This window comes from Pristiophorus japonicus, chromosome 11, assembly GCF_044704955.1.
Source record: "Pristiophorus japonicus isolate sPriJap1 chromosome 11, sPriJap1.hap1, whole genome shotgun sequence".
In the NCBI taxonomy this organism is placed as follows: domain Eukaryota; kingdom Metazoa; phylum Chordata; class Chondrichthyes; family Pristiophoridae; genus Pristiophorus; species Pristiophorus japonicus.
Window position 1 is genome coordinate 44,158,843 of NC_091987.1, and position 72,089 is coordinate 44,230,931.

The following is a 72,089-nucleotide window of genomic DNA, read 5'->3' on the forward strand; positions in this document are numbered from 1 at the left end:
AAAATGAACAATAATTTCACAATCCATCTTTCATCTGTACCTCTATCAGAGCATATGAGATGTATGTAGCTTCCTTAGCTTTGGATATGAAGTCAGCCCTTATCTGGGATTGTTTCGCCCTGCATTGACCTTTGAGTAGGGTTGACTCACCAAGTAAGTGGTCGAGTTAAGAAATGGCATTTACAGGAAATGCTGGTCAGGAAAACACAGAGCTGCACCCTGGCGCTTCCATCCATTTAAATTAACAAACAGAAAATGCAAGCTGCATAGTTTCCTATCCAGTGGTCCCCGTGAGTATTGCACCTTACTTGGAGCGCCCAATCAGGGTTTACATAGGTTCACATAGGATATCTGGCACAGAAGCAGGCCATTCAACCCAATCAGTCCATGCAGGTGTTTATGCTTCACTCGAGCCTCCTCCTGTTTTTCCTCATCTAAATCTATCAACATATCTCTCTATTCCCTTCTCCCTCAGGTATCAGCCTTAAGTTTGCCAATGCTCTCTGAGTGGACCTTTGGAGGAAATAACAAGCTCATTTTCATCCCAGTGAGGAACATACCCAATCTATTATAGCAGTCACTGGCATATTAGTGTAGACAGGTGTTTCTATGCTGCCAAAACCAGGCATGATAGCAGTAGCAAAGGGGCACCATTAGGAGACAAGGCTTACCACTACCCCAACCTAAATATTGATTACCCAACCCCTGCTACTCATGCCCAGGCCACTTGTTCAGAGTGTTATGTATGTATGCAAACCTCACCAAAATGTAAGACTTGCCATTAGGGGGGAACACCTGTTGGAGAACTAAAGGTCACCTGTGCACTCTGGGGCAAGCAGGTATAAAAGGTGATTCACCATGCTGCTTCTCCACTCTGGAGTCTGAATAAACAGACCAAGGTCACAACTGTTTGAGCTTGAGATTTATTCTGAATGTGACAAATTGGTGACGAGTAAAGGATCACAAACTTTCACGCGGTAATGGCTGCCGTTGGTATTCTTGAGAGATTTGTTGAGGGTGATGATTGGGAAGCCTTCGTTGAGCGCCTCAACCAGTACTTTGTGACCAACGAATTGGACAAAGCTGAGATGGCGATCAAGCACAGGGCGATTCTCCTCACTGTATATGGGTCTTCGATATATGGCCTCCTCAAAAATTTGCTGGCACCGGTCAAACCAACGGACAAGTCTTACACAGAGCTGTGTACACTGGTTAAGGAACACCTCAAACCAAAGGAGAGCATCCTGATGGCCAGGTATCGCTTTTACACGCACCATTGCTCCGAGGGCCAGAACATGGCGAGTTTTGTCGCCGATCTAAGATGCCTTGCGGGACAGTGCGAATTTGCAGGATCCTTGGGGGAAATGTTGCGGGACTTTTTCATGCTTGGAATCGGCCACGAAGTCATTCTTCACAAACTGCTGTCTGCCAAATCCCTAGATCTGAGCAAGGCCATCACGATAGCCCAAGCCTTTATATCCACGAGTGATAACACGAAACAGATATCTTCACAGAATCGAAGCTCACTGGCAATTACTGTGCATAAAATAATGTTTTCAGCAGGCAAAATTGTACAGGGCAGGCCCCACATGACTGCAGACCTAGGCCTAGAGTGACTCAGAGTCCACTGTAGGGCAAGAATGTGTATCCATCAGCACCATGTTGGTGCTGCGGGGGGCAGCCATAGAGCTCATCAATGTCGATTCAAGCCCTGTGTGTGCAAGGGCTATGGAACAATGGGGCACCATTGATGTGCAAATGATCTCTGACTCACCACATGGCAGAGTCAGGAGAGGACGACCGATCCAGCGAAGATCACGATGAACGAGCAGCAGAGGCAACTCAACCTGAAGATGAAGATGAAGTATATGGGATACACACCTTCACCACCAAAAGCCCTCCGATAATGTTAAAAGTTGAACTTAATGGCACTCCAGTCTCCATGGAACTAGACACGGGGACGAGTGAATCAGTTATGTGCCAGAAGGCATTCGAGAGGCTGTGGGACGATGAAGCACAGTGACCCAAGCTGATCCCGATTCAGGCAAAGCTGCGCACCTACACCAAGGAACTGATACCAGTTATTGGTAGTGCGGACATAAGAGTATCCCATGATGGAGCAGTGCACGATTTACCACTGTGGATTGTTTCAGGTGATGGGCCAACGCTGCTTGGTCGGAGGTGGATGGGAAAGATTCGACGGAATGGGAAGACCTCAGCGTACCTTCTTCAGCGAATGACATCTCCCTTGCTCAAAGGCTGAGCAAACCTCCACCTTCAGCTGAAGCAGGCATCGAAGTGCAGATCCATTTGCAGATCCCCGAGGCACAGGTCGCTCATCACGACCACGAGGAGGTGAAGATCAACCGAGCAGCGATACAGATGCTGTACCCACCACCCGAAGCTGACCAACTCTTCTCGACGATGGAAGAGGCTCCAGGTTGACCATGCAGAGTGGGACTCTGACTGAAACGATCCGAATGCGTCTCCCCAACGCTATAGGCCAAAGCCCTGGGGAGGAAGATCGCGGCAGTCGGCATCACGGACACAGAGGGGGCGTCCAGACCACGGGACGAGAGGGCGTCCAGACCATGGGATGAGAGCGCATCCAGACCACGGAATGAGAGAGCGTCCAGATCACGGGAGGTCGCCGCAACGGAATGGAGGAATGTGTCATCCAGCAAGGAAGACGACTGGGTTTGGGGCAAAGGTAAAGGGGCGGCCGCTGAGAAGGCCAGGAACCCACTGCGTTCCAATAAGTTCTTCGCACTATGTAACCCATGTGAGCGGTCTTTTGCAGCCAAAGATGTACCATTATATGGGGTCGGGTGTGTTGTACAGCAAGCCAAAGCAGCGGGTGAACCCCAACCGGTTATATATGTTTCTAACAAAGTATTCATAGCAAATGATGTGTTACCGCATGGGGGTGGGAGTATTGTGCAGCAAGCAAAAGTAGCGGGCGAGCCCCAAACTAGTGAACATGTATCCAAGAAGTTATCCAAGGCAGCAGTCTGTATTCACGGGACTAAAGAGATATACCAAAGAATATCCCAATATGTGCTCGAGTCAGACAAGCTGCTCATCCCACAAGTTTGGGAGTGGAAGTGCTAGAAAGTGAGGGGTCAACTGTAATAGACCCCCAGCTTAGGACCTGGATCAGCCAGGATCCCATGTTACCACCTGCCAAAGGTGAACTGTTAGATGGGATGTGGCAACCTATCTGTCGCAGTGACGGAAGACCCATCCCAACATTGCAAAGTAATGCAGGGCGGCTACCCATAGTCGGTGGTCCGGGGCCCCCATACTATGGCCCAAGGTCCACGGGGACCATGAGGCCTCCCACCACTACCAAAAGTCTCAAGGCCATTGCGGCCATCCTGGGCTTGCTAGACCTCAGGGTCAGCAACAACAGCCTGGAGCAGGCAGCCCAAATCACTAAACCTAGCACCATGCATGTCATGGTAGATTCCCTACAGACCGGCTATCTTGGGTGCCACGCAGTCACCAGACAGAATCACTCAGAACAGAGCCTTCAATATGCCACCAGCAGAGAATGCACCACAATTGTATGGCCCCTCCACGTGACATCAGAATAAGTGATGTAGACCATGTTCAGGGCCCCAGTTGGGCCGCTAGCACCGCATTAGTCAAGAGGGAGAATGGAGTGTATGTTATGAAAACAGAGCATTTGATTGTGAAACCATGTACCGGGCTGACGAGTAAAGCATTTGGACAAGACCAAACTGCGAAGCACAGATAACCAGGAACCACTGTGAATGGACCTGGCCCCCAGCGACCCACTAACACAATCGACCTTGTCGTCAACCACGAGGATGAATCTACCACGTCAGGATTTCAACCCAGGCGATTGACCCGGGAATGCAGGGCGTCAGATTGCCTCAACTTGCAAACAACTTGTACATAAGACTTTTGGGATGGGGGGGGCGGTGGGGGAGTGTTGTTATGTATGTATGTAAACCTTACCAAAATGTAAGACTTGCCGCTAGGGGGCACACCTGTGGGAGACCTAAAGGTCACCTGTGCACCCTGGCGCAAGCAGGTATTAAAGGTGATTCACCATGCTGCTTCTCCAGTCTGGAGTCTGAATAGAGAGACAAAGGTCACAACAGTTTGAGCTTGCAATACAGTCCTGTGGATTTATTCTGAACGTAACACAACACTGATGATGGGGGCATGGGTCAGACTGTTGATCCATTTCTCTTCCCTCCACCCCTATTCTCCCTGCTCAATGATATCAAAATGGCTAATGAAGACAGTGAGCCTAGTAGAGGTCTTCTGTTCCTACAATTTGTCCCCTAAGCAATGGTCTTCAGATGATGATATGTTTGGGGCCTGTGGCCTCTCTATGCTTTCCCCTGGCTTCCTCTGAGATAATCCCATTCAGCACTGCCTGGTTCTAACTGGGAATCACAAGTGGGAGCTCCCACTTGCTGCCTGGAATCCCACTGGGTGTCTGGCATGAATACATAATAATCCCTAACCCAGGAAACTGGGACAAAACAATGGGCTGAAGTCCCATCATGATTCTGCAGAGGAAAAGGAAAATCTGCGCTTGACCTCTATGTTTTCTCCAGAAACATCCAATGGAAAACATTTATAGTGTAGCTTGAAAACATCCATAATTGGATGAATAGTTCAAGAAATTTCATTAGATCGTGCATTTGAGATGAAATTTATCTTTTGCACGATTACTTGAATGATACCTTCATTTGCTTGATGAATAGGTTAAAAAAAGCTTCACATGTCCATTTTCAAGCCATAAGCAAAGCCAAAGATTGTTTGATTTTTATTGAGCTTCTCTAGAATCTTGTAAAATTGGCGAAGAAACTTTAGAAATGCATGTGATATCGTCAGAATAAGCTAGCAGTTGTTTGCTAGCAGCAGATTTACCCTGGGCCTGGGACTATCAGATTGCCTGGATGCAGTGAATACAAGGACAGCAGGCGTGGAGGAGAAGATCTCTCCAACAGTCTACCCTATTTTCCATCTTTTGATTTAAATTGACAGAAAATCAGGTGGATCTCTTTGAGGCATGTGTTCGGCTCCACCTGACTTTCCTGCATTCACTGTGCCCAGGGATCCAATCGGCACAGAAACAGGAAAATTTGCCAAAATATTAAGTGAACTGTTAAAACTGGTGAGAATCTAAACAAACATTTTTGTGCTATTGGGATGACAGGCTGGTGTTTGTGGAAGGCCAAAAAAAGAACTGAGCAACCGTCAATGCCATAACATGAATTCTTGGCATTAAATAATTTTTTAATATTGTCTTACACTCTCCAGATTTCATCTTCTGCTATGGTACCATTCAAGTGATTTTGAGCATCTTGTATTTTTACTGAGGGTTGTATTTCATCCATTTCTTGTAAATTGTATTTCCTCCTGTAGTAAATTCGTGATAGCATAGTGATAACAAACATCTCCATTATGAGAAGCTGCTGGTTCATATCTGGAAAAAAGAAGTGTAGTTTATTAGTTAAGTGATTTGGCATGTAGAAAGAATATCTCTATTAATTACAATAGAGAATACCTAGGCCATTTGTGAAAAAGTATAAATAATTCTTAGGATAATTTTGTGCGGCTCCGCTGTCAGCGTGGAAGATTGCTAGTGGCAAGCACAGATTCGTGAATTTGCTACAATGTTATAGCGCTATCTCCGACCTTAGGATAAGGCTAGAGGGGCCAACATCAGCAATGGAGCCTTCATTTGCAGGGTGAATATGCAAAAAAGCTGCACATATCCATTTTCAAGCAGGGCCGCATCATAAGCAAAGCCAAATTACACTATCTATTTGTAAGGTATGTGCTTTTATTCTAACCACATTGAACCACTTAGGAATGTAGGAATGCACAGGACCAGAAAAGATCATTACAGCTCATCCGGCTAGTATCACTTAAATAATTGTGACAAATAATAAGAAATCCACATGCTCTCTCCTCAACCAGGTAGCAAGGAAAGTCTGCCCTGCAGAATTTTCAGCCAACCATCAATGCTCTTCCTTGATTGTGTGGAAGATGATATATTTCTGTGCAACAGTGCTAATGGTAAACCCAATGTGGAGAGTCATAAACCTATCTTTTCTGGTCTTCTGGCAGTGTTCAAATTTAAATCCAAATGATATAATTTTTAGAAATTTAGAGTGTATGATAGAGTTAAAATAAAATGGCATTTAAACAACATACATCCTCCTCTGGCTGTGGGTGAAAGTGGAGGAGCACATGCTATGCCCCCTGACAATGCTGTTATGTTGATAATGGCAGCTTGTAGTTGAGTAAGAATGAATGAAATCTGTAGAAAACAACAGAAAATTAAATCACCAAGTATTACATAAACCATAAAAATTGGACCTGTATGGTAGGCTTTAACAAAAAGTAATTTCTTGAAGTTGACTTCGCAGGCCGACCAGTCAATTATTTATAACTGATTAATAAAATTGATTCAGACAAATGCAGAGGTGATTGTTAGAAGTTTCAAGTCTTCCTTAGTTTCTTGGGCACATCAGTGTTGGTCAATCCAGTAAAAAGTCTGAGTAATTTACATGAGGAGTGTGCCTGTACATTTACTTATACAATAGCTTAACCCGAGGTGTAACAATAGGATCCAAATTGGATATTGTGTCCTTAACATCTGCCCTCGTGCATGCTTCTCCAATCTTTCAAAAGATAGACTGAAACATTTGGTGAGACGAGATCAAATATGAATTGTTTGCTGCTGTAATTCACAGATGGCAAGTGAACATACAGAATGACTGTCAAAGAAAATGCCACTTAACTCCATCTCATTTCTCTCCTTGAAAAAATTGGGGAAAAATAATAAACCTGTCCATTTACTTGTTTTCACATTATCTTTCTTTCTAGTTTACTTTGAACTGCAAAACCTTGACCCCCTGTGATATGTCCTTACTAGACAGTATAAATGCACACGAGGCCTATACTTGAGAGAAGGTCACTCTGTGACCAGTTACCTTTATTACCAAGACCTCAAGTGATGAAGGTGGGTGGAGCTTCCCCTTTTATACCTGAAAGTCCAGGTTAGGAGTGTCTCCCACAAGTTCACCCCGCTGTGGTCAATGTTCTCAAGGTGTACAACTTAGGTCAGCTTATACATGGGTTACAATGATAGTTGAATATATGACGTCACCTCCCCCCAAAGTCTTTTTGGGATTACAGGTTAAGTCTCTCTGGTGCAAGCTCTGGCTGGGTGTTTGCCTCCACACCTCCAGCATGAGCTGGAGGCCCCGTTGTTGGAAACAAAAAGGTCCATTACAAGTCGATCATCTCTGACTGTCTTTGTAACTGTCCTTAAGTGCACCATTAACAGGTGCTGATGGCCCCATTACTGGCCGCATTGTCCATTGCGATGGCATGAATCGCCGTTCAGCTAGCCATTGTCTCTGTTGAATTCTCCCTTTGGGTTCGACTACATGCTGGGGCATGTCCGATTGCCCTTGTCTGCCGAGAGAACTGTGTGCCGGTTAACAATGTTGACTCCCTGGTCGTTTGCCGCATTTGAGCCAAGATTTTTGTCATACATCATTCTGGTCTCTTCCTCCCCTGAGATAAATGTCTGGGTTATCAGAGCCGCCGCTTCCAAGGTCAAGTCTTTGGTCTCAATCAGTTTCCTGAAAACCCCAGCGTGCCCGATGCCCTCAATAAAAAAGTCTTGCAGCATCTCCGCTCTGCATGTATCTGTGAACTTACATAGGCTCGCCAGTCACCGGAGATCTGCCACGAAGTCAGGAACGCTTTGCCCTTCTCGCCGCCGGAGTGTGTAAAACCATTGTCTCGCCATGTGCATGCTGCTCGCCGGTTTAAGGTGTTCCCCGATCAACTTACTGAGCTCTTCGAACGTCTTGTCCGCTGGCTTCTCTGGCACTAGAAGGTCCTTCATCAAGGAGTACGTTCTGGATACACAAACCATCAGGAGATGAGCCCTGTGTTTGTCGGCCGAATCCTGTCCTAACCATTCCTTAGTGACAAAACTTTGCTGTAGTCTTTCAAAAAAGTCGTCCCAATCATCACCAACACAGTACCTCTCTTCTGTGCTGTTAGTGACCATGCTCGCGTGGTTTAAATTTCAGTTTCTCGTCGCCAATGATATGTCCTTACTGTACAGTATAAATGCACACGAGGCCCATACTTGAGAGAAGGTCACTCTGTGACAAGTTACCTTTATTACCAAGACTTCAAGTGATGAAGGTGGGTGGAGCTTCCCCCTTTAATCCTTAAAGTCCAGGTCAGGAGTGTCTCCCACAAGTTCACCCCCTTGTGGTCAATGTTCTCAAGGTGTACAACTTAGGTCAGCTTATACATGGATTACAATGATAGTTGAATAATGACACCCTGCATTTCAGCATTCAGCTCTGGGCCCCTGGCTTACATCACACATTCACTTGTTTTAAAACCTGCCTATCTATGTGACCCTTTTTGTGGCCCTTTGTTCTTTTTTTCTGTGGTCCTAGCCAGGGAGAAGGTAGGCTTGCCAACTCTGGTTGAAGATATTCCTGGAAGTTTGATCACGTGACATCTGAACTCGTGTGCATCTGTTTACAAAGAAAGAGCATCTTTGGCCTTATGTGTTGAGTCTGCGTTTGAAAACCCAGGAGAGTATGAGATGTTGTTTCTCCTTGTATCTCCAGTTCCCTCGTTAGGATTGGCCATTTCCACGTCAAGGTAGCAAAAGATGCTTTGCGGACTTTTACGACTTAAAGTTTCAACGTAGTCTCACTTAAAGGAAGTTTCAGACTTTGGACTCCATTATTTTTAATTAGTTTAAATAAATATATAAGTCAAGAATCGTACTGGTGGTTATATAAATAAATTCAACCATTTGCTTTAACCATCATCATCATAGGCAGTCCCTTGGAATCGAGGAAGACTTGCTTCCACTCTTAACATGAGTTCTTAGGTGGCTGTACAGTCCACTACGAGAACCACAGTCTCTGTCACAGGTGGGACAGATAGTCATTGAGGGAAGGGGTGGGTGGGGTTGATTTTTTCCGCTGCCTGCGCTTGATTTCTGTATGCTCTCAGTGATGAGACTCAAGGTGCTCAGCGCCCTCCTGGATGCAATTCCTCCACTGAGGGCGGTCTTTGGCCAGGGACTCCCAGGTGTCAGTGGGTAGTTGCACTTTATCAGGGAGGCTTTGAGAGTGTCCTTGTAATGTTTCTGCTGCCCACCTTTGGCTCGTTTGCCATGAAGGAGTTCCGAGTAGAGTGCTTGCTTTGGGAGTCTCGTGTCTGGCATACAAATTATGTGGCCTGCCCAGCGGAGCTGATCAAGTGCGGTCAGTGCTTTAAAGCTGGGGATGTTGGCCTGGTCGAGGATGCTAATGTTGGTGCGTCTGTTCTCCCAGGGGATTTGTAGGACACTGTTACCATGACTGATAACTGACAGTGTGCTATTTTCCATCTTTAGAAGTGCACGGTAGAACATGGTAGGCAGCCTGGATAGCCTCCAGTGAAAAATAGCGGGGTGGAACGGTAATTGGTAGTCCTCTGGTATGCTATCCCATTCATGTCACACACAAGGTTATTCATTTCAGTTCGTACATATGACCGTATGTGGATAATGTATTTTTACAATGAACAAGAGTAAAAAGGAAACAATAAGTGTAGCAATCTTATTGTTTTATACAAGTTTTTAAAAAGTTACTATTCTATATGTAGTGTCCCTGCACCTTACTACAAACTCACATGAGGCATAGATATATCAGACACGGTCACTCTGTGACCTTCACCTTTATTGCCAGGACCAAGGAGTGCTGACCCTGGGTGGGACCTCCCCTTTTATATCTGGAAACCCAAGTGAGGAGTGTCTCCCGCAAGTTCACCCCCTGTGGTCAGGGTGTGCATTTCTAGGGTACAGGTACAGGTACATGAGTTACAGTTACATGACTATGTCATTGCAAGATGTTTAAATACATGACATCACCTCCCCCCTTAAGTCTTTTTGTTTCAGAGGTTAAGTCTGTCAGGTAGTCGATGCTCTCTCGTGGAGCGCCGCAGTTGTGGCTCTGGTGGCTGAGCCTTGGCATGCGTCTCTGTCACTTGAGGTGATTCCGGCCTGTACTGGCTGGCCGCAGGGACTGTGCATGCTGAGGACTGTCTTTGTTGCTCGTTCGCTGGCAGTGGTGTGGGTGCCATCTCCTGCTCTTCTTCAGGTTCCTCCGTGTCTATGCTGAACCTTTTCTTTACTTGGTCCAAGTGTTTGCGGCATATCTGCCCATTGTTTAGTCGGACCTCCGTGACTATTTCCTTCTCTGCCAATTATGGTGCCCTCAAGCCACTTGGGTCCCAAAGCATGGTTAAGGACAAATACCGGGTCATCTATTTCTATACACCTTCCCCTTGAGTTTCGATCATGGAGCTCGGTTTGGGACTGGCGCTTGCCCTCAACAATGTCTAGGTGAATGAGGGACAACCGCGTCTTGAGCGTGCGTTTCATGAGGAGTTCCGCTGGCGGGACTCCCGTGAGCGAGTGCGGGCGGGACATGTAGGCCAGCAGGAGGCGCGATAGGTGGTACTGAAGGGAGGGTCCTTGGATGCGTAGCATGCCCTGTTTTATGACTTGGAACGCCCGTTCCGCCTGGCCATTGGAAGCCAGCTTGAACGCCGCTGTCCAGACATGCTTGATACCATTGCCCGACATAAACTCCTGGAATTCATGGCTGGTGAAACACGGGCCATTGTCGCTGACCAGGATGTCCGACAAGCCGTGGGTCGCGAAAACCGTACGTAGACTCTCCACGGTAATGGATATGATGCACTCGATCCACTTCGAGTATGCATCGACAACGATCAGGAACATTTTCCCCATGAACGGGCCCGCATAGTCTACGTGAATACGTGACCATGGTCTGGTGGGCCAGGGCCACGGGCTGAGTGGGGCCTCCCTGGGGGCATTGCCCAGCTGGGCACATGTCGTGCACCTGCGAACCCAGTGTTCCAGGTCTGAGTCAATCCCCGGCCACCATACATGTGACTGGGCAATGTCCTTCATTAACACGATGCCAGGGTGCTCGCTGTGGAGTTCCCTGATGAACGCTTCCCTTCCTTTCTGGGGCATGACTACCCGGCTGCCCCATAGCAGGCAGTCGGCTTGGATGGAGAGCTTATCCATCCATCTCTGAAATGGTCTGACTTCCTCGGGGCATGCCCTGTGTGAGGGCGCCCAATCCCTAGTCAGGACACATTTCTTTATCATGGATAGGAGGGGATCCCTGTTGGTCCAGAGTTTGATCTGGCCGGCTGTGATGGGGAAGCCCCAGTGTCAAAAGCCTCAACGGCCATGACCATCTCGGCGCTCTGCTCCGACGCCCCCTCGGCGCCAGCGCAATTTTCGGTGCCTGGTCGATGCCGTATGGTGTAGTCATACACAGCCAGCGTGAGGTCCCAGCACTGTATGCGAGCTGACGCATTGGCATTGACAGCCTTGCTGTCGGACAACAGGGATGTTAACGGCTTGTGGTCCGTCTCTAGCTCGAACTATCTACCAAAAAAGTACTGGTGCAACTTTTTCACACCGTAAACACACGCGAGTGCTTCCTTCTCGACCATGCCATATCCACGCTCTGCCTGGGAGAGCGACCTGGAGGCGTAAGCCACCGTTTGGAGTCGGCCATCATTGATACCCTGCTGCAACACACACCCAACCCCGTAGGATGACGCATCGCCTGTTAAGACCAGTTTTTTTAAGGGGTCATACAAAGTCAACAGTTTGTTGGAACACAGCAGGTTTCTCGCCTTATTGAAAGCCCGTTCTTGACCGTCCCCTCAAAACCATTCACAACCTTTACGCAGGAGCATGTGTAGCTGTTCCAACAATGTGCTTAAGTTCGGCAGAAAGTTCCCAAAATAGTTCACAAGTCCCAGGAATGATCGCAACTCCGACGTGTTGCCGGACCTGGGCGCCCGGCGGATCGCCTCCATTTTTGATTCAGTGGGCCGGATCCCGTCTGCGGCAACCCACCCGCCCAAAAACTCGACCGCTTGGGCCAAAAACACACACTTTGCCTTTTTCAGCTGCAAGCCTACCCGATCCAATTGGTATAGCACCTCCTCCAGGCTGTGGAGGTGTTCTTCGGTGTCTCGACCCATTATGAGAATGTCATCTTGGAATACGATTGTTCCAGGAATGGATTTGAGCAAGCTTTCCATGTTTCTCTGAAAGATGGCTGCTGCCGAACGAATGCCAAACGGACACCTGTTGTAGACAAATAATCCCTTGTGCATCGTGATGGTGGTCAGAAACTTGGATTCTTCAGCCAGTTCCTGAGTCATAGGCCGAAGTGAGGTCCAACTTTGTGAACAGCTTGCCACCTGCCAGCGTGGCAAAAAGGTCCTCCGCTCTCGGAAGCGGGTATTGGTCTTGCAGCGATACTCGGTTGATGGTGGCTTTGTAGTCGCCACAAATCCTAACCGAGCCATCTGCTTTGAGGACAGGAACGATGGGACTTGCCCAGTCGCTGAATTCAATGGCCGAAATTATGCCCTCTCTGAGCAGCCTGTCCAGTTCACATTCAATTTTCTCACGCATCACGTACGGCACCGCTCTGGCTTTGTGGTGCACTGGTCTGGCGTCCGGAGTGATGCGTATCACTATTTCCGTGCCCTTGACACCAGGTTGAAACAGTGACCCGAATTTTTGCAGGACCTGCGAGCATGAACTTCGCTCCACGGATGAAATGGCGTGCACATCCCCCCATTTCCAATTCATCTCAGCTAACCAACTCCTCCCCAAAAGCGTGGGGCCATTTCCCGGAACGATCCAGAGTGGCAGCCGGTTCTGTAATCCATTCTGTGTTACCACCAAGTTTGCACTGCCCAGCACTGGGATGATCTCTTTGGTGTACGTCCGTAGCTGCGTCTCAATGCGTTCCAGTTTTGGCCTGCTAGCTCTGTGTGGTCATAGTCTCTCAAATTGTTGGGCGACTGCCTAGCTCCTGTATCCAGCTCCATGTGCACCGGGATGCCATTCAGTAAGACTTTCATCATCATGGGTGGCGTTTTAGTGTTTGAGCTGTGGACGTCAGCCAGATGAACCCGCTGAACTTCAGCATCTATGGCTTTACCCCAGGTCTCATCCTGCATTGCAGACCCCTCGTCTGGTTCCTCTGTCTCGCAGATTAGCCTTGCTACTGCCTTTTTGCACATCCTGGCCAAGTGTCCACTGACATTACAAATCCTACAGGTATATTGCTGGAACCTGCAGCTTTTTGCAGTGTGTCTCCCCCCGCACCTCCAGCATGAGCCGAGATTGAGATTGCTGTTAACAAAAGGACTCTTACCAGGCATTCCTCTCTGATTGCCCATTTGGCTGTTTCTAAGCACTCTGATGGTGGGTGTTAATGGTCCCATCGCGGGACATATTGTTCCTTGAGATGGCTTGAATTGCCGATCCTCTTTCCATTGTCCTTGTTGCGGCCCACTGTAGAGCCTGTTGCTGCCTGGGCGGTTTCAAAATGCCCTTGCCTGCCTGCGGGGTCCCGAGCCGCGTTCACCATGTTTGCCACGTTTGGACCAGGGCTGCGTGCGTAAATTCGCTTGATCTCCTCTTCCCCTGCGATAAAGGTCTGAACTATCAACGCCGCCCCTTCTAAAGTCAAGTCCTTAGTCTTTATGAGCTTCCTGAAAATGCTGGCATGATTAATGCCCTCGATGAAAAAGTCCCTTAACATCTCCCCCCTGCTGGCATTGGAGAACTTACAGAAACTGGCCAAGTGCCGCAGTCCCGCCACGAAGTCCGAGACATTTTGTCCCTCCCAACGCTGGTGAGAGTAGAACCGGTGCCGGGCCATGTGTACGCTACTCGCCAGCTTGAGATGCTCACTGATCAGCTGGCTGAGCTCTTCAAAGGACTTGTCCGCCGGCTTTTGGGGTGCAAGCAGGTCTTTCATCAGCGCATACATCTGTTGCCCGCAGCTGGTCAGTAGATGCGCCCTCCGCTTGTCAGCCGCTGTCTCTTCCAGCCAGTCCTTTGTGACAAAGCTCTGCTGAGTCTTTCCATGAAGTCGTCCCAGTCCTTAACAACACAGTAACGTTCCTCTGTGCCACCGGTGGCCATCCTAGTGGTTCGGTGATTCCAGTTTCTCGTCGCCAAATGTAGTGTCCCTGCACCTTACTACAAACTCACACGTGGCATAGATATATCAGAGACGGTCACTCTGTGACCTTCACCTTTATTGCCAGGACTAAGGTGTGCTGACCCTGGGTGGGACCTCCCCTTTTATACCTGGAAACCCAGGTGAGGAGTGTCTCCCGCAAGTTCACCCCATGTGGTCAGGGTGTGCATTTCTAGGGTATAAGGACAGTGTACATGAGTTACAGTTACATGACTATGTCATTGCAAGATGGTTAAATACATGACACTATAACGTTATCTTTATTTTCTTCATTGATGCCATATTTTATATTCAGTGACATTAAAACCAGGCTATTAGCTAATGTGCTTTTTTTTTAAAGAAATTAGAAATAAAGAATGTTTTTAACTAGCTGCAAGGTGCAGAGTCCATTCCTACCTGATAAAGGGTGAATTTGGGAATTATCTTCTGATTTTTAAGTTCACATTTGACTTTGTTAAAAACAATCCCAATTGGCCACAGTGCAACTATTGTAGAGACACCAAGGGAAGTATTAATCCATATTGCAGGTCCACTAGGCGAAAGCTGTAAAATAATAAATCATATATTGTTATGTTTAGTACAAATAGTTCCATCTGCTTTTGGCTCTATACCATAAATTATTAGGTTTTTTTGCATTTAATTAAATGTAAAATAGGTAATTTAGTCCAGCCCTCCTTATACGGTAATAGCTGGGCTCCATTTAATACCTGCCCAATGATGCTACAGCGGAGGTTGGTAATCCATCCTGTATGGAGTCACAGCTTTGAACACGTACTGCTAATCATGGGGCAACAATACATGATGTGGCACGTTGGAAGTTGAGAGTTATTCAGAGTTCTAAACCAAGTATTCATTTAACATAATCCTTCCATTCAGATCGCTCTTTACAGTCAGTCTCTTTTAGTTTAATCATCTTCTCCGAACAGTACATTATAGAGATACTGAGAAATGATGGTGTGTATTTTGAAGAAAGAATTATAGAAATAACTCAGAAATGCAAACTTTTAAAAATGTACTGCTTAGTCAGCAGATCAGGAAAAGGGCAAAGTGTAGCAATTTCCATCCTGCAACTTAAAATATGTCAACTTATAACCAACTTATTTTTTATCGTATTCAACTTCTAGCATCTAGCTCAACAGGGGAAAAAAGAACATACATCATCAAGGCTAAAGGTACCATTCACCCAAAGGACTAATGTGAAGATCATTAGGACTGGCCGGAAGAAAGCTAGTTGAAATGTTCCCAATTTCAGCATGAACATCAGGCGCCTAAAAAGAAGAAAGAAGCAGACATTAACCATATTTAGACAACAGCTTAAAATGCCAAATGTAAGACATCAGTTTGGGTTAACCATTTACTTTTAACATATTAACCTAACAAGGGACTTAACTATTGGCCACTCTGTGAAGTGCCTTGGGATGTTGTTGTTGTTGTTGTATTATCTTTGTACTTTGGATTTGAGTATGTAATCTATTTATTACATATTGGTACAAGCATTTATGCTAATATTTATCAATTAAGTATTATGCCAACAAATTTTAATATTTACTGCCTTCCATTTTTGTGGGTTATTTCTTCTATTTTTCTAAGTCCCCTCCACTACATTTTTGCACGGTCAAGTATACTATAGATTAAAAGAGCAAAGATTCCATTTACAAAGTACCAAAATCTTTTTATCCTCCAAACATTCAAGAACATCTCACTGCATCAGTGGGACAGTTCTATTTACAAAGGGTAGTGGAAATCTGGAACACTCTCCTCCAAAAAGGTGCTGAGCCGAGGTCAATTAAAAATTGCAAACCCGAGATTGATAGATTTTTATTCGGCAAGATTATTAAGGGATATGAAACCAAGACAGGCAAATGGAGGTGTAACACAGATCAGCCATGAGCTAACTGAATGGCGAAACTGGCATGAGTGGCTGAATGGCCTACTCTCATTCCTATGTTCAATTCTAGAAATGAAAATTTAGTACTGAATTATCAAAAAAGATTTTGTGGAGCTTCAAGGGTCTGGGATGATAACACATGGACTCGTTTCAAACAGAACCAAAACAGTTGACAGAGAGAGCACAATCGCATCCCATCATTGTGGCTTCGATTATGGCCCAGATCCCCAACTAAACTGATCAATAATTTGTCACTCGGCCACCCAAAACCCTCACCAACTTTAACTTCAATAACTCAGAAAATGTAGGGGGTGTCAGTAACAGGAATAATAACAGGCTATAGGTCCAAGAACATTTTTCTCAAAAACATCTGCAGCTCACCTTGAAATCTTTGCAAAAGGCAAACAAAGGCAGCAGCAACAACAGGGCCCTGTACTAATCTTCACAGGGGTATTTTGAAAATGTTTCAGGAATGCCTCATCACCTCCAAATTCTTCTATCATCATCCGCTGGAACTTATGGATAACAATTGCAAAGTACCTGTAGAAATAATAACAAAATAATCCAAGAAATTTATCTTACAAAATATAGATCACTAAAATGGCTCTTACCCTTAGGGTAAGAGGGAGCCGTTAGGACAGGCTGCACTTGAACCACACTGGGATTAGTGTCCTGGCGAATCGAATAACTCGGGCTGTAGAGAGGGCTTTAAACTAAATAGTAGGGGGGAGGGTTCAGGTGAGCGGAAACTTAAAAAGTCAAAGAGCAAGGAGAAGGCAATGGAGCAGGATAGCAGTGGGGGAGATGATAACCAGAGTGTGACAGGAAGGGACAGAATGTATAAAAATAAGAGTGTATCAGAAAGTGGGGTCAAAGCATGGAAATGTAGTAAAAAAACAAAATTATAAGCTCTTTTTCTGAATGTACACAGCATTCGTAACAAGATAGATGAGTTGACGGTACAAATAAATATAAATGAGCATGATCTGATAGCCATTACAGAGACATGTTTGCAAGGTGACCAAGGCTGGAAACTGAATATTCAGGGACATTTGACAATTTGGAAGGATAGGCAGAAAGGGAAATGTGGTGAGATAGCTCTGTTAATAAAGGATATCACTGCAGTAGTGAGAAATGATATTGGCTCAGAAGATCAAGATGTAGAATCAGTTTGGGTGGAGGTAAGAAATAATAAGGGGAAGTAATCACTGGTGGGCATAGTCTATAGGCCCCCTAACAGGAGCTACATAGTTGGACAGAGTATAAATCAAGAAATAATGGAGGCTTGTAAGAAAGTAATGGCAATAATCATAGGTGATTTTAATTTTCATATTGATTGGACAAAACAAATTGGCCAAGGTACCCTTGAGGAAAAGTGCATAGAGTGTATCCAGGATAGTTTCCTCGAACAGTACATTGTGGAACCAACCAGGGAGCAGGATATTTTAGACCTGTTACTTTGTAATGAGACAGGATTAATAAATGATCTCCTAGTAAAGGATACTCTAGGAAAGAGTGATCATAGCATGGTTAAACTTCAAATTCAGTTGGACGGTGAGAAAGTTGGATCTCAAACCAGTGTCCTGATCTTAAATAAAGGAGATTACAAAGGTATGAAGGCAGAGTTGGCTAAAGTGGACTGGGAAAATAGATTAAAGTGTAAGACGGTTGATAAGCAGTGGCAGACATTTAAGGAGATATTTCATAACTCTCAGCAAAAATATATTCCAGTGAGAAGGAAAGACTTTAAAAGGGAGAACCATCTGTGGCTAACTAAGGAAGTAAAGGATGGTATCAAATGGAAAACAATGGCATACAATGTTGCCAAGATTAGAGGGAGGCCAGAGGATTGGGAAACTTTTAAAAACCAGCAAAGGACGACTAAAAAAATACCAGAGCGAGGGAAGATAGGTTGAGAGTAAACTAGCAAGAAATATAAAAACAGAGAGTAAGAGCTTCTCCAGGTATATAACAAGGAAAAGAGTAGCTAAAGTAAACATTGGTCTCTTAGAGGATGAGACTGGGGAAACAGGGAAATGGCAGAGACTTTGAACAAATATTTTGTATCAGTCTTCACTGTAGAAGACATTAAAAACATCCCAATAATGGATAATGAAGGGGCTATAGGGAGGGAGGTATTTAAAACAATCACTATCAATAAAGAAAAAGTATTCGGTAAAATAATGGGACTAAAGGTGGACAAGTCCCCAGGACCTGATCCTAGACTCTTAAAAAAAGTGGCTGTAGAGATAGTGGATGCATTGGTTGTAATCTACCAAAATTCTCTGGATTCTGGTGAGGTCCCAGTGGACTGGAAAACTGCAAATGTAACGCCCTTATTTAAAAAAGGAGGCAGACAGAAAGTAGGAAACTATGGACCAGTTTGCCTAACATCTGTTGTTAGGAAAATGCTGGAGTCCATTATTAAAGGAAGCATTAGCAAGACTTTGGAACAGCATAATACAGTCAAGCAGAGTCAGCATAGTTTTATGAAAGGGAAATCATGTTTGACAAATTTGCTGGAATTTTTGAAGATGTAACGAGCAGGGTGGACAAGGGGGAACCAGTGGATCTGGTGTATTTGGATTTCCAGAAGGCATTCGATAAGGCACCATGTAAAAGGTTATTGCACAAGTTAAAAGTTCACAGGGGTAATATATTAGCATGGATAGCAGATTGGCTAACTAACAGAAAACAGAGAGTCGGGATAAATGGGTCATTTTTCGGTTGGCAAACGGTAACTAGTGGGGTGCCACAGGGATCGGTGCTGGGCCTTCAACTATTTACATTCTATATTAATGAGTTGAATGAAGGGACCAAGTGTAATGTAGTCAAGTTTGTGATGATACAAAGATAGGTGGGAAAGCAAATTGTAAGGAGGACATAAAGAATCTACAAAGGGATATAGACAGACTAAGGTGAGTGGGCAAACATTTGACAGATGCAGTATAATGTGGGAAAGTGTGAGATTATCCACGTTGGCAGGAAAAATAAAATAGCAAATTATTATTTAAATGGAGAGAAATTATAAAATGCTGCAGTACAGAGGGACCTGGGGGTCCTTGTGCACGAAACACAAAAAGTTAGTATGCAGGTACAGCAAGTAATCAGGAAGGCAAATGGAATGTTGGCCTTTATTGCAAAGGGATGGAGTATAAAAGCAGAGAAGTCCTGCTACAACTCTACAGGATATTGGTGAGGCCACAACCTCGAGTACTGCATACAGTTTTGGTCTCCTTATTTAAGATACTTGCATTGGAGGCAGTTCAGAGAAGGTTCACTAGGTTGATTCCTGAGATGAAGGGGTTGAAGAAAGGTTGAGCAGGTTGGGTCTACACTCATTGTAGTTTAGAAGACTGAGAGGTGATCTTATTGAAACGTATAAGATACTGAGGGGGCTCGACAAGGTAGATGCAGAAAGGATGTTTCCCCTCGTGAGGGTATCTAGAACTAGGGGGCATAGTTTCAGAATAAGGGATCGCCCATTTAAAACTGAGATGAGGAGGAATTTCTTCTCTCGGAGGAAATCTGTGGAATTCTCTGCCCCAGAGAGTTGTGGAGGCTGTGTCATTGAATATATTTAAGGTGGAGATAGACAGATTTTTGAGCGATAAGGGAGTGAAGGGTTATGGGGAGCGGGCAGGGAAGTGGAGCTGAGTCCAAGATCAGATCAGCCATGATCTTATTGAATGGCGGAGCAGGCTCGAGGGACCAAATGGCCTACTCCTGCTCCTATTTCTTATGTTTTTATGTATTCTACATAGTTGTTGCATAATCCTGAATGTTCTAAAATGTCTCTCAGTTACCATGGCCTTGAATTTCTGTGGCTTTACAGCATTTCCCTGGGGGAAACTGCTGACCTCCCGCTGAAGTTAACTGAAGTCTGGGCCTATGTCTCATGCTGCAAAAATTTTTAGTCAAAGGAAACTTAGTAACTAATAGTCAATGCAAAACGTCCCCTTGTGCAGTTCTATTCCACTCATGGATAGGTACATTGGATTGTGAGCACATTGGAAGGTTTATCCCCTTGAATTGCTGTGGGTGTCACGGGCTCTAATTTCACCTGAGAGTAGAAATTGATCACACCTCACCAAGGGTGCAAAGCTCCCTTTTCAAGAGAAGTCAGAGCTACCTTGCTGAAAAAAGCAGGTTAAAGAGGCTTAATGCTCGGTGTCCACAAAGTGTTGGGATATAGATTTGCACCCATGATTCCTGCATCGAGCTGTTAATTTCATTAATTTTACTGTCGGGACCTGTCAAATGCTGTCCTCAGGTTAGAGGGGAATTTGGAATGACAATCATCATTAACTTACTATCATGCACCTCTTAGCAGCCAGCCCAGAGCAGCTGTAGCATATAGCTGCAAATAAGTTGTCTGTTTGACTGGCAGGGATCCAGGAAAAGAAGATGAATTGAAATAAGTATTTTGGTGTGAATAATAGAGAATTATGCCAACGTTATCACTTGAGGGATATTTCTGTGATCCTGCACTCCAAGTAGGAATTTGCACTTGTCGGGAGCATGGCTCGGAGAATCAGGACTACAAAGTAGTAATCCCATCTCCACCCACATGCTTCATGAGCACAGTCCTCACTTGGAACAGGAAGGTCCTGGAATTGCACCATGGAATAGTAATGTACAAACATTTAACACATTCGTTTGAAAGTTCACTGTCCTTTATTTTAGCACAGGTTTTAACCTGTCTATGATTGTGAAATGATCCACTTCAGATTAAAAATAACTTTAAAGCTAGACGTCACCAATATTACTCCTAAATCTCTCAATTATTGAGGCGTACCTCATAATGAAGAAATTACTAAAAAGGGAATTGTATTCATCTGCATTCTCATTTCATCTAAGGAGTTATAAAGGGAGACAGTTGCACATTTATTGGTGGCTCTGTTTTCTATTGTGTTTATGTTTTGTACTTTAAAATTCTCATCAGAGACATTATCCAATTCCACATCCAGTTTGTACAAAAATTAGAGGTTTGATTGCGGAGCTCCTGATTTCTTGCTGTAGACCACGATTTTGCCTACCTTGGTGGATCAGTGGCGGGTCCCAACTCCGATGCTCGCTCCAGCCTGCTGTCCAAAATGATTTTCCCCTGATTGGGCTTGTTAAGCCCGTCCAGCAGCCAATTGAAGGAAACTGGTCTGATGATGTCATTTGATTATGTGTCATCAGCCGGTTTCCTTAAAGAGACTATGCGAAAATTGATTTTGACAGTTGTGCTATCAGTGTTCTACATCATTGAGGTGCTGCAAACACTGACAAGCACTGCACTGAGGTGCATGGATGCACGTAGGCATTCCCATAACTCCCTCCAGATGCTTATGGAGACAGTCGCAGCACGCAGGGAGGTCCTCTTCCCTTCCAATGAGCGGAAGCGACCTCCCTAGGACACTAACGCAGCCTGGTTGCACAGGAGGATACAAGCAGGGATGTGGTCAGGTGGACCAGGCTGCACTGGTGCAAACCTTTCAATGATCTCAGTAGATCACGAAACATTACTGCAAACCCACACTCAGCCTCATCCTGCCGTGCTGCTCATCACATCCCCATTACTCTGCCTTCCCTACCCTACTCCTGCACAACCTTTCTCACACCAACGTACCATGCACCTCCACCCATCCCTCTCTATCTACATTATCACTTCCCCAGCTCACTAGCCACCCCTCACAATTACCCTCATCCTAGTCCAATCATACCAACTAACACACTTGGGTGTTTTATGCAATGTTCATGTAAAGTTTATTTACTATGTTGTCAAACATTGAAATCTTTATTTTGACCACTTTGTGTTCTTGGACAGATCTGTGTGCATCTTTGCAAGTGACTTAGTGAGTTGCAATGAATGGTGAGGCATAACAGTAACCCCAGCAATGGTGATGAGTGTGAAAGGAATGGCTTGAGCATTGTAGGGATGCTTCACCGTGTTGGTGTGGGGTGGTGCCAACCTGCCACATCATATGGCAGCCAGGGTGTACTGTGTCAAGTGAAGTAAATCTGGCCATAGTGAGGCTATCCCTGGCTTCCCATGCAGCAATGTGGTCAGGTGCTGATGCCCTGTGTCATGTGCAGCATCAGTTGATTGTGGAGAAGGTTGCTGGTGTTGTTGTTGGTGCTGCTGGTGTGCCCGGTGCTGCTGGTGTTGGGGCCAATCGTGGTGGGATTCTGAGGACCAAGGTGAGATAGTTTCAAGGGCACCGATGCTGATGTAATAGATGGCAGGTGAACTTGAAATGACAGAAGCGATCTGTCAATGGTGAGGGAGGCTGTTCCAATGAGATGACAGTGGATACAGAGTTTACTCCAAACATTTGCAAACTGCATAAAGCTCAATCTGTCTTCCAAATGCAGTAAGCGACAGCTTCTGAGCTTGGAAAGTTAATAGCTGTGAGATGGGAGCTTCTATAGCACATTTGCAGCTGTCAAGTCATGACATGATTCCATGGTCATCCAACTCCTGCCCTGCTTACCTGACGTGAATCCTGTGGCGGCCTCATAAAATGTAAAGGTGAGCTCAAAATACTTCTTAATGGGCAGTTAACTAGGCCATAACGACCTGACTTGCCTCCCCCGCCGCTGCGTGTCAGGTCTGTTCAGTGTTGACAGACCCGACATCTGGGAAAGGCAAGTGGCGGCAGGTTGACAGCGGGTTACTGACCCGCTATCCAAAAAAAACATTTCCCTCCCGACTCACCACCGAACTGACCCCTTAAAAAATTCCAATACATTTTTACTTCCCAGAATTTAATGCAGATAATTAATGTTTAATGTTTTGTCGGAGCAATAAAAACTCAATAAAAATACATACACTGCTGTTGTCAAATCTGTGATCATTGATGCTAGAGGAACCCACATCCCAACACAAGATGTAGTCGCTATCACCTGAAACAAAATATAATGCAACTGTTACTTTTCAATATTCTAAAAGTTAACATTTGTAAATTTTGTAAAGCAGTATTTCCAAATAGCCTGTATGAAAATACAGCGATTTCCTGAATTGGTATTTGTGGATAGGGAAATGGCTAATGTGTGGAGGCAGATTGATTTGGGGTGTTTCGTCACATTTTAGATAGATAGCTTATAACTTTAAGATATAGGGATTTTGTTGTTATTCAGAAGGTGCTTTTTTCTTTACCAGTAGCTTCCGCTTGAGTTGTTATTTAAAATACTACATTAAGCACTCTTGTGAATGACCTTGCAACAGGAAGGTTCTGAAATTAAACCAAGGAATAGTAACATAGTTAACAGTTGACACATTTGTTTGAAATTTTATTCTAGCACAGATGTTAACCTGAAGAGTTGAATTTCAAACAAACATTAAATTCTAGTTTTCCTCAGTGATTTCAGGGCTACAGTTTTTAAAACAGAATTCTAAGCTATGCCAGTACAATTTATGTGGGAATGTGGCATTTCAATTTGAAATCCTTTGGGTGAAATCAAGAAGTATAAATTAAATGGGAGGTTTTTGAAATCTTACAGAAAATTGGAGACGATTCCTGAAAAACAGGAAGAGTTTGAATTTTCGAGCTAGATATTGTAAAGTGTACTTACAGGTGCAGCCCCGCTGACCCACATAATAGTCGCTCTCCTGTTTGAGGAAGGGACTTTTCTCACCAGGTAGATAACTTCCTCAAAATAAACAAGATTTGCAATTACAGCCATTAGAGTGAGAACACTGTATAAGATAATAGCAGGCACATTCAAATCTGTGGAAAGAATCAAAGTTTAATTACTTTAAATGAGCTATCTCCATTGTCATTTTGATCAACCATTTCCTAAATGAATTTATAATGTTTATTTTTATTATTTGAATAAATGCTAGCTATTGGTTAGGAAATACTGAATTAATATTTGTTTTAAAAACAGGCTGTAGTGTATTTACACTTCTGTAAGTTTATACAAAATGTACTCAGAATTTAACAGAAATTAAACTTATCTATTTAATTTGAACAAATGCCATATGAAGCAGATATGATTAGCTCGATTATACCTAGTCATTTTATTATTTTTACAATTGAAGATTGTTAATTGGGTATCCAGATATAAAAGATATCCTCATACTAATTAGATTATATGCATTGAGCAAAGCCCTGCTATAAATACTGCAATAATGGCAGCCAAAAGGTCTGTTAAGAGAGAACCATGGGAACAAAATTTCTCACACTTATGTTTTTCGTATAATTAACAGGAGCAATTTCATCCCCATAATTATCTCCATACAGATGAGCTGAATAGAATATTGTATATTGTAATCAGGCCAGCAATTAACCACAACCATAGATTTTTCACAAAACTGCAGATGCTTGATGTCTCGATAGCGTTCTGAGAATTTTTAAGAAGTAAGATGCAATGGTAAACCTCCATATTCCTACTTGTTCCTGCAGTTCCATGCACTACTTGCATGGCCAATTAGAAACCACCAGATGACCAAATGGGCTCAGTAGTGTACAAAAGGGCAGCACGCATCGAGTCCCCGAGATGCCCAAAAGGAAATTCCAATGCTTTTGGCCACAAATGCACCTTTAACTCCAAATTAAGTCACGTTAACTCCAATTCCTTACTCTACTTTCTTCCAATTCTGACAAAGTGGCTGATTGGCCATGGGCAACTATTTTGTTACAGAACACTGCCTAGTCTTTATTTGTAACCCCACCAAAGTCGCACATTAGCTTCATTCCCCTGAAACTCACTCCTAGTAATTCTATTGTCCTATATTTTTGCATTCTTGACTATAATAGGTTTCTATGCTGCAATCTAGCTCTTGCAAGAGCAAGTGGCCCAATACTTTATATTAACAGGTCCAAAGCATGGGGTGGGAGGTCACATTTTACACATTACACCTTTGCCAAAATGCACAGTCTAAATTGGGAAGTGTGCCATATACATAGGTATAACATAATGCATAGTGACCAGGAGTGAGAACCAGTATAGGTTCATTTCTTCCCTAGCCTAGAGGTACTTAAAGCCAATTACAAAAACCCTATTTTCCCAAATTTTCCAATGATGGTTATCTACGGTTTGTTCAGTGATTATCTTGCATTGTTTTACAGATAATAGAGCAAAATATACACAATCATTTCTACATTGTTTTTTCCTGGAATCCTACAGAAAACCGAGGAATATTTGGCATCCATCTCCGGGTTCTGAGGACGAGACAGGTGAATCCAAAATTTTACAATTGAATTCACAAATGTGGAAATGGTATGTGTTTCCTCAAGCTTGCTGTCAGTCAGACCACAAATGCTTCAATTCCCTCCTCTGATCTACCGTTACATCCTTATTGGTTAAGAAGATACCAAATAGAATCATAGAATGGTTTCAGCACAGAAGTAGGCCATTCGGCTTGATGAACCCGTGACGACTGTCTGCAAGGGCACTTCAGCTTGTCCCACTCCCCTGCCCTTTCCCCTTGACCTGCAAATTATTTTCCTTCAGGTACTTATCCAATTTACTTTTGAAAGCCACGATGAATCTGCCTCCACCACCCTCTCAGGCAGTGCATTCTAGCTCCTAACCGCTTGCTGCGTAAAAACATTTTCGTCATGATCGTCTTTGGTTCTTCTACCAATCACCTTAAACCTCTGTCCTCTGGTTCTCGACCCTTCCACCAATGGGAACAGTTTCTCGCTATCTACTTTGTCTAGACCCCTCATGATTTTGAACACCTCTATCAAATCTCCTCTTAACTTTCTCTGCTCTAAGATTGTGTCAGCTTGGCTCAGTGGGCAGCACTCTTGTCACTGAGTCAAAAGGTTGTAGATTCAAGTCCCACTCCTGAAACTTGGGCACAAAAAAATCTAGGCTGACGCTCCAGTGCAGTGCTGAGGGAGTACTGCACTGTCGGAGGTGCCGTCTTTTGGATGAGACGTTAAACCACTTTCTTGCCCTGCCACCTTCAATGATTTGTGCACATATACCCCCAGGTCTCTCTGTTCATACATCCCCTTTAGAATTGCATCCTTTAGCTTATATTGCCTCTCCTCGTTCTTTCGACCAAAATGTTTCACTTCGCACTTTTCTGCATTAAATTTCATCCGCCCATTCCACCAGCCTGTCTATGTCTTCCTGAAGTCGATCACTCTCCTCCTCACTGTTCACTATACTTCCAAATTTTGAGTTATCTGCAAATTTTCAAATCATGCCCAAGTCATTAATATATATCAAGAAAAGAAATTGTCCTAGTATAGACCTCTGGGGAACACCACTATATACCTTCCTCCAGTCCTAAAAACCACTACTCTGTTTCCTGTCACTTAGCCAATTTTGTATCCATGCTGCCACTGTCCTTTTTATTCCATGGGATTCAACTTTCTTGACTCTATCAAACATCTTTTGGAGATCCATGTACACCATGTTAATCACATTGCCCCACATCAACCCTCTCTGTTACCTCATCAAAAAACTCGATCAAGTTAAACACAATTTCCAGGGAGGGATTCAAATTCATTGGAACCGGGGGAGGTGTGACCAGTACAAACTGGACGGTCTGCACCTAGGCAGGACCGGAACCAATGTCCTAGGGGGAGTGTTTGCGAGTGCTGTTGGGGAGGAGTTAAACTAATGTGGCAGGGGGATGGGAACCAATGCAGGGAGACAGAGGGAAACAAAAAGGAGACAAAAGCAAAAGACAGAAAGGAGATGAGTAAATGTGGAGGGCAGAGAAACCCAAGGCAAAAAACAAAAAGGGCCACTGAATGTAAAGGGGCTGCAGGAGGGGTCAAAACAAAAAATCATGGTTTAAAAACTAGTATTAAAACACTCTACCTAAACGCACGCAGCATTCGAAATAAAGTAAATGAGTTGATGGCACAAATCATTACAAATGGGTATGATTTGGTGGCCATTACAGAAACGTGGTTGCAGGGTGGCCAAGACTGGGAATTAAACATACAGGGGTATCTGACGATTCAGAAAGATAGACAAGAAGAGAAAGGAGGTGGGGTAGCTCTGTTAATAAAGGATGATATCGGGGCAGTTGTGAGAGACGATATTGGCTCTAATGAACAAAACGTTGAATCATTGTGGGTGGAGATTAGAGATAGCAAGGGGAAAAAGTCACTGGTGGGCGTATTTTATAGGCCCCCAAATAATAACTTCACTGTGGGGCGGGCAATAATCAAGGGAATAATGGAGGCATGTGAAAAAGGAACGGCAGTAATCATGGGGGATTTTAACCTACATATCGATTGGTCAAATCAAATCGCACGGGGTAGCCTGGAGGAGGAATTCATAGAATGCATACAGGATTGTTTCTTAGCACAATATGTTACAGAACCTACAAGGGAGCAAGCTATCTTAGATCTGGTCCTCTGTAATGAGACAGGAATAATAAACGATCTCCTAGTAAAAGATCCTCTCGGAATGAGTGATCACAGTATGGTTGAATTTGTAATACAGATTGAGGGTGAGGAAGTAGTGTCTCAAACGAGCATACTATGCTTAAACAAAGGGGACTACAGTGGGATGAGGGCAGAGTTGGCTAAAGTAGTCTGGAAACACAGACTAAATGGTGGCACAATTGAGGAACAGTGGAGGACTTTTAAGGAGCTCTTTCATAGTGCTCAACAAAAATATATTCCAATGAAAAAGAAGGGCGGTAAGAGAAGAGATAACCAGCCGTGGATAACCAGGGAAATTAAGGAGAGTATCAAATTAAAAACCAATGCGTATAAGGTGGCCAAGGTTAGTGGGAAAATAGAAGATTGGGAAAATTTTAAACGACAGCAAAGAATGACTAAGAAAGCAATAAAGAAAGGAAAGATAGATTACAAAGGTAAACTTGCACAAAACATAAAAACGGATAGTAAAAGCTTTTACAGATATATAAAACGGAAAAGAGTGACTAAAGTAAATGTTGGTCCCTTAGAAGATGAGAAGGGGGATTTAATAATGGGAAATGTGGAAATGGCTGAGACCTTAAACAATTATTTTGCTTCGGTCTTCACAGTGGAAGACACAGAAACCATGTCAGAAATTGCTGGTCACAGGAATGTGGGAAGGGAGGACCTGGAGACAATCACTATCACTGGGGGGGTAGTGCTGGACAGGCTAATGGGACTCAAGGTAGACAAGTCCCCTGGTCCTGATGAAATGCATCCCAGGGTATTAAAAGAGATGGCGGAAGTTATAGCAGATGCATTCGTTATAATCTACCAAAATTCTCTGGACTCTGGGGAGGTACCAGCGGATTAGAAAGCAGCTAATGTAACGCCTCTGTTTAAAAAAGGGGGCAGACAAAAGACAGGTAACTATAGGCCGGTTAGTTTAATATCTGTAGTGGGGAAAATGCTTGAAGCTATCATTAAGGAAGAAATAGCGGGACGTCTAGATAGGAATAGTGCAATCAAGCAGACGCAACATGGATTCATGAAGAGGAAATCATGTTTAACTAATTTACTGGAATTCTTTGAGGATATAACGAGCATGGTGGATAGAGGTGTACCGATGGATGTGGTGTATTTAGATTTTCAAAAGGCATTCAATAAGGTACCACACAAAAGGTTACTGCAGAAGATAAAGGTACGCGGGGTCAGTGGAAATGTATTAGCATGGATAGAGAATTGGCTGGCTAACAGAAAGCAGAGAGTCGGGATAAATGGGTCCTTTTCGGGTTGGAAATCGGTTGTTAGTGGTGTGCCACAGGGATCGGTGCTGGGACCACAACTGTTTACAATATAATTAGATGACCTGGAAGAGGGGACCGAGTGTAGTGTAACAAAATTTGCAGATGACACAAAGATTAGTGGGAAAGCGGGTTGTGTAGAGGACACAGAGAGACTGCAAAGAGATTTAGATAGGTTAAGCGAATGGGCTAAGGTTTGGCAGATGGAATACAATGTCAGAAAGTGTGAGGTCATCCACCTTGGGAAAAAAAACAAAAAAAGGAATACTATTTGAATGGGGAGGAATTACAACATGCTGCGGTGCAGAGGGACCTGGGGGTCCTTGTGCATGAATCCCAAAAAGTTAGTTTGCAGGTACAGCAGGTAATCAGGAAGGCGAATGGAATGTTGGCCTTCATTGCGAGAGGGATGGAGTACAAAAGCAGGGAGGTCCTGCTGCAACTTTATAGGGTATTGGTGAGGCTGCACCTGGAGTACTGCATGCAGTTTTGGTCACCTTACTTAAGGAAGGATATACTTGCTTTGGAGGGGTTACAGAGACGATTCACTAGGCTGATTCCGGAGATGAGGGGGTTACCTTATGATGACAGATTGAGTAGACTGGGTCTTTACTCGTTGGAGTTCAGAAGGATGAGGGGTAATCTTATAGAAACATTTAAAATAATGAAAGGGATAGACAAGATAAAGGCAGAGAGGTTGTTTTCACTGGTAGGGGAGACTAGAACTAGGGGGCACAGCCTCAAAATACAGGGGAGCCAATTTAAAACCGAGTTGAGAAGGAATTTCTTCTCCCAGAGAGATGTGAATCTGTGGAATTCTCTCCCCAAGGAAGCAGTTGAGGCTAGCTCATTGAATGTATTCAAGTCACAGATAGATAGATTTTTAACCAATAAGGGAATTAAGGGTTATGGGGAGCGGGCGGGTAAGTGGAGCTGAGTACACGGCCAGATCAGCCATGATCTTGTTGAATGGCGGAGCAGGCTCGAGGGGCTAGATGGCCTACTCCTGTTCCTAATTCTTATGTTTATGTTCTTATGTTCTTATATGCCTTTAACAAATCAGTGCTGGCTTTCCTTAATTAATCCACACGTGTTCAAATGACTGTTAATGTTGTCTTGCATTATCGTTTCTAAAAGTTTCCCCACTACCGAGGTTAAACTGACTTTCCTGTAGTTTATCTTAACACCCTTTTTTGAACAAGGGTGTAATATTTGCAATTCTCCAGTCCTCTGGCACCACCCCCGTATCTAAGGAGGATTGCAAGATTATGGCCAGTATCTCCGCGATTTCCACCTTTACTTCCGACCGCATTCTAGGATGCATCCCATCCATTCTTGGTGTCTTATCTACTTTAAGTATAGCTGACCTTTCTAGTACCGTTTCTTTATCAATTTTTATCATATCCAGTATCTTAGCTACCTTCTCTTTCATGATGACTTTGGCAGCATCTTCTTTCTTGGTATAGACAGATGCAAAGTACTCATTTAGTACCTCAGCCATGCCTACCGCCTCAATGCGTAGGTCTCCATTTTGGTCTCTAATGGGCTTCACCCCTCCTGTTACTACCCGTTTACTATTTATATGCCTGTAGAAGCCTTTTGGATTTCCTTTTGTGTTAGCTGGCAATCTATTCCCATACTCTCTCTTTGTCCCTTTTATTTCCTTTTTCACTTCCCCTTTGAACCTTCTATATTCAGCCTGGTTCTCACTTGTAGGGACCAAAATTGCCCCTTTTTTTTTTTAAGAGCAGTTACCACCTCAAATGGGGCAGAAATGTATTTCCACCCAGTTGGGACGCACTCCCAGATGTTTGGGACATTGCCTTTGTGATTTTTTGAGGCGGAGAGGGTATTCCCCCCCCCCCCCCCCCCCCGCTGATGTGCGTACGACAATAATGACATCATTGGCGCATGCACTGCCTGGTCCCTGTCCTGGAAGCTACATTGCCCTCAAATAGTCGATCGATTGCTTGTCGGTGCCCGTAACAGCTTTGTGTGGTGGGAAGCTGCCAGTGGCTGGGCGGTGTGTCCACCCTTAAAGGAGAGGGCGCACTGCCATGGCCGCCATTTTCTTTTAATTGTCGGCTGAGTCTACAGTTGGCCCACTTGGATGCTGGGCCACTGGCTTGGCTGAAGCCCTCCCTGGTGGTCCAGTGGGTGCCAAGTAGGCCTTGCAGCATGTCAGTGCCACGCTGACGTGCTCAGCAAAGCGCTGGTGACACTGCTCACCTTCCAGCCTGCTCCCGCCCCTCTGCCACCCTACTACTTTTTGATAAGGAAAGAGAACAATTTCCCTCTATTCCGCGCCCCATCGATTTGGGCGGTTATTCATCAGATAATTTGAATTATCCGTCCCTAATGGGGCGGAGGGCAATTTCGGACCTGTATTCTCAACCTGAAATCTTTTAATTCTTCCCTAAAATTCATCTGCAGATACGTTACATCTTCAGTTTACTAAATATTTGTTGATCTGCAAGGAATTCAAAGTACGCAAGTCTGAGGTGAAAATTGTTTGGCATAAAGTCCAGGTGCCTGCTGATGGAGGACATTATCTAGTAAAATACATATCCTTTACAGGGAGCCACATCATAATTTCACATAAAAACCATTTGGGTACAGCTGGAGGTGCTGCACCCTGGCAAATTCCTGTGGAGCAGGTTTGTTCCTTGCAGGCACCTATACTGTATTTTATATTGGCCTAATTCAGATGTAGATTTGTTCATTCCTGATGAAAATGCAAAGTCATACCTGTGTACATTGGGACTTGCGAATCACCCACAGGGCCACAAGTTTAGCAAATGTTTTTCAAAATTTATTTTAACAATTAAATGGTAGGTTTAAACACATCCTTTCAGAATGATATGCAGATAGGGTTAGCGTGTTTAAGCTCTTGTGGAGCATAAGCACTGGCACAGACCAGTTGGGCCAAATGGTTTGTTTCTATGCTGTTAATTCTATGTAATAATCATTGCCCATCACACAAATAGTGTTGGGTTACCACTGCAGGAATTTATAAAGTTTCTTTTCACTTCATTGAAGTATTAATAGAATTTTAGATTACAAAAAGCGGCAAGTTGGCCAATCATGTCTGCACTGGTTCTCTGAAAGAGCTATCCATTTAGTCCCATTCCCCTGTCAGTTCCCCATACTATTTTAAATTATTATTTTTCAGATATTTATCCATTTCCTTTTTAAATGCTATTATGGATTCTGCTTCCATTACTGTTTCTGGCAAAGCATTCCATATTCTAACAATCTTCTGTATGAAGAAACTTTTCCTAACCTATCCATTCTGTTGGAATTAGTGACAATGGGGATTAAAACATTAAAATGCTGCAACAAGAATACAAAACTTTCACAATAGCCACAGTGCTCGTTATCAATGATCTGAACTTGCATTTCATTCAGCTATCTTTACAACAACTTGATGCCCCACCACAATTCTTTTCTACCTTTCCCAAATTGGTGAAGGTAATGTGAAAGAGTTTAAAGGACTATTCCATAATGGTGTACTATAGTATTACAGCCTTGGGATTATTTTAATGTTCAGCTATGCCCACATTAAATTGGGAAACTGAATCCTGTCGAGCAGTTTGGGGGGAAATCTTGAAACATATACCAAAAATAATCCAAGTTTGGATATCTGTAATCCTATATGTGGCTATTTTAGTGAGAATAGTTCATCTCAAAAAATTGCCCCACAGATTTGAATGGAATAGTATCAGCATATACATATCAATAACCATAAAGGGTCTCTAAAGATTATTAAGAAAAATGACAGTAAACTAACAACACAAATAAATATCTTGTAGATGATGTAGTGAAAGGCAGGAATATAATTGCTGGTGGAGATGTCAAATCAATGGAAACTCAAAGAGCTGTAAATGAGGATGGAGGAAGAAACAGTTATTGCAATAATTTATTTTTCCTCAGAATATGAATGTCAGTCAGACTAGATTCTTAAAAGAAATACAAGTTAACAAGCTAAGCATAAATATATTGATTTGGTATCTTCTATATCTTCTGAATTATTATCTTCTAGAACAGAATAATTAATGTCAAAGGGAAAGCTTGGTGTGAGACAGGGGAATGGAAGGGACTGGCTATGAGGGAAATCAAGCGATTTCTTGAGTGCTCTGTGAATGATTATATAGTGCTGTATTATTGGCGTTCCCCTTTTTCCATGAGAATCTAGCACCCTTTTGGGAGAGACAGTTTGCTCCTGGAATCTCTGTGGTGACATGATTAATTGCAGAAGAATGCAATATGCATGATCTCTTTTGGTAAATGTTCAACATATTCTGTTAACGTTTATGTTGTTGAATATGTTTAGCTACTTTTGGCGTTTAAAATGATGTACTTTATTATTTTTGTGTGATTCTAAGACTTTATTCTCACATATTTAACAAAACAAAATGTTTAGGAAAAACTAAGAGTAGCAAAATGAACACTCCATACCACAACCACATAACAATAGTCACATAACAATAGTGCACGTCTGCTTTTCTTCCTCTCTCATGAAAAAGACAGGCTCCTTCTGTTAATTTCAACTAAATAGCAAGCATACTTTTTGGTAATGTTTTGTAATCAATGGCAACAATTGTATTGACACTAAGGTCGGGATGTGGTTGAAATATTTTTAATAACTACGTAGACTTTGGCACATTTACAAAATAAATATTGTGCAATTTTTGAAACTTTTAAAAACAATACCCCGAAATGATGCACTTAATGCATATCACATAGGCAGTAAAAAAAAACATGCATTTTTTTTGGTGTACAATGTTATCAATCATTTAAAATTTTGTAAAAAAAAATCTTACTTTGAGCAATACAATATAAAACAAGAAGCCTACTTGGCTTTATTTTGCAGAGAAACTGAAGGAGTGCTAGCTGTGGCTCAGTGGGTAACACACTAAGTCAAAAGGTTGTGGGTTCAAGACCCACTCCAGGGACTTGAGCACATAAATCTAGGCTGACACTCCAGTGCAGTGCTTTTGACAGTTTCAATGCATTCCTGGGAGAAGGGCCTTCGCGAGTGGAGATTTGGGGCTATTTGCCCAACTCTTGCCCAGCGAATGTCCTTAAAACTCAATTCTGGGAAAAACAGGCATAAAACCTGCTTTTACCAGTGTAAGAGTTTTAAAAGATAGAAAAATGTGATTTTAGCACTATTTTTATATTAAAAACCCTGTCCATTAAGGTAAATTTATTTTTAACCCTTTTCAAAAAATATTTTTATCCTAAAACATTTAATTTAATTCAATTCCAAATAATTTTAAATATGTGAGTGTTTTTTAAATTTATTGTGCTGTTTATGTTTTATTTATTGTATTCTCATTGATAGTAATGGGAGCTTGTACAAATGGAACTCACCATTATTATCAATGAGAATACTCCATGTTCATTGCTGGTCCAGGCCCATGTGATCCCATGTTGCGTTTATGTTCCTGGGATGCATGGGCCTCTGCGCTGGGTTCCGCATCTAGGCCTCAGACCGCAAGTGTTCATTCCTCTGGGACCACCAGGTACTTTTGTTAAAAGAATTCCGGTCAGACGCTTCCGCAACAATATTTGGCCCATTATCTGGTCATTATCACATTGCTGTTTGTGGGAGTTTGATGTGCGCAAGTTGGCTTCTGCATTTCCCACATTACAACAGTGACTACAATCCAAAAGTACTTCGTTGGGCTGTAAAGCACAAATAAATGCAAGTCTTTCTTTCAGTGAGCACATCAGTAATTGAATGTAGAGCTCGGAATTGTGGAGTTGTGCAAAGAAGCAATTCCAACCTGCACTGAAACACTTATTACCTGCTATTAAATAGAGGCCTGCACTATTAGTGCATTTTCTTTGTTTATTTTGAAAGGAGTATTTACTTTCTGCGATTCTTACGTTGTTTCTTGCCATTTGTCAGTCAAGACAACGAGCAAGTGAGCTGCTCCAAAGGAGCTGACAGTTCTTTTTTTTCAACCAGCTGCGAGAAATTAGGAGGAATCATCGCTGGAAGCAGTCCTTCTTTTACAAACAGTTACGAAAAAGCATGACTAATTTTAACATCTGTTTTCTTGGCTATTTCTTATGTTCTGGTACATTCACAATGCACACGTTCAGCATCAGTATGAAATAGAACCTTCCCACCAATTGTAAACTTGGAGCAAAAATTAACCGAGTCCGAAATGTAGCAGAGCAAGACTCCATCCTCCAGGAGTCTCACTCCACTTGTTTGCAGTGTTAGATCAGACCCAGACACCAGATTCAGGCTGCACTTACACTCTAACTGCAGCTAGGTGCCAAGCGAAACCACTTCATACTGACACTATAGATGTACTTACTGATAGCATCTTTCGAGAAACTGTCTGGAAGAAAGTTACAACACAGACAACATAGAGAAGTTTAGTTAACGCTTGACCTGCTATATAAACTAGATCATATGCTGTGAGAGGGATTAAATGTTTATCCACACAAAAAAAAATATGAAAAAGACAGAAAAGAAAAAGTTGATCCTGAACTGTTCAAAACTGTATACGCTGTATTGCTACATGGCTGGATGGATTTACGTGTGCTGGTCTAGAAAAGTTCAGCAGCAGCTATATTCCTGCCCTTTAAACACATCTTTTATAAGAAGGGTGGAACGAACTTATTTAGAGAGGGTGGGGGCATTCCTCGGAAGAGACCGGGAGATAGCAGCGGCCAAGCAGTTCCCGTTAGCTCAGAAAGCCCGTGAGGTTTCTTCCGCGGAATTGCCCGTGCCGTGCCGTGCCGTGCCCGCATCAGCAGCCGCTCGCTCCTCACCAAGTGCCGGCGGCGGCATCTCCCGTTTACTAGGGCGGGGGAGGGCTGAGCCGGCGGACTCTCGCCCCCTCCCCCGGGCTTCAGAGCGGGGCCCGGCTGCCCGCTGGTGTGGTGCCTTTACACCGGCAGTTCGGGTGCAGCCGCCCAGAATGAGCAGTTAGAAGGATCTTCACCATTTTCTTTCCAGTGGGTGATTCGCAAGTCCCAATGTTCATGGATTTTGCCGGCAAGGACTGAATGAAACCGCCCCCACCGAAGCAACTTTCATTTGCCTACTTACTCAATAAAATATCCGCGGCTTTGGGTGGGCTCGAGCCGCAGAAAAGGTCCAGGCTCTGGTTCGACGCGTCCGTCATCGCTCCAGCACACACACACTAACTTTCTGTTCCTCTGGCGAAGACGGACTGAGACCAAAGGCTCCGCGTCTCTTCCACACGCCGCCGCTTTCCCAAGCAGCCTGGCAGTAGCTGCACAGTGTCGATCTGCCCGGCGCTCCCCACACCTTGATTCATTTTCGGTTCTTGGGAGTTCACGTTCTTCAGAAGATAAGCATCAACTACAAAAGTTGTAAAACAATCAGGAGTTTACAAGCAAACCCTCTTAAAATCGAAATAGCAACCCCGCCTTTCCCAACAGCTAAAGATGAAAATGGATCACCCACCATATCGCATGAAAAGTGCAGGTGATTAAGTGCAATGACCTGTCGTATCTTCCAATACTTAGAACTAACCACATTGGTGCCAACTTACTGCCTACTGATTCAGAGCTAGCTTGCCCGGTACTGTCACAGCTAACTCAAAAGCAACTTTGACTAAGACCCATCAACCTGTTAACCTATCCCGAGTTGCTTACAGATTAATATAATTTTAGCAAAATTAAGTTATATTTGTTCTCAATACTAGGAGGTTTCCAGTGGTGATGCGTATAGGACAGGGGCTGGGCAATGATACCACCAGGCAGTTGAGAACAGGGAGGTTAACTGAGTGAGGAGTAGGGGCCTGAGACTTCCTTTATGGACCAACTAGGTTCTGGGTTGTCCCAGGGTCACCAAACAAAAATCATCACAAGTGCCCCTTTTGGAGCACTACTAATATGGGATGGTTCAATTAAAATTTAAAAAGAACCAAAATAAGCATCAAGTACCACCAAAAGCAAAAGGATACCTTCCCGACTAAATCAGCACGTTATTATTGATGTATACAAGACACTCTATACCCTGCGGTGCACACTGGTTGCGCAAAGTATCAAGCATGCTCCCTCTCCAGGGTCACCCGGGCACAGACAGGACCACGGAAGAGAGGTACACAGCCAGAGCGACCTTCCCCCCCCCCCCCCACCTCCAGTCACAGGAGATATGGTAACATGTAAAATAAAGACCACTCATTTATAGACTAATGGATTGATTCATTGAATTCAATCCTCATAGTGGTAGTAGAAATCCCAGAATACTGAATAAAAATTACATTTGTCTTATTCACCCACTGTAAATCAGTGGCCCTAATGTTATCCCCAACATGGTTTAAGCATGCTTATTATAAAACAGCATATCCCCAACTTGCCGCAAGCAATACTACAGGAGATCTGTTAATATTATAAAAACTTTATGTGCACACTACTTGCCCATCACATTGTCTATCACACTTCAGATTTATTGAGTCAGTAGCCTTGAAAATAACATATTGTGTGTTATATGGCATAACCCCTTGTTATAAAATAATATATTCACCAACTCATCATGAATAACGTCACTGGAGATTCACTAGTATAATATATGAACAGGAGTAGGCCATTCAGCCCCTCGAGTCTGTTCTGCCAACTAGTTAATTATTGAACTGGTTCCTCCAACTGCCTTGGCTCCATATTTCTTAATACCCTTGGCTAGCAAAAATATATCGATCTCAGATTTAAAATGATTAAGTTAAGTCCCCTTGTGCTAGACTCCCCCACCAGCAGAAAACGTTTCTATCGACCCTCTTAATTCCTTTCAAAATCGTAAAAATCAAATCACCCCTTAACCTTCTATATGCCAGGGAATACAAACCTAATTTATGTAATCTCTCCTCATAATTGGTGCCCTGGAAACATTCTGGTGAATCTGCACTGCGGTACCCAGAACTGTACACAGTACAGATTTGATCTAACCAGGGCTTGGTATAGCTATAGAAAAACTTCCTCCCCTTTATATTCTAGCCCTCCAGTTATAAAGGCTAACATTCCATTAGTCTTTTTGATTTTTTTTGATACTTGACAACTACATTTAATTATCTGTGTACATGGACCCCTGAATCTCTTTGGACCTTCACTGTTCCTAGTTTTTCACCCTTTAAAAAAAATGCTCAGATTTATCGTTTTTGGCCCAAAATGGATGACCTCGCACTTACCTGCATTGAAATCCATCTGCCACGGTTTGCCCACTCACTTAATCTATCAATGTCTCTTTGTAATTTTATGCATCCATCTACACTCCTTACTATACCACCAATCTTAGTGTCATTGGCAAACTTGGATATGTTGCTCTCTATTGCATTATCTAAGTCATTAATACATATAGTGAATAGTTGAGGCCCCACAGATCCTTGTGGGACACCAGTAGTCACTTCCTTTCAGTTTGTGTACATGGTCATTATATCTTTCTACCTTCCACCGTCTAACCAATCTCCTAACCAGGTCAACAATTTGCCTTCAATTCCATGAGCTTTAATTTTAGCTAACAGCCTCTTATGTGGATTCTTATCAAATGCCTTCTGGAAATCCATATAAACTACATTCATAGACATTCCCCTGGAAACTACTATAGTTACTTCCTCAAAAATTTCAATTAGGTTCGCAAGACGTGACCTATTCTTTACAAATCCATGCTTTATCTGATCAGCTCAAATTTCTCTAAGTGCTCAGTCACTCTGGCTGTGATTTCCCCAACCTCGGCGATCCATTGCGGGTGATGTCAGTGGCTGGCCCCGACCCCACTGCTGCCTCCAGCCCGCTGTATAGAATGATTTTACATTGAAGTTCCCGCTCAATGCATTTGCTGGTCAATTGAAGGAAGTGGGTCTGATAATGTCATTTCATGATGTGTCATCAGCTGGTTTCCTTAAAGGTACCATGCACAAATTGTTTTTGACAGTTGTATTATCAGTGTTCTACGACATTGAGGTGCTGCAAACACTGACAAACACTGCACAGAGGTGCACGGCTGCACCCAGGCTCTCCCATGACTCTCTCCATATGCTTATGGAGGGAGTCCCAGCATGCAGGGAGGTTCTCTTCCCTTCCAATGGGTGGAAGAGACTTTCCCAGGACACCAACGCAGTCTGGTTGCACATTGCACAGGAGGGCACAAGCAGGGATGTCATCAGGAAGATCAGGCTACAGCAGTGCAAACCGTGCAAACCTTTCAATGATCTCAGTAGATCACAAAACATTACTGCAAACCGATACTCAACCTCATCCTGCTGTGCCACTCATCACATCCGCATCAATCTGCTTTCCTACTCTACTCCTCCATATCCTTACTCACACCTACTTACTTTGCACCTCCACCCATACCTCTCTATCTGTATTGGCACTTCCCCATCTCATTAGCCATCCCTCACACTCACATTCATCCTAGTCCAATCATTCCAACAAACAACACACAAGGGTAAGCACTTGAGTGTTTTATGCAATAGTCATATAAAGTTTCTGTTAATGTGTTGTCAATCATTGAAACCTTTATTTTCAACACAATGCCTTCTTGGACAGATCTGTACGCACCTTTGAAAGTGGCTTAGTGAGTTGCAGTGAATGGTGAGACTAAAATGGTACCCCCGCAATGGTCATGAGTGTGAAAAGAATGGCTTGGGCATCGTAGGGTGCTTTATGGTGTTGGTGTGGGGTGGTACCAACCTGGCGTATCATGTGGCAGTCAGGATGTACAGCATAAAGTGAAGTAAATCTGGCCATGGTGAGGCCATCCCTGGTGCCCAGGCAGCAATGTGGTCGCGTGCTGATGTCCTGTGTCCTGTGCAGCATCAGTTGATTGCGGAGAAGGTTGGTGCTGCTGGGACTGATCGAGGTGGGATTCTGAGGACAACGGTGAGATAGTTCCAAGAGCACCAATGCTGATGCAATAGATGGCAGGTGAACTTGAGATGTCAGAAGCGATCTGTCAATAGTGAGAAAGGTTGTTCCAATGAGGTGACACTGGATAGAGAGTTTACTCCAACCGTTACAACCTGCATAAAGCTCAATCTTTCTTCCAAATGCTGTAAACAACAGCTTCTGAGCTTGGAAAGTGAACAGTTGTGAGATGGGAGCTTTTATAGCACATTTGCAGCTGTCAAGTCATGACATGATTCCATGGTCATACAACTCCGAACCTCCTTACCTGACATGATCACCGAGCAGTGTGGACCCCGTGGGCAACCTCATAAAATGTTAAGGTGAGCTCAAAATACTTCTTAATGGGCTATTAACAAGGTCATAATGACCTGAATTGCCTCCCCCGCCACTGTGTGTTGGGTCTGTTCAGTGCTGACAGACCCGACATTTGGGAAAGGCGCGTAATGGCGGGTTGACAGCAGGGTCCCGACCCGCTGTCAAAAAATATTCACACCCGACCTGTCACCCGACCTGTTCAGTGCTGGCCACTCCGAAAAATTCTCCCCTCTGTCCTCAATTATAAATTCCAATAACTTCCCCACGAATGGTTTTAGACTAACAGGTCTATAATTTCCTGTTTTTTTCTCTCCAGCCTTTCTTAAACAATAGCAGTTACATTTGAATTATCCAATCTAAATGGACAATTCCTGAATCAAGAGCGATTTGGAAGATTATGACTAAAGCATCTCCAATTGACTCACCATCAGGTCCTGGGGATTCGTCAGTCTTTAGCGCCAATGTATTTTTCTAATATTGCTTTCTTGCTTACGTTAATATAGCTTGGCTGTATTATTTCACAGTAATCAAATACAGCTTATCATTTTATGAAATTGCAGTGATTATCCATCAGTGAAGGTGCTTTTTATGCATCAACTGTATAAGCTGTAAGAGTAAAACTGATAGAGTAAATAATAAATTATTGCATGTTATTGAGGGGTCCAGTTGATTATGTCTATCCTGGCTATATGTAACATCATTATGATCATCATAGGCAGTCCCTCGGAATCGAGGAAGACTTGCTTCCACTCTTAAAATGAGCCCTTTGGTGGCTGAACAATCCAATACAAGAACTACAGTCCCTGTCACAGGTGGGACAGATAGTCATTGAGGGAAAGGGTGGGTGGGACAGGTTTGCCGCATGCTCTTTCCGCTGCCTGCGCTTGATTTTTGCATACTCTCGGTGAGGAGACCCGAGGTGCTCCCGGATGTACTTCCTCCACTTAGAGCGATCTTTGACCAGGGACTCCGAGGTGTCAGTGGGGATGTTGCACTTTATCAGGGAGGCTTTGAGGATGTCCTTGTAACGCTTCCCCTGCCCACCTTTGGCTCGTTTGCCGTGAAGGAGTTCCGAGTAGAGCGCTTGCTTTGGGAATCTCGTGTCTGGCATGCAAACGATGTGGCCTGCCCAGCAGAGCTGATCAAGTGTGGTCAGTGCTTCAATGCTGGGGATGTTGGCCTGGTCGAGGACACTAATGTTGGTGCATCTGTCCTCCCAGAGGATTGTAGGATCTTGCGGAGACATTGTTGGTGGTATTTCTCCAGTGACTTGAGGTGTCTACTGTACATGGTCCATGTCTGTGAGCCATACAGGAGGGCGGGTATTACTACAGCCCTGTAGACCATTAGCTTGGTGGCAGTTTTGAGGGCCTGGTCTTCAAACACTCTTTTCCTCAGGCGGCCGAAGGCTGCACTGGTGCACTGGAGGCGGTGTTGAATCTCGTTGTCAATGTCTGCTCTTGATGATATGTCCTGGAGTTCAGCATTTGTATGTGCGCAGACTCAGGCATCGTCAGCTTATATACATAGCTTATTGACATATAGCTTAATAAACAGATATATGATGAAGGAGAGCTGAATGCTAAAAGGAAGTGCGAATGTATTGAAAACTAACCTTTGAAATATCTTTCTCACAATATCTTTATTTAAAAAATATAGTTCGAACATTACAACAGTGACTGCACTTCAAAAAGTACTTCATTGGCTGTAAAGCGTTTTGGGACATCCGGTGGTTATGGAAAGCGCTATATAAATGCAAGTCTTTTCTTTAATCAAAATCCATACTTTCCATCTCATACCACAATAACTAAACTACAGAACCAGTAGAACCTGTTCAACCTTCCAGGCCAGATCCAAGACCGTCTCAACCTCTGTCGTCAAGCTACAGTACGCGGACGACGCATGCGTCTGCGCACATTCAGAGACTGAACTCCAAGTCATAGTCAACATCTTCACTGAGGCATATGAAAGCATGGGCCTTACACTAAACATCCGTAAGACAAAGGTCCTCTACCAGCCTATCCCCGCCACAAAGCACTACCTCCAGTCATCAAGATCTACGACGTGACCCTGGACAACGCGAACCACTTCCCATACCTCGGAAGCCTATTATCAAGGGCAGACATCGACGATGAGATTCAGCACTGCCTCCAGCCTTTGGCCGCCTGAGGAAAAGATTGTTCGAACATCAGGCCCTCAAGTCTGCCAGCAAGCTCATGGTCTACAGAGCTGTAGTGATACCCGCCCTCCTGTATGACGCAAAGACATGGACCATAGACAGCAAACACCTCAAATCGCTGGAGAAATAGCACCAACGATGTTTCCGCAAGATCCTGTGAATCCCTTGGGAGGACAGACGCACCAAGGTTAGTGTTATTTATGTAAACCTCACCAATGTGTAAGACTTGCCACCAGGGGGCACACCTGTGAGAGACCTGTGCATCCTGGGCAAGCAGGTATAAAAGGTAATCTACCATGCTGCTTCCTCATTCTGGAGATACAATAAAGATAACAAGGTCTCAACAGCTTGAGCTGAAGATACACAGTCTTGTGGAGTTATTCTAAATGTAACAATTGGCGACGAGTAACAGATTCCGAACTTTCACGCAGTTATGGCTGCTGTTGGTATTCTTGAGAGATTTGTTGAGGGTGATGATTGGGAAGCCTTCGTTGAGCATCTTGAGGGCCAGACATTGAGCCTTTGTGGCCAACGAGCTGGAAAAGAAAGAAACTGCGGTCAAGCGCAGGGCAATTCTCTTCATCGTTTGCGGGTACAAGATATATGGCCTCATCAAAAATTTGCTAGCACCGATGAAACCAACGGAGAAGACATATGAAGAGCTGTGCACATTGGCTCGGGAACACCTCAAGCCGAAGGAGAGCATCTTGATGGCCAGATATCGTTTTAAATGCACCACTGCTCCGAGGGCCAGGACGTGGCGAGCTATGTTGCCGACCTAAGGCACCTTGCGGGACTGTAGGTATTTGTTGGATTTTTGGGGGAAGTGTTGCGGAACTTTTTCGTGCTTGGAATTGGCCACGAGGTCATTCTTCGCAAACTGCTGTCTGCCGAATCCCTAGATCTGAGCAAGTCCATCACGATAGCCCAGGCTTTTATGTCCACGAACAATAACACTAAACAGATTTCATTGCAGATCGCAACTCACTGGCAAGTAATGTGCATAAAATAATGCCTTCAGCAGGCAGAACTGTACATGGCAGGGCCTAGGATGAGTCAGAGCCCGCTTTGGGGCGTGAATGCGAATACATTAGCACCATGTTGGCGCTACGGGGGTAATCATCAAGCACTATGTGTGCAAGGGCTGTGGAACAATGGGGCACCTCCAGTGAATGTGCAGATGTGCTGCGACTCACCATGTGGCAGAGTTGGCAGAAGATGACCGATCCGGTGTGGATCACGCTAAATGAGCAGAAGAGGCAACTCAACCTGAGGATGAAGAGGAAGTGCTTGGGATACACACCTTCACCACCAAAAGCCCTCCGATAATGTTAAAAGTTTAACCTAATGGCACTCCAGTCTCCATAGAATGAGACACAGGGGCGAGTTAATCAATTATGAGCCAGGAGGCATTCGAGAGGCTGTGGGGCGACAGCGCACAACGACCCAAGCTGATCCCAATTCAGGCAAAGCTGCACATCTACACCAAGGAACTGATACCAGTTATTGGTAGTGCGGACATAAGAGTATCCCATGAGGGAGCAGTGCACGATTTACCACTGTGGATTGTTTCAGGTGACAGGCCAACGCTGCTTGGTAGAAGATGGATGGGGAACATTCGATGGAACTGGGAAGACCTCTGTGTATCTTCTCCGGCGAACGACATCTCCCTTGCTCAAAGGCTGAGCAAGTCCCCAACTTCAGCTGAACCAGGCATCGAAGTGCAGATCCATTTGCAGATCCCAGAGGCACAGGTCGCTCATCACGACCACGAGGAGGTAAAGATCAACCAAGCAACGGTACAGGCGCGGTACCCACCACCCAAGGCCGACGACTTCTTTGTGACAATGGAAGAGGCTCCAGGTCGACCAAGCAGAGTAGAACTCCAGCGTCTTCCCAATGCCAGAGGCAAAATCCCCGGGGAGGAAAATCATGGCAGTCGGCATCACGGACGCGGACAAGAGTGCGTCCAGACCACGGGATGAGAGTGCGTCTAGACTATGGGATGAAAGTACGTCCAGACCATGGGACGAGAGAGCATCCAGACCACAGGACGAGAGAGCGTCCAGACCATAGGACGAGAGTGCGTCCAGACCACGGGACGAGAGTGCGTCCAGACCACGGGATGAGAGTGCGTCCAGACCATGGGATGAAAGTACGTCCAGACCATGGGACAAGAGAGCATCCAGACCACGGGAGGAGAGTGCGTCCAGACCACAGGATGTCACCGCAACGAAACAGAGGCATGTGTTGCCCAGCAAGAAGACGACTGGGCTTGGAGCAAAGGTAAAGGGGCGGCCGCTGAGAAGGCCAGGAACCCACTACATTCCAATAAGTTGTTTGCACTGTGTAACCCATGTGAGCGCCCATTCGTAGCAAATGATGTATTATCATATAGGGTCAGGGGTACCTTACAACAAGCCAAAGTAGTGGGCGAACACCAACCGGTCGTATATGTAACCAACAAAGTACTTGCAAGCAAGTGATGTGTTTTCGCAGAGGGTCGGGCATGTTGTACAGCAAGCCAAAGTAGCAGGCAAACACCAACTGGTTGTACATGTATCCAATAAGTTAACCAAGGCAGTAGCCTGCGCTCACGGGACAAAAGAGACGTACCAAAGTGTGTCCCAATATTTGCTCGAGTCAGACAAGCTGCCAATCTCACAGTTTTTGGAGAGCAAAGGCACCATTATCAATGCTGAATAGGTCTAACACTGTCTGTGCATTGTAACATGATCCGCCACGGGCCAGGCACTGAGAACGGCGCTGATGCCCTCAGTTGGCTACCATTGCCCACCATCGGGGTGGAAACGGCGCAGCCTGCAGACCTGTTCGTTGTTATGGAAGTGCTAGAAAGCGAGGGGTCAACCGTAACGGCTCCCCAGACTAGGACCTGGACCAGCCAGGATCCCACGTTAGCGCCTGCTAACGGCGAACCGCTAGACGGGATGTTGCAGCTTATCCGTCGCAATGACGTAATGCTCATCCCATCAGATTGGCCCTTATGGGGCAACCCTACAATGTTGCAAAGAAAGGCAGGGAGGCTACACACAGTTGGTGGTCCTGGGCCTCCATACCATGGCCCAGGATCCACAGGGATCACGCAGCCTCCCGCCACTACTGAAAGTCTCAAGGCCATATCTGCCATCCTTGGCTTGCTGGATCTTAAGGTCAGCGACAATAGTCCAGAGCGGGCAGCCCAAATCATAAAGCCGAGCACCACACGTGTCACAGTAGACTCCCCACAGACCCGGCTATCCCGGGTGACTGAATCACTCAGAACCGGGTCTTCCGTATGCTATCAGCAGAGAATGCACCATGATCGCATGGCTCCTCCATGCGACATCAGACTAAATGATGTAGACCATGATCATGGCCCCAGATAGGCTGCTAGCACTATGTTAGCCAAAGAGGGGAATGGAGTGTTTCTGATGAAAATGAAGTTTTTGTTGTGAAACCATGTAATGGGCAAATGCAGAAAGCATTTGGACTAGACCGAACTGCGAACTACAGATAACAAGGAACTACTATGAAAGGACCTGGCCCCCAGCAACCCACTAACACAATCGACCTCGCTGTCAACCACAAGGATGAACCCACCATGCTCGACAGTCTGATCAGACCAGCCACGCGGCCATGCAGCAATGATCCGACCAACTCACCTTGCCAGGAATTCAACTCGACCCTGGAACGCAGAGCGCCAGATCGCTTCAACTTGTAAATAACTTGTACATAAGACTTTGGGTGGGGGGGGGGGGGTGATATTATGTATGTAAACCTCACCAATGTGTAAGACTTGCCACCAGGGGACACACTTGTGGGAGACCTAAGGGTCATCTGTGCACCCTGGGCAAGTAGGTATAAAAGGTAATCTACCATGCTGCTTCCTCACTCTGGAGTTACAATAAAGAGACCAAGGTCACAACAGTTTGAGCTGAAGATGCACAGTCTTGTGGAGTTATTCTAAATGTAACAGTTAACATCCTTGACCAGGCCAACATCCCCAGCATCGAAGCACTGACCACATGCGACCAGCTCCGCTGGGCGGGCCACATTGTTCACATGCCTGACACAAGACTCCCAAATCAACTCCTACATGGCAAGCGAGCCCAAGATGGGCAGAGGAAATGTTTCAAGGAAACCCTCAAAGCCTCCTTGATAAAATGAAACATTCCCACTGACACCTGGCCAAAGACCGCCCTAAGTGGAGGAAGTGCATCCGGGAGGGCGTTGAGCATCTCAAGTCTCATCGCCGAGAGCATGCACGGGCAGCAGAAAGAGAGTGGGGCAAACCAATCCCACCCACCCTTTCCTCATTCAACAACTGTCTGTCCCACCTGTGACAGAGACTGAAATTCACGTATTGAACTGTTCAGTCACCTAAGAACCCATTTTTAGAGTGGAAGCAAGTCTTCCTCGATTTCGAGGGACTGCCTATGATGATAAATACAAGTCTTTTCTTTTATCAAAATCCATACTTTCCATCTCATACCACAATAACTTCGAATGACTATAATGTTGATGGTCGCACAAGAGATTTTTATCATTTATAATCAGTTAGCTACTAATAAGGTGATTACTCTGGTAATGTGATCTGCCGCTGAATTTTACTGGGTGAGTATATTTTACACTGAGGGAGTAGGCAGTAGAATCACTGTTAAAGAAGACCACTACCTGCATCTGTAGTACCATGATGAATGAGTGCGCATCAATGAAGTCTATCCTGGAGCATATGGCAGCTCCGCGTTAATCTGCAGCTGAGGCAATGCGCCGATCTTAACTTTACATCGAAGTTATAGCACAAAAACAGGCCATTTGACCCAACTGGTTTATGCCGGTGTTTATGCTCCACAAGAGCCTCCTCCCACCCTACTTCATCTTACCCTATCTTACCCTAGGCACTTAGCTAAATGTATTTTATATAGCACTTAGGACATCAGTGGTTGAGACTATTGTGATGTTAAGTCCTGTGATGTCTTCTCGGCCAGTTTCAGCATCGTTGGAGGGGCAGGGCACGACTTCCATCAACCACCCTGGCCCCACAATGACTCAGATCCATTTTCTTGGGCTGAGGCTGATTAAATAAAAAAGCTAGGTTCTCGGCGAGTCCCTCACCACACAGTCAGAACCCATTGCTGCTGTCTGGGAAAATGTAGCTGTGCTGCAGTGGTAGAAGTACCACTTAAAGAGGGCAAAAGCATCCTGCATCCCTCAGGGAATTGCCCACCATTATATTTTGGGTGATATAGTCAAGAAAAATCTAGCACTTGAGAATATGAATATATAATTCATGGGAGGGTAGAATATTGGGATTGTTTGTTATTTTAATATATGATTATCTTCAAAATAATGATCTTATATGCATCAATTAAAAAAGTACACTACAGGGCATCTTTTTCAAATTTGGACACTAGGCATATGTGTGCGTGCGTGTGTTTCTATGGACTGGGGAGAGTACAGAAGTTATGCTAAACTTGTTAGACCACACTTGGAGTGTTGCATGCAATTTTGGTCATCATATTATAAAAAGGATATAGAGGCACTGGAGAGGGTCTAACAAAGATTTACAAGGATGATACCAGAAATGCGAGGGTATACATATCAAGAAAGGATAAGGGATAAGTCATTTAGGACCAAGATGAAGAGAAATTTCTTCACTCAGAGAGTTGTAAGCATGTGGAATTCTCTACCGCAGAAAGTTGTTAAGGCCAGTTCGTTAGATATAATCAAAGGGAAGTTAGATGTGGGGTACTGAAGTGCATGATCAGCCATGATCATATTGAATGGTGGTGCAGGCTCCGGAGGCCGAATGGCCTATTCCTGCACCTATTTTCTATGTTCTAAAGGATGAACAAGCTGGGTCTTTTTCTCTTGAAAAGAGAAGGCTGAGGGTTGACCTAATTGAGGTCTTTAAAATTATGAAAGGTTTTGATAGAGTAGATACAGAGAGAGTGTTTCCACTTGTTGTAAGAGCAAAACTAGAGGCCATTAATGTAAGATAGTCACCAAGAAACCAAATTGGCAATTCAGAAGGAACTTCTTTACCCAGAGAGTGGTGAGAATGTGGAAGTCACTACCACAGGATGTGGTTGAAGCGAATAGTATAGATGCAGTTAAGGGGAGGCCAGATAATCATATGAGGTAGAAGGGAATAGAGGGTTATGCTGATAGAGTTAGATGAGGAAAGACGGGAAGAGGCTTGAGTGGAACATGAACACTGGCATGAACCGGTTGGGCCGAATGGCCTGTTTCTGTACTGTATATCATATGTAATCCTATGTAAACTTTGCCTGGTCTTGTAGTTCCAATAGGTACCATAATGGCAGATGTGTGCAGGAAAAGAAAGAAAGAAAGACATGCATTTCTATAGCACATTTTATGACCTCAGGACATCCCAAAGCAGTTTGCAGCCAATGAAGTACATTTGAAGTTGTAATGTAGGAATGCAGCAGAAGCTCGAAACAGCACTTCTCTTCAGCATCTCTATAAGTGAGAACTTGACTCAGCTGCACCGTGTGAAGTTGAGTAACTACTATAGCAACAGAGCTAATGCACGCCTTAAGTTCAGCAAGGCACTTGCAATGCCTCCACAACAATTTTGGAATGCTAGAATCACTTTGAAAGTAGTAACAGAACTTCCACAAGTTTGTAAAAAGGAAGAGAGTAGCAAAATTAAGCATTGGTCCCTCAGAGGCTAAGACAGGAGAAATTACATTGAGGAACAAGGAAATGGCAGAGACTTTAAACAAATCTTTTTTTTATCTATCTTCATAGTAGAATACACAAAAAGTATACCAAAAATAGGGGGGAACCAAGGGGCTAATTAGAGCAAGGAACTTAAAAATAATTAATATCGGTAGAGAAAAAGTACTTGAGAAACTAATGGGAGTTAAAGCCAACTAATTCCCTGGACCTGATGGCCTACAGCCTAGGGTTCTAAAAGAGGTGCCTGCAGATAGTGGACGCATTAGTTGTGATCTTCCAAAATTCCCTGGATTCAGGAAAGGTCCCAGTGGATTGTAAGGTAGCAAATGTAACCCCGCTATTCAAGAAAGGAAGGAGAGAGAAAAGCGGGAACTACAGGCCAGTTAGCCTGACATCAGTCATTGGGAAAATGCTGGAATCCATTATTAAGGAAGTGGTAACAGGGTACTTAGAAAATCATAATACGATTAAGCAAAGTCAACATGTTTTTTTATGAAAGGTAAATCGTGTTTGTCAAATTTATTCGAGTTTTTTTTTGAGGATGTAACTAGCAGGGTAGATAAAGGGGAACCAGTGGATGTAGTAAATTTGAATTTCCAAAAGACATTCGATAAGGTGTTTTGATAAAAGGTTGTTAACAAGATAAGGGCTCATGGGGTTAGGGGTAAGGTATTAGCATGGATAATAGATTGGTTAACAGACAGAAAACAGAGATTAGGGATAAATGGGTCATTTTACGCTCACGGCCTTCCACGAGAGGTGGGCACTGGAGGGACTGGAGTGCATCATCACACCCGGCAACCAAATTTTAATTTGATTTAATGTTTTTTTTTTAAGTTAATTTGTTTTAATTGCCGGTGCTTTTAGTGTCCCCCTCCCCTTTTATAGGGGGCACTTGGAAAAAATTTAAATGGGTCATTTTCAGATTGGCAGGTTGTAACTATTGGGGTGGTGAAAGGATCAGTGCTTGGGCCTCAGCTATTTACAATCTATATTAATGACATGGATGAAGGGACCGAGTGCAATGTATCCAAGCTTGCTAACAATACAAAGCTAGGTGGAAAGGTAAGATGTGAGGAGGATGCAAAGAGCCTGCAAAGGGTTATAAACAGATTAAATGAATGGGCAATAAGTTGGCAGATGGAGTATACTGTGGGGAAATGTGAGGTTATTCACTTTGATAGGAAGAATAGAAAATGAGAATATTTTTTAAATGGTAAGAAACTATTAAATATTGGTGTTCAAAGAGATTTGGGTATTCTAGTACAAGAAACACAGAGTTTGTAATAATAAGAGGTGATTTCATTGAAACATATAAGATTCTGAGGTGGATTGTCGTGGTAGATGCTGAGACAGCGTTTGCTCTGGCTGGAGAGTCTAGAACTGGGGGGCAGAGACTCAGTGTAAAGGGCCGGCTTTTTAAGATTGAGATGAGAAGGAAATTCTTCATTCAGACAGTTGTGAATCTTTGGAATTCTCTGCTCCAAAGTGCTGTGGTTGTGGAGTCGTTGAGTATATTCAAGGCTGAGATAGATAGATTTTTGGACTCCAGAGGAATTAAGCGATCTGGGGCTAGGACAGGAAAGTGGAGTTGAGGTTGAAGATCAGCCATGATCTTATTGAGTAGCAGATCAGGGTCGAGGGGCGGTATGGCTCTCCTGCTCCTAATTCTTATGTTTGTATGTTCTTATGTAACCATGTGATAAGTGAGTATTGGACTGCATTCTTCATATTGCTAGCCATTATTGCACATTGCTATCAGATTCAAGGTTTATGCCAACATTGATTTCGAATTATACAGTCAACAAAAGCGAAAAATAAATAATTAAAAAAAAAGTAAAAATAAATAATAAACTTATGCTTTTTAATTGCCTTATCTGAGAGCGTGCAGACTGAGGTCAAGGGCAGCAATGGAAAGAGGGTATTATTGATTGTTGTTACAGACTTTCTTATCCAGAGGAAAGTACAGCCAAGGAAATATTTTCTGGGTCATGAAGGCCTGTAAAACAAAGCCAGAATATCATAGGGAATTACAATTGCTCAAGATGCTGAATGCAAAAATAGGGGAAGAAAACTAAGGAGCGCTGAGTGTTTCTAGAGATGATGGGAGATTGCTTCCTTATTCATTTTTTCAAAGTCTGATGTGGTCAGTTGCTATTTTGAATCTAATTTTCAATAATGATCCATGTATGGTTAAAGAAAAGTTGAGGGAGCCTCTAGGATCTAGTGGTTGTGATCCTATCACAATCATTTTGGTTGTCATGATATGTAAAAAGGACAGTGACAAAAATAATGAACTTGAAACAGAGTAGTCTCTGAACGCAAAATTATTATTTTTTTAAAGTTAATTAAAATGCAGTGATGGTTTTGAAAACCACAGTAGAAAAATAGAAAATGTACGATAATGAGATAGTGACCAGATAATCTGATTTAGTGATGTTGGTTGAGGGAGCAATATTGTCAAGGACATCTTAAAGAATTCCCCTGCCTATATGGAATAGTGTCAGCAGATCTTTTACGTCCACCTTAGAGGGCGGACGTCTCTTGTTTAACATCTCATTTGAAAGATTAGGTAAATTATAAAGAGAAGCAAATACAGATTTTTAAAAAACTAATAAGAGAAGGAAGATAAACATTAGATGTAGGATTCCTGAGAACATCTCAAGTAATAATTTCCAAATACACACAATAAACAAAGGATGAAGGAAAGCATTTATTTTTCGTGGACCTCGACTTGAGCCAAGATGAGCAGTGAACCTGTAGGATTTCTGCAAGCCCAAAATGCACATACACTACCTTCAATGGTGTGATTCAGTAACTTAAAAAAGCACACAAAAAAACAGTTACTGTTTTTGTTAGTTTGTGCTCGTCTGGCCACTTGTAAATGTCACTTTCTTTGTGCGTTTCTTGCCACAGTCCAGTCTCTTTTGTGTGGGAATGAAATCAGGGTAATGGACTGGAAAGGGCCCCAAGTTAATGAGAGGCACAAAAATATGTATTCAGGAGGCCAACCTTACTTCCAAATTGAATAACTTGCCTAAATTTGTTTGTTTCTGTGTTTTTTTTACAATTCTGCCATTAATCCTCTTTCTCAAAAGTATTTTCTATTTTTGTCTGGTTTATTTCTACATTACAAGAAAACAACAAAGGAATGTAAGTCAGACTATATACAAGCAATCCAAGAAGTGACTAAGTAACCAGGGATAGTCAGACCTGCCATATAGAGAAAGGGGAAAGGAAGAGAACAGAAGGCCGAAATTCAGGTCTCAGAAAGACCCGGTACTGCCGCTTTCCCTCACCTTAAAAATGCACCGACCGAAATTCCGGTTGAATGATGAGGTCATGGATTCAACCTCATGCCGGGCTGGGATTGTGCCAATGTAGAATGCTGTGGAATGGAGTCAAGGACACCCACGTCAAAGACAGAATCTTGGTTGAGAAGATCCTCGAAGTGCTCCTTCCATTGGGCACTGACTGCCTCTCTGTCCTTGATGAGCACATCCCCGTTCTTGGCTCTCAGTGGAATAAGACCTTGAGTGATTGGACCTTAGGTGGACTTCATTGCAGTAAAAAATCCATGCACATTGTGATTGCCAGCTAGATGCTGGATCTCCTGTGCTTTTTCGACCCACCATTTGTTCTTCAGGTCACGAGTTTTTCGTTGGACCTCGGCCTTCAGTTGTCTGTAGGTCTGTTTTCTTTCACTCGAGTTGTGGTATCTTCCACCCTTTAAAATGAAGTTCAGGACCTGGAAGGTCAGAACCCTCAAGGAGCAGAACCATCCACACCAGCAGCAGCACAAGGTTGATTCCTGAGATGAAGGGGTTGTCTTATGAAGAAAGGTTGAGCCGGTTGGGCCTATACTCATTGGAGTTTAGAAGACTGAGAGGTGATTTTATTGAAACATATAAGGTTCTGAGGGGGCTTGACAAGGTAGATGCTGAAAGGATGTTTCCCCTCGTGGAGGAATCTAGAACTAGGGGGCATAGTTTCAGAATAAAGGGTCGCCCATTTAAAACGGAAATGAGGAAGAACTTCTCACAGAGTGTCGTGAATCTTTGGAATTCTCTACCCCAGAGAGCTGTGGAGGCTGGGTCATTGAATATATTTAAGGTGGAGATAAACAGATTTCTGAATGCTAAGGGAGTCAAGGGTTATGGGAAGTGGGCAGGGAAGTTGAGTTGAGGCCAAGATTAGATCAGCCATGATCTTATTGAATGGCGGAGCAGGCTCAAGAGGCCAGATGGCCTACTCCTATTTCTTATGTTCTTAACAAGAGCACCAACCTTCTCCTGAACCACTTGATGCTGCACAGGCCGGAGGGCATCAGCATGGAGCTGCACCGCGCTGGATGGGATACCTCCAACACAGGCTATACAGGTAGAGGATGAGCTTCCTCAGCATGACTGAGCAGCAGTGCCAAAGAAGACTCAGGCTAACGCGCCAGATTGTCGCCAACATTTGCACATTGCTGGAGCAAGAGGAAGGGGTGGATCCTGTTACATTCATAATAAATGGTCAGACTGAGTACTGTGTGTAATGAACAAGTGTGACCTTAGTTCCTTTATTAAGGTTCCAGAGTGCAGGTATCTCGTGGGTGACCTGCTTATATACTGTGCTCCCAAGGGATCCCAGCATCCCTTGGGACTCCAACAGGTAGGTTCTCTGGTGGTCAGGTGTGATGCAGGTTACAAGACGTTAAATACATAACCGACACCCCTTACCAGTGGCTGTCAAAGTCATCCCTTGCCCTCAACTTCTTTGCCTCAGGCTCCTTTTAGACATCTACAGCAGACATTTGCGGCATTTTGCAGTCGGCCGCCCACTGATGCATCACACAGGTCACCGATGCCCTCTTTAACAAGTCGGCCAATTATATTCATTTTGCCACTGATGAAACCAGTACCAATGAGCGGGCGCTTGGTTTTGCTGCTCTAGTTGGCTTCCCCATGGGTGCAGGGCGTCATTGACTGCACACATGTGGCCATCAGGGCACCCCATCCTAAGTAGTATTTGTTAATCACAAGGGTTTCCACTCCCTCAACGTCCAGTTGGTCTGCAACCTCATAAAGATTATCATACATGTGTGCATGAAGTTCCCTAGCAGCTGTCATGATTCTTACATCCTGCGCCAGTCCACCGCCCCTCAGCTCTATGCCCGCCAGTCTTTCTGGAGGGCAACTTGGTGACAAGGGCTACCCCCTCAAGACGTGCCACATGACACCTTTGAGAAGGCCAGCAAACGAGGCTGAGGGATGATATAATCAAAGCCACATCTCGACGAGAAGTGTCATCGAACAAACAATAAGCTTGCTGAAAATGTGCTTCAGGTGCCTCGACAAATCTGGAGGAGCCCTTCAGTACGCACCAGCCAGGGGCTCCAGAACCGTCGTGGTCTGCTGCACCCTGCACAACAAGGATTAGCGAGGATTAGCGCTGGATGAGGAAGACGGCACAGAGCACACATCCTCATCGGAGGAGGAGCACCATGTGGTTGCAAACGAGGATGACGAAGACCTGGAGGAGCCTGTGGTGTCAGTGCGACCAGTACCTGAACACGTTGCTGCCCGTCACGCCAGGGATGCCCGAATCAATGTCAGACTTAACTAACTTTATGCAGCTTAGGCATGTGGCTGCCACAGGCATGCGCAGGCTAGCATCACCCCACACCAACACCATAGAGCAGTCAAACAATGACCAGCCCTTTGTTTTCACTGTCACCACCATTAGTGGATGTGAAATGAGCCTTGACCATTCACCCTGCCACTTCCATTTGAGCACACACATTTGGCAGCAACTGCAGAGCATGACAAATAAATGATTTATTAACAGCATTTCATATAATATAAACATGACAGTGATAATGAAAAACACACCCGAGTGACTACCCTTGTGACTATTTGTGTGGCTTCTTTCTTTTCCGGGTGCTTTTACGTGGTGCTACCCCTGTGACTACAGCAGGGGTAGAGACAGCCGCATCACCTCCCCGCTGCGCCTGCTTAGACACCTTTGGCAGTTGTCCTCTGGGTTTTGGAGCCTGTGATGGCCCCGCCAAAGTCTGCTCCTCCTGCGACGGTGAAGGGGCAGACTCGGCCATCACTGTCCGGGGAAGCATCTGGGACTCTTACTGAGGGGTTGGCAAGAGGGTGAAAGTCTGAGCGCATGGAGAGGAGTCCCCACTTTCCTATCCCCTCTAACCCTCATCCCTCTCATGGGCCACCCACACTTCTCTGATAGCAAGTAGCTGGAGAGCACCTTGCTGCAGTTCTTGAGGGCCCATGTATATACTGACAATCCTCCTGCAAAGGATGTCTATGAACCTCTGGTTTCTCTCCTCCACAGATGCCCATCTATCCTTCCTAGATGACCATCTATTTTGAAGTGAAACCATGTTCTCATGCAGGTGGCCATCCTATCCATGGAGGAAGCTGTAGTTGCCAGTGACTGCGCCACAGTGGTGCTCATGTTGGAGAAAAACTCCTGCGTTCTCTGCACACTCACAGTCACCATGGTCGCAACACCATTCAGAGCTTCCTGCACTTGTTCCTGCAGCTCCAGGATCGCCCTCTTCCTGGATGGCCCCGAGGCTCAGCCCCCGAGTCTGCATGCAGCCGAGCCGACCTGGGAGACTCCTGTGTCCTCCAACAAGGAGTTTCCACTGCTGTCACTGTCTCCACTATCTGCTCTTGCTCACTTGTGATCTGTGACGCATCAGGTGACAACACTACTCGATCTCGCAACGATCCCACCGAGGTGTGTGTCTCTGCATTGGTGCTGGGTTGCCTTGACTGAGGTGATGTTGCACCCTCAGAGGCAGAGGGCTCCTCTGAGGAGTCTTCATGCTGTTCCTCATGGATGGGGGGGCTCTTGATGGACCTGTGGGAGAGTAAAGTCATCAGTTATATATACGAGATGTCAACTGCAGACACATGCCATTATCCACATGATGAGCATTCATTTTTTGTTCACATAAGGTCCTATATGAGTGACTGATAAAAGGCGTGCAACTGTATGGATAACAATTCTGTCACCAACTTCTTCTAATGAGCCCCTCTCTCCGCCCTTCACTTCCGGCAGCTCCACCACTCCAGCAATCTTCAGTGCTGCCTCCTCTGCCGTGGTCAAATATGCCACAGCCTGAGGGCCTCCTCCCATTCTCTCTCGCTCCCTCTTATTGTGGACTATCTTTTCCTGCAAGGAAGGAAAGAAGAGAAGGTTGAGTGAGAGTGATGTAATGAGTGTAAGGAATAGAATGGGATAGAGCTTTACAGGGAGTCTTTGATGGAGTGGCTTGGCGATACCAAGTTGCCTCCTTTTGTGCTGTTAGTTGCTGTCATTGCATCATGATGAGGCTGAGTATGAGGGGTGCATAGTAAGATGTGGACCTGATAATGTAAATACAGAGAGAGGGGTGGGTGAACTTCAAGGGATATTGGGGTGAGTAACGTTATGCAGGAGTAGGGTTGTCAATGCAGAGTCGTGGGGATGTGATGACAGGCACAGCAGCATCAAGGTAAGTGTGGCTTCATACTCACTTTTCCTGATCTTAAAAGATCATTGAACCTCTTGCGGCACTGCACCCAGGTGCGAGCCACCACTGACATCCCCGTTATCCCCTGTGCAATCTGCAGCCACGCAGCCTTCCTCTGCTGGGGAGGCCTCTTCCTGCCATCTCGCAGGAACGAGAACCTCCCTACGTGCTCTCACTCCCTCCAGAAGATGATAGAGAGAGTCATCAGAGAATCGAGATGCTGCTCTTTGGTGCTCTGAGCTCATGCTACAAACCTGCAGACACTGACAGCAATGAAAATTCTGAAATAGCAAGTGACAGTAAATGGGGACATGGCTCCTTTAAATATACCGGCAAGAATCGGGTCATTCGGTAATGTCCCCAGGCTTGCACCTTTTAATTGGGCTGGGAAATATGCAGGGCGAGCTTAATAAGGCCCTTTATGGGACTTATTTTTCGCCGGGATCACCTCAGGAGCGGGCTTGTCCCCCGCCTTGAAGCCGCCCAGGTAGGGAAAATCACGGCCACAGTATGGAGTGACGATTGGGGGCGGGGGGAGGGGGAATAATCAAAGCAGAACAATAATAAATGAGATAGATAAAAGTAACATGCTGAATTTTTGTACAATCATATTTCCCCCAAAATTAAAGAAGGACATTTCTGTTAATGTGAGAATAAACAGTGGTTTTCTTCAGCAGTTTAAATGCTCCTTGGCGAATTAGAGAATATATTAAATTTGAGTACTTCTAATACATGGAATATCATATTATATTTCTATTCATACAAAAAAGTCTTGCAAGATTTAAAACAATATAAATCAAGTCCCATCAAAAACTTTCGTCACAAAGTCAAGGTGACATTTTTTCATTCTTACATACTTTTTTATGAGTTGAATGATAGCTAGTATTTCAACAAAGATTAAAAAAAAAAGAAGCAACAAATGATCCCACAGATGGTTATCTGTATGTTCTCCAGAGTGATAAACTATGTTCAAGGATAAATCTATGGTCTAGGAATTTGATTGGGCCATGCCCATTTTTTGACCACTAGATGACCTACTAAGCCTCCAACTTTGTGGCAGGAAAAGCATGCGCCTTTTCAGCCAGAAGTGCACCGCTCGACAATTTGGATCAGGCTTTTCCATTAGCATCAGTAGCGCACATCATAATTATTTAAAGTCATGAATAACTTATTGAAAAAAGGATCCTGCGCTTCTTGGACCCTTTTCCAAGTTTGGCCCAGCAACACGTGACGCTAACTTGCAGGAAGGACCCCTCACCAACGCTATTTAAAGAGATAATGCAGAACTTACAGATTAATTGCTGGTTTGTTATTTCAGGCTGCAGCTTAACTTCTGGATGTTTCTTGGTGCATTTTATCACCTTGGAAAGTTCATTTTGTCTACACAGAACAAGATTACACTGTTGTTGGCTGCCTCACATAGTTTGACTGCAGTCATGGGTGATCTGAAAGAGCTGCCTTCGGGGTTGGACGGGGATGGGAAACAGTAAGGAAGAGGGCAAAAAGCAAGAGCAGCTGCCACGTGAGGGAGGAGAGGAAGGCATTACAAAGGAGGTCATATTCACCGCAACTATTCAGGGAACACTTCGACATTAACTTAACGAAGGAGTAATGTCTGAGGCACCTTTGTTTCACAAAGGAGAATATCGTTGAGCTATGTCACCTGCTCCAGCCACAGCTGGAGCCTCACATTAGGGCACTGTGGCTGCAAGGTCATCGTGACCCTTAACTTTTGTGCCACAGGTTACTTTCCGACTGCAGTAGATGACATCAGCGACATATTACAGTTCACAGTCCACCGCTGTATCTGAGAGGTCACTGAGGCACCCTATGCTCGGAGGAACACGTACATTTTATTCCCCATGGACACAGTGAATCAGAACGAGAGAGCACTAGGCTTTGCCTGCACAGCAGGTTGCCCCAGGTTGCACACACTTTGTTTTGCATGCTCCCTATCTCCAAGCGTGGCATCTTTTCAATCGTAAGGGATTTCACTCTTTTAAAGTACAGCTGGTTTGCCACCACGGGCAATGCACCATGCTGGTCTGTGGTCGGTATCCTGGCAGCAGTTGTGACTTTTTCATCCTGCACCAATCCTCTGTGACGTCATCATTCCAACCAGGACATCAAGTTACAGGCTGGCTACTGAGCGAGAAATACTCCTGTCATGAACCAGGGCACCGCTGCAGAATTAGCCTACAACGAAAGTAATATCACCACGAGAAATGTGATCGAGCAAACATTGGTGTGCTCAAACAATGCCTAGACCATTCTGGAGGAGCTTTGCAGCGGATAACCAGATTTGTGGTCATAAGAACATAAGAATTAGGAGCAGGAGTAGGCCATTCGGCCCCTCGAGCCTGCTCCGCCATTCAATAAGATCATGGCTGATGTTCTACCTCAACTCCACCTTCCTGCATTATCTCAATATCCCTTGGTTCCCTTAACATCCAAAAGTCTAACATTCTCTGTCTTGAATATACTCAAAGACTGAGCCTCCACAGCCCCATGGTACCACACGTGCGCTCCCTCCCGTAAGACGTCAATGTTTTCCACTTGGTATACCGGCTGTGGTGTCCTGCTCATCACTGGCACACGCAACACAATCCCCATAACAGACCGCAATCCACTGGGACTGGGTAGACTTCGGAAGCTAAACGGAGCTGACACGGACTCATCGAATTATGATACTGGCTGAGCGCTACGAGGTGTCGGTTGCTGACCCACGATGGGACGCGATCTTGCCGGAGGTCCTCCAAATTACTGCGTCCCTCGCCTAGCAACCAGGCACCGTACAACATGCACACTTCATTCATGGCTGCCTGTGCCGAGGCATTCCTATCCTCCAGTATTAATTCATTAACTGTTTTAGCATGTGTCTCCAGCTCCGCGATGACATCTTTTAAGTGAATAGTCATCGCCTGGTCCTCCTTTAGCTCCGATCCTACCACTTTGTTCCCTTCCCCCAGGATCTTCCGCAGTTGGTCTTTTAAACTTCTAACCTGCATCTGCAGCTGCACGTCGTCCATTCTATTGACGAGGGATGTACCCACGCTAAACGCTGTAGCGACATCATTGAGCACCCCTCGCCTCTGCCTCCCCAGACTAATGTTATCGTACACTCGCATGTCGTACAACTTTTCCCGACTCACATCCCCGTAACTGAGTTCAAAGAACTGGCGGAATATTTCTTTAATGAGGGCCTCATACAGCTGCTCAGTTTCATTTGGACACCACGCGGGCAGATGTACCCCGGTTAAGTTTAAAATGACAGACGGGACCGCATAATGCACCCCCTGGAATAGAACCTTTCCAGTCAGGACTAAAACTAAACCATTCCATGGCCTGGTGTAGTGGCGGGACACCTCACTTCTGTCGCCTGTACCAGTGGGGCTATGGACAGGGGCTTCCTCTTGTGTGTGACAAGCTCCGTGGAACTTATTGTGTTGGGAGGGTCTGGGATCACGCAGGAATCCATACTCTCATCCCATCTGATCCCAGCCCTGGCGCCCTGCCATTGCCACGAAAAGGCAATCGACACACCCGCTGGGCAGATTTGTTCCAACCCCCATATACATACATAAATTCCCTGTTCCTCCTTCCACCACTTGTCCCAGCACACTTCCACTCCCCCCTGTGTCCCCATAATCTGCCGGTACGTATTGTTCCCTTGTCTCTCCCAGTCCGCTGTATGGTTCCCTATGTCCTGACTCAATTTCCTGAGCCATCACCACTGTCCCAGGGGAATGTGTCTCCTGCACTTCAAGCATACGTGCTTGCCCTCGGTCACCCCGACCCATGTGGCTGGGACACGTTATGTAAGCCTCCCCGTATGTAAATCCGGCGTGGCTGGAGTATTTTGTCGAATTCGACCCCAGCCACCCTGGCCACCTTCCCTTGTGGCAGAAGGCTGCCATCCCGTCCGTGTCCTCTGTCCTACCCCCCTGTGTCACATTGAGTCCGTTCCCCCCCGTACAGCCATAGAGGAAGGACAACTCTGCATCTCCTCTCCTGCTGTGCCCCGTTCTGGCCAACATCCAAATCATGCTCAGTCTCAGGGCTGTCTCCATTCCTTGGCTTCCTGCAAAACAAAACTAACAAGCACCTTACTGTGAGACGGTCGACGTCCACAGATCTGGCTTCATTACAACTAACCAAAACCCTTTAAAAGAAAACTATGTACAATACCACCCGTGCTGCCAGGTGGCCCCACTAGGGCGCCTCTTGCCTGGGCCTTTTACGGCTCCTGGTTGGTGTGTAAAGAGGCATCCACGGTGCCCTTGGCCGTGGGATCCTGCTGCTCCTTCTTACAGCCCCCATCACGGGGTCCTCACTGTCCCAAACTATGGGAGGAAGACCCGGGTCCACCATGTTGTTTACAACGCCTTGGTGTTTCTTTCCTTTCTTAACCCTTTCCTCTGGGTTAAACAACTTACACTGGTTCACGTGGAACCACTTTGTGCGCTTGGAAGTTTAACCGCATAAACCATGGGGCTTGCCTTATCCACTATACTGTAAGGTCCCATATACAGTGGCTCAAACGTTCCTACACGAGCATAGTTTCAGACCATCACCTGGTCCCCTCCCTTCCACTCGCGCGTTCTCTGGGGCTCGAGCAGCAAATGATTACTCTGGTGCTGCTTCCCCATGTTACTGGCTGCCTGCCAATGAATCTGCTTCAACCTCTCGTACAGATTCTTGACAAACTTATCCCAGTTTACTTCTCTCACTTGACCTTCGATGAGAACCAGTGCCAGAACATGAGTGGGTGTGCGCATGACCCTTCCGGTCATAAACTCATTGGGGGAGTACCCCGTGCTCCTGGAGAAGCTGGCTCGGACCCCCATCAAAACTAATGGCAGGACCTCATCCCACCTTTTCGGGGACGGCCCTGTTTCCTTCCGCAGCCTTTCTTTGATGGTCCGATTAAGTTGCTCCACAACCCCTGATGACTGTGGGTTGTGAGCCACATGCTATTTACCCTCTATCCCCAGAACCTTCAAGGTGGCCTGCATGACTTGCCCCGTGAAGTGGCTCCCTTGGCTGGGCTCCACGACCTGTGGCAGTCCCCACCTGGAGAACACTTCCCTTACCAAAATCCTTGTCATCGCCAACGCCATGGCTAATCGGCAAGGGAAGGCTTCCACCCACTTGGAGAACACATCAACTAGGACCAAACAGTACTTGTAACTCCACTTTGTGGTGGGCAATGCCCCAATGTAATCAACCTGTACCGCTGCCATGGTCCCTCTACCCTTCTCGTGTGCCCCATGGGAACCTACCAACGTTGCGCATTGAGGTTGTTCGCCGCGCACACCACACCAGTGCAAAAATCGTGGACATCCTCCTTCAGTTGCAGCCACCACCCTGTCTGCTCTACCCTTTGCCAGGTAGTCTCCGGCCCCGGGTGTCCCGCTCCTGGGCCTCCGTGGGCCAACTGGAGGAATTCTCTCTGGTGCACCTCGGGAACTATCCACCGATCCCCCTTAAAGAGCATCCCCTCCTTTACGGTGATGTCTGCTACCCCAAATGTACCTTCTACCTTCTCGCCCTTAGCCAGCTGCTCCAGGATGACCTTGAGGACGGGATCCTGTGCCTGGATTTGCCTCAAGTCTGGGGCCAATGCTACCCCTGCACTCCCTGGTGTCCCACCTTTGTCCCGGATTGCTGCTACTGGGCTGGACCCGTATGGATCCCAAAAAACTCCTTCCCTGGCTCCCTCCTTTGCTAACTCGTCTGCCCTTTGGTTGCCTTCCCCTCTGGGCTTTGTCTTAGAGTGAGCCTTTACTTTGTGGATGTAAAGACATCCCGGGATCCCCGTGGCCTCTAAGACGTTTCTCAGCAACGATGCTGTTGCTAAGGGCTTCCCGTCTGCGGATGTGAAACCGCAACGAGCCCAGATGGCCAAGTATTTGGTACACTAATTGCACGTAAACATGGAATCCGAGCAGATGGTGTTTGAGGCCGGGAACTTGTTGACGCGCGCTGGGCACTCGGGGTGCTCGGGAGTTTAATGGCCCTTGCTATCCCAGACGTAGGTTCATAAATCCCGCACCCGGTGAAATGTTCCCCGTTCATTACCAAACTAGACCCGTTGACATAGATCTCGTGCCCCGTTGGGTGTAACCTAGCTCAGAATCCTACGTCCCCATCCCATACCCCTTCCACCATACACTTGTGGGCTGTCCCTGGGTAGATCATGTTGGCGGCCAACTTGGGCTCATTCAGGCCTTGCACTCTCAGATGTATTTGTAAGAGCAATGAAGTCCAGCGAGCAATGCGAGCACTGCTCACCATGCCTTCCTTTATCCTCCCATTTAATAACATCTGAGTGGGTGTATGGTGGGTTAGGAGAATGATCAGGGACGATCCCATAAAGAGCTGTGAACGTGTACCGAATCAGTCTGATGAACTTTCGTTGCACTCCCTCTATGGCAAGTATATCCTTCCTTAGGTAAGGAGATCAAAACTGTACACAATACTCCAGGTGTGGCCTCACCAAGGCCCTATATAATTGCAGTAAGACGTCTTTACTCATACTCAAATTCTCAGGTAATAAAGGCCAATATTTGCTAACTTAATTGCTTGCTGTACCTGCATGTTAAATTTCAGTGATTCGTGTACAAGGTTCCTCTGAACACAATCTCTCACCATTTAAAAAATACTCTGCTTTTCTATTTTTCCTACCAAAGTGGATAACTTCACATTTCTCCACATTATATTCCATTTGCTATGTTCTTGTCCACTCACTTAACCAGTCTATATCCCCTTGAAGCCTCTTTTCATCCTCCTCACAACTTACATTCCCACCTAGCTTTGTATCATCAACAAACGTGCATATATTACATTTGGTCCCCTCATCCAAATCATTGATCTAGATTGTGAATAGCTGGGGCCCAAGCACCGATCCTTGCGGCATCCCACTAGGCACAGCCTGCCAACCCGAAAATGACCTGTTTATTCCAACTCTCTTTTTTCTGTCCGTTTTCCAATTCTCAATCCATGCTAGTATATTACCCCCAATCCCATGAGCCCTAATTTTGTTTAATAATCTCTTGTGAGGCACATTATTGAATACCTTCTGAAAATCCAAATACACCACATCCACTGGTTCCCCCTTATCTACTCTATTAGTTGCAACCTCCAAAAACTCGAACAGATTTGTCAAACATGATTTCCCTTCCACTGACTCTGCCCAATCCTATTATTATTTCTTAAGTGACTTGTTACCACGTCCTTAATAAGAGATTCTAGCATTTTACCTACTATTGATATCAGGCTGACTTGCCTGTAGTTCCCCCTTTTCTATCTCCCTCCTTTCTTAAATAGTGGGGTTACATTATCTACCTTCCAATCTGCAGGAACCAATCTAGAATCGATGGAATTTTGGAAGACAACAACCAATGCATCCACTATCTCTATAGCCACCTTTTTCAAAACCCTAGGGTGCAGGCCATGAGGTCCAGGGAATTTATCAGCTTTCAATCCCATTAATTTCTCCAGTACATTTTTTTTACTAATACTAATTTCTTTCAGTTCCTCATTCTCGCTAAACCTTTGGTTCTCCACTATTTCCGGGAGTTTTTGTGTCTTTTTCCGTGAAGATAGACACAACGTATTTGTTTAATTTCTCTGCCATTTCCTTATTCCACATTATAATTTCTCCAGTCTCAGCCTGTAAAGGACCCACCTTTACTTTTGCTAATTTTTTCCTTTTTACATATCTATAGAAGTTTTTACAATCTGTTTTTATGTCACTCACTAGTTCACTCTCATATTCTAGTTTCCCTTTTTTTAATCAATTTCTTGGCATGGCAACATTATAAGCCTTTTCCTTTGATCTAATACTATCCATAACTTCTCTTGTTAGCCACGGTTTGATCATTTTTCCTGTGGGGTTTTTGTGTCTTAAAAGAATGTATGTTTGTTGTAAATTATGTATTAGTTCTTTAAATGCTAGCCTGCTTCATGTTCCACAACTTTGCCATCATGAAGAACTAGCCCTTACCACCACCTGAGCAACAAGATGTGTAGCAGGAACATGACGAGAAGGAAGAGAGGAGGCATCAATCACCAGTGCCCCTAGTTGCCAGAGCTTAGAGAGACCAGCTCATCAAAGAGCACCAAAATCATCCCTCCCATCCCGAATACACCAAGAGTCCCACAATCCTCATCGCCATTGTTCTTACTACCAGCATCCGATTACCTTCATTCAGTGCAGCATTATGGGTCTTGCCCTCATATCACTACAAAGATAAACACCAGCACCAATTCCAGAACAGGAAACATATTTATCAAACAACTCAATTCCATCTCTATCTAACAGTGATTAGAAATAGTTATGAATAACCCTTCTGAAAGCCCTTCGTGCTTATCTTGTGTACACATTTACCTATCCTAATGCTCCTACAAAGTGTTTCCCATTGACTATAGCTTGGGAAATGGAAGGCTGCTGAGCTCCCATTGGGGATACTTCAGATGGCTGTAGTGGCCCTTTCAAGGACTCTATTTCAAGTCCCTACCCACTGCCTGGACCAGAGCATCTAAAGTCCCACTTGAAAAACTGGGGCATGATTCCCTGCTGTCTGCAGCCAGAGTGCACTTCTCTTTAAGAGGTGCTGGCTGACTTTAAATGGCATCAAAGATGCCCGATATCTGGCCCCCAAAACAGACAAGCAGCCCATGAACAACATAGGTAGCGCTGGCTGCAAGGCTGAGTGATGCTAATCAGCTGGCAGCATGAACAACAAAGCTAACAGATGTGTGCAATGTGCACCCAGCCCCTGCACACCAATGTTCAGGCGTGAAAAATATCAAGGCTATTATTAATGTAATTTTCCTGCAACAGCTTTTAACAAGAAGATCTAGATTCTTATGTGTTAATATACCCAGATATTTTCAGGGTGTACAAATAAGGCAAGCCTTTAATGACCCATTATTATTACCAACTTTTCCTTCTCTTTGGTTACTCCTCTTTCATGAAGCATACTGTAAAACAGAAATTCAAACTGATTATGTGAAAAATTCACATGAAGCATCAGCCTTCCCTCCACTCTGAATAATCTTGTGAAAAACATATGCAAATTAAGCAGCCAGTACTTCTTGGTCTCTGGTTTAACTACAAGTCTGGAGGTTGGCTTTGTAGTTCTAATATATAAAAACATGATCCTGATAACTATGCATCTGTTATCCTAACATTAATCAGGGGAAGAATACTTGAGGACATTCTACCTGTGAACATTTAAAGATTATGCAATTCTCATATGAAACATTATATGGTTTCAGAAGAAATAGCTCATGACTTATAAACCTACTGAGATTAAATGCGGGGATAGCTAAGGTAATGAGGATGACCCAGCCAGTAGATGTCGTTGACTTGGATTTTCAAAAGGCACTTGATAAAATTCCACATGTGAGGTTAGTAAGATAACTCAAGTCTCGTGGAAATGTTAACAAATTGTCTGGATGCATTGGGAACTGATTAGGAGGTGATAAAATGGAAAATGCTCTGCCTGAAAAAAGGTAGCCATTAGTGTTCCACAGGGATGAGTTCTACGATGTATGCTATTTACAATAATTATGAATGAAGGTTGTCGGTAATTGTGCTATTACAGTTGCTAGTGACGCATAGCTTTTTGAACAGGTAACAAGTAGAAAAGGGATTGACTATCTTCAGAAAGACTTGTACCAAATAAGCTGAGATATGACAGATAGATTTTCATGTGGTTATAGAAAAGGTAACGGCAACATGTTGGAGTAGGTGTCCCATTTCATGGTGATCTGCTGCATCCTCCACAATTTGGCCATCATGAGGGCGCAGCGCTTGCGGCCATGGGTTCTGGGACCACTTCAGGAGAAAGAGGAGGAGGAGGATGATGAGGAGGTGGAGGAAAAGGAGTTGGAGGAGGAAGGTGGGAGGTAGGCATTCTGAATGGGCAGTCCGTGAGCGCCTCATCAGACTCCGGTTCCAATGAATGAAACGCCAAATTTCCGTTGATCACCCCTTGCCCACCTTACCATCCCTCTGTCACGAAACATCGCAGCTTCCTCCTGGGCACAAAACTGAAATGAGAGCCACCACAAAACAAACAGTCCAAACATAATTTATAAATTTATCAATTCCAATTCAACACATCTTCAACTAATTATCTTTGTGCATTTCCTCAGTGTCTGTCTTTCGTGTTCCTTTGCCTATTCTCGTGTTCCTACGCAGATGATGATGATGATGACCCCAATGGCTGCTGCATGGCTGGTGGAAGGCTACTGACTTTCAGTGGGGAAAACTGCAGATGGCCTTGCAGGACGCCCTCAAGCAGCTCTGGGCCAAGAAGGCCCGGCTATGGACTGCAGCACCTCGGCTTGGGCGAAAGCAGTCTGGTTTGGCCGGATGACAGGCAGCAGCAAAGGCAGTGGCAGAGTGGCAGTGATGGGATTAGGAATGCTGTCATCCTGAGAGAGGAGAGCAGATTCTTACTCCAAGGAGCCACTGCTGCTCCCCTGGGCCGGCGCCTCAGCATTCCTAGCCATCTTTTGGAGCACAGATGGCTGGACGGCCGTGAGACCCTGCAAACCCCTTTCAACATTGGTAAACCCAGCCACGATGGCAGAAGTCTGACCTTGCATGGCAGTCAGCCGATACTGCAAGACAGCAGTCTGAGCTTTCACTGCAGATGTTGGGTTGCTTCCACCTGTTCTGCAATGGAAGCTGCGAGATAGCCCATCACACCCTGCATCATGGCTGGGTTCCCAAGTTCTCTAATGGAGTTGCCCATCATTTCCATCCTGGAAATCATGGTCTCTAGGCTCCGCACAAAACCCCGTGCAATGTTGGAGCTGGACTCCTCCACGTTGCTTGACATTGACAAGGGAGTCACTAGCAGGCTTGCCATTCCACCTAGCATTTCTGTGTGCATTCCCATCACCCTTCTTCTGAAGGCTGCCCCATCAAGGTCATCATCTGAATCCTGTGCAGCAGTAATCATTATAATGAGCAGGAAGCATGAATTTTGCATGCTGCCTGCACCACTTTGAACGGGCGTGGACACATCATGTTTGCACTGCCTGCACCAGTTTCTGGGCCGAATCGAATTTCACCCCCAGTGTCTCTAAAGTCAGGAATGAACAGGTGGTGAGGGAAATCCATGACAGAGGAATCATCGCAAGACTCCAGTTGCAGCAAGCTTGATGGGCTAAAAGGTCTTTTCTTATGTTGTTAAGATACTACCAATAGCTAAACATTCTTTCAGCATGTGAAGGATTTTTGAACTTTACCTGGATTAATTACCTGCTAAAGGAGTGGAGTTTGGTTTAAAAAAACGTGAAATTGACTGAAGAGGGCATGGTGGGAAAGTGGACCAAACTCGAAACGTGTTCTGCAGACACTCTGGAATGCTACAATTAGGCCTTTAGAGACTTTGGGAAACCATTGTAAACGCCAGGTGCTGTTGGTAACATTAGTCTGTGTACCCTTGGGAAAGAGAGAATGGAAAATTACAGAAAGAGGTTATTTTTGTCGGCACGAACGGTATAAGAAACAATCCACGAGACTGACCAGGGATCAGTGCAGGTGTTAGACCAGAAGAATGGGACACAGGAAGTCGGTGGATTATTAACCTCTTACAACACAGTGTATTGGCGGAGAATTAACGAAGCAGAATCAACCATTTTAATTTTTGAATTATATTACAGTACTGACTTGAAGGTTATAAGCATCTCTATCTGTAGTCCTATACTGTTAATAAAACCATTAGTTAGAAAAGTTTAACGTTTTGGTTGATATCACCTCTGATTACCCTAAATAGTTAAGAGTAAAAACAAATACCTTAGACATGGGAGAGCTTTTATCCTACCTTACATGTAAAATTATTATATTCTGTATGTGGAGGCCAGCAGTAATGACAATATGGCGATTAATTGATATTTTGGATTTTGCTGGATAATTTTTATGGATCAGGGAGTAATTCTACAGAACATACAGACTCAGGGGATTAATGGTGCAATAGAATTCTTGAAAGGATGCACAGCACATGATCTACAGAAGAAGTGCACTCGATGGATTGTATGGCCATTGCTTGCTCCATGTATTTTTAATTCACTGAGTGGAAAGAGCCAGGACAAACAAAAGAAGTTTTATATAACTAGGTGGTTAATTATAAATTATTAATAAGGAGCAACACTGAGGCAGGTTAACAATTTCCAAATGATAAAATGGCAGAAGTGTACCTAGATCAGTATTAGATATGTGATGTCAACCACCAAAACTAGATATCCTTTGCTGTGTCTATTTTTTTAATCTTTTTTAAAAGTATGAACAACTTTGATTGGTAAATAATAATTTCATTGTCTTGTAAATATGAACCAGGATTTCTAGGATATAAAAAATTGTTGAAATGTTACTCCAGATATCAAAAGTTATAGTAATTTTAAATTAAACTATTATATTTTAACAAGATGGCTGGAAGTAGGGGTTCAAAGGACAATGTAATCTCTCCTACTATTTACTTTTTCCATTGCTAAATCACCAACAAGCATTGTTAAGAATTTTTCGATCACAGTGGGAAATCTGGTATCTGAAATTCAACTCCTTGTAAATCAAAGGTCTTTGCCAGAAAGGGACTATCATATAATCCAAGACCCGATGAAGCTGCAGAGATTTTATCCCAAGGCTGTTTCTTGGTTTTCCATTACGATGGGAGCAGACAGAGAATCTCAGAATATGAACCCTAAAGCAAGGAAAATGAACCTTGGATCCCATGAAATTAAAATAAAATTTGACTTACTCAGTCACTTTAAATGAGTGGCCCAGTTGATATCTAACAGCTCAAGTAAAGCAAGTACCTATATCTATTTTATTATATATCACAACTAGTATTGAAATCTTGGCTGCTCTCTGTTTGAAGATTCCACTGGAAAATGTATTTCTATTTGTGAAAGGCACAGCTATATACAGTAAACTACATATTTTTACCTTAAATTACATCTATTGGCTTGTGACTTCTTGCTGTGCAACATGTTAATCATTTACAAGACAATATCCGTTTGGCTCTTGCAGTCATAAATCTGTTCGGTGCAAATTCTTATCTGATTTCAAACAAAAGGTTAATTACACATAACTAATCAAAGTTATACAAGTATTACAACAAAATAATGTCTCAGATCCGCATCAACATTGCTGTACTTACTTCCTGCTGATGGAAGGACTACAATCTGAATCAAATTGACAGAACAGTACAGCAGAGCTCACACAAGAGTCACATTCATAATAATACATTGCAGCTGTTACCAACTTTGTGATCTTGCAGTTAGTTTAACACTTTCATACACAAAACAGATTATACATGTTATATGTAAACTTGATATTCCCTTGTATTATTCAAAGAAATAAATTGCCAAATTATGTGTTTCATTTATGAGGTTCTTACACCTGCAAATCCCTTGGGAGGACAGACCCGCCAACGTTAGCGTCCTCGACCAGGCCAACATCTCCAGCATTGAAGTACTGACCACACTTGATCAGCTCCGCATTGTTCGCATGGCAGACACAAGACTTCCAAAGCAAGCTCTACTTGGAACTTCTTCACGGCAAACGAGCCAAAGGTGGGCAGAGGAAACCTTACAAGGACATCCTCAAAGCCTCTCTGATAAAATGCAACATCCCCACTGACACCTGGGAATCCCTGACAAAAGACCGCCCTAAGTGTAGGAAGTGCATCTGGGAGGGCACTGAGCACCTCGAGTTTCCTCGCCGAGAGTATGCAGAAACCAAGCGCAGGCAGCAGAAAGCGTGTGCGGCAAACCTGTCCCACTCACCCTTTCCCTCAATGATTATTTGTCCCACCTGTGACAGGGACTGTGGCTCTCGTATTGGACTGTTCAGCCACCTAAGGACTCATTTTTAGAGTGGAAGCAAGTCTTCCTCGATTCCGAGGGATCGCCTATGATGATGATCTTACACCACAGAAGAAAAATATTATTGCTCGGATAAAATTTGAACTTAAGCATAAAGTGATCAGATTTCCAGTTTTTGTTTGCTTTTTATGCTGTTAAAGGAATACTGTACGTTTAACTACAATGCATCTTCATTCCTCATAATATCTTTTTAAAATTATACATATATATTTAAATAATTGGGCAAATAACACCTTTATCAGTGCCCAATACTCTCCTCTCCACCTCCAGAATACACCTTCTCATTTTACTACATGTTGCTTCGGAGTCAGGCTGTAAGGACATTCTAGAGTGGCAGGAATTTACATTTCATTTTAATTAAAATTGCTTTCGCAGATTGTTGCTGAGATCTCAATACTTATGACTACCACAAACATTGTCAGGAAAAGGCATAGAGCTTTTTTATTTAGAATAACAGGTATTAGCCTGAAAAATTTGATTTATTTAGTCAAACAATTCATAACTAAGCATAAAATACATAAAATCCTCAATGACATTTTCTTAACCAATTATATTTGAATTTTCAAACTTGTTACATGTCCATTTCTGAAGGGCTGTATTTGCTTTTTGGAGTGACCTTCAGTAAACCCTGCTTGCAAATTTGGGGTAAAAACACAAAATGCTGGAAATGCTCAGCAGGTCAGGCAGAATCTGGGAAGAGAGAAACAGAGTTAATGTTTCAGGTCGATGACATTTTGTCAGAACTGGAAAACGTTAGAGATGTAACCGATTTTAGGCAAGTGCAGAGGCAGGGAAAGGGGGTGTCATGTATGAAACCACAATGTAACACCACTGTATTACTGTATACACTCAACCTAGATGCACAGCTTGACCACAAGGGGTGAACTTGTGGGAGACACTCCTTACCTGATCACACAGGTATAAAAAGGGAGGTCCCATGTAGGGTCATCGTATTTGGAGTCCTGTAAATAAAGAGTTAGGGTCACAGAGTGACCTTGTCCCCAGAATGTGCCTCGTGTGGTTTCACACTGTAGAGTAAGGACTTTATATTGGCGACGAGAAATGGGAATTTACGACCCACGAGAATGGCCACCGGGAGCACAGAGGAACAGTACTGTGTTGGGGAAGACTGGGGCGATTTTGTCAAGAGGCTTCAGCAAAGCTTCGTTGCAAAAGAATGGCTGGGGGATGCAGCGGCTGACAAGCGAAGGGCTCATCTTTTCACCAGCTGCGGACCAAAGACTTATGCGCTCATGAAGGACTAACTAACATCCGAAAAGCTGGCGGACAAAACCTTTGAAGAACTCAGCAAATTGAGCGGGGAGCACCTCAAACCAGCGAGTAACATCCATATGGCCCAACACAAATTCTACACCCACCGACATCGTGAAGGACAGAGAATACCGGACTTCGTAGCAGACCTCTGGCGTTTGGCCAGCCTCTGTAAGTTCACGGACGCCTGCAGAGGGGAGATGCTAAGGGACTTCTTTATCGAGGGCATCGGTCATGCGGGAATTTTCCGCAAATTAATTGAGAACAAGGATTTGACCTTGGAAGCGGCGACATTGATGGCTCAAACTTTCATGGCGGGGGAGGAAGAGATGAAAATAATATACACGCGCAATTCTGCCTCTAGCATGGCGATGGATCAGGGAGTCAACATCATCAATGCAACTCAGAGCCCCGCAAGCAGGTAGGGGCAGTGCGACACTCCCCAGGCAGCAATAGACCCCAGAGTAGGACTTCAACAGAGACAATGGCAAGCTGAACGGACATTCACGCCATCACAGTGGACAATGCGGCCCGGGATGGGGATATTGACACCCACCAATAGGGTACTTAAGAGCAGTCAAAGGGACAGTCAGCGCGGAATGCCTGGCCATAGTCCC

General features: G+C 44.5%; 1 protein-coding gene across 2 annotated transcripts; it reads right to left on the bottom strand.

Annotated features, from left to right (window-relative positions):
* Positions 1-4,130: 4,130 nt before the first annotated feature.
* On the bottom strand, positions 4,131-57,639 carry slc51a (solute carrier family 51 member A). 2 transcript variants are annotated; one of them, XM_070892901.1, is made up of 9 exons: positions 57,584-57,639; positions 35,742-36,017; positions 23,596-23,669; positions 22,853-22,926; positions 16,414-16,572; positions 15,301-15,412; positions 14,541-14,687; positions 6,205-6,310; positions 4,131-5,470 (listed from the first exon to the last, which is right to left on the bottom strand). In XM_070892901.1, exons 2-9 carry the CDS (start codon positions 35,815-35,817, stop codon positions 5,292-5,294), a joined length of 927 nt encoding a protein of 308 aa, XP_070749002.1. In that variant the 5' UTR covers positions 35,818-36,017; positions 57,584-57,639; the 3' UTR covers positions 4,131-5,291. The 2 variants fall into 2 exon arrangements, with proteins under 2 accessions (XP_070749002.1, XP_070749001.1); XM_070892900.1 differs by having other exon boundaries at positions 23,596-23,750.
* Between the last annotated feature and the right edge of the window lie 14,450 nt (positions 57,640-72,089).

Excerpts from the sequence above, each read along its gene's own strand:
- slc51a (XM_070892900.1), bottom strand. The coding sequence starts at position 35,817 with ATGACGGACGCGTCGAACCAGAGCCTGGACCTTTTCTGCGGCTCGAGC. Across the intron at positions 16,573-22,852 it reads ACAGATTTGACAACAGCAGT|GTACTTTGCAATTGTTATCC; the intron begins GTATGTATTTTT and ends TTATTTCTACAG. Across the intron at positions 6,311-14,540 it reads CCAAATTCACCCTTTATCAG|ATTTCATTCATTCTTACTCA; the intron begins GTAGGAATGGAC and ends TGTTTTCTACAG.